Here is a 72,089-nt window from a genome sequence, read left to right as displayed (position 1 = left end):
AGAGGAAATAAATGGGTTCTGTTCCAAGGAATTCTGAGCTAACAAAAACAAATCCATTTTCACCCTCATTCCCAAATGGTCAAGGATTTCTCCAGACATTAGTAAAGAGAACAAAAGCAAGTTAAAGTGCTTAGTTTCTTGTATGTCATTTCCTGGTGTTTTCACATTCCCCTAATAAATTACCATAACTTCCATCTTGAAACAATTTATCTGTTTCTCATAAAGTACTCTGATATTCAAGATTAGTAATAAGCGGGCTGGAGAGATGACTCAGTGGTTACAAGAATCCATTCCTCTTGCAGAGGGTCTGTATTCCATTCTTAGCACCCATGTGGAACAGCTCAGTTACCTGTAACTCCAGCTCCATGGGGATCTGATGCCTCTGATTTCAACACTTTGCCTACACAGACACACACAGAGAGACATAATTAAAAACAGTAGAATAAATCTTTTTCTCTATTATTATTATTTCAATAATCAATATTCTTCTATCATGCTGTAGAAATTTCTGTCTGAGCCAACCCAAACTGATTATTTCAGATTCACGTGCCCAACTCTAGGACTCAAAACAGGTAGCTCAAGTCAACAGTGCTTTCTGAAGGTTCGTACATCCTCCCACCATAAGAGTTCGACAGACATTCCCACTTCTAGGATTGTGTGCGTGCAGGGATCAACAAGGATAAATGTTTGCTTCGCTTCTTGAGACAAATGATGCACTTGAACAAGGTCCATTCTATGGCCCTAATCCACCCCATGTCTTATTCTCCTAAGACTCAAGAATTATAGAACAGACATGGCCACTAGTCAGGACAAGGATGGTTACAAGCAGGCCATGCCAGGATGGTGACAGAGGCCGTGGTCATGCAACCATGTAACTATAGACCAAGAAACAAAGCCGCCAGAAGCTGGAAGTGGAAAGGAAGAGTCACCCCACCCCCAGCTTTCAGATGATTCATATATCTGCTGACATCTAACACCTTGTTCCTACAAGTCTTCAGTGAATAAGTCCTTAAGCTACTATGCTTTGGGTCATTTGTTATCGTAATGCTAGCAAAGAAATTGAAAATATAACAAGGAAGTTTCTACTGTGGCTAGAAATGCCATCTTTCAGAAATGCATTCCTTTGCTCCAAATGCACAGTGATTTCAAACAAAATATACCAGAGTCCTCTGGAAAGGATTGTATTGTAGAAAAATCAGTGTTTGACATTATGTACTATGGAACTGGAGGTCTTGGGGTCTTAGACCTGCAAGGAAGCACTGAATACAATGTAACACTAATCCTAAAAGCTGGACTAGAACCACCTCTAAACGTCAACTTGACTTGAGGGACAATGCCATTTTTCTGGCATTTGTCTAGCTTTTCCATATAGTAGGACCCTGTTGCCTTTAGAGTCATCTGTGAGGCTTGAGCTCATACTCATCTCAGAGCATGTGCCCTTTGCAATGGAATGAGTCTAATATGAGGCCAATGAACAATAGTAGCTCCATTCACTTTCAGAACATGATGCAGGTGCCCAGAACCCATAGTTTCTTATCCAAATGTCTCTAAACCTGTTTTCAGAAGCTCCTGTGAGATTTTCCTCTAGGTCCATACCCTTTGTGGAGTGAAGAGTACTCTCAGTGTGCACATTCCTCCTGGTGCTGTTGATGAATGTGCAAGCCCCTCTGAATTACAGCTTGGGCCTGGAGATGATGAGAAAAGTCTGGCTGGGTCCAGACTTGCACTTATTCTAGCAGCACTTCAGTTTTGGAGAAAGACTTGGTAATCTGAACCTCAAACATGGCCTCCTGGGTCTTTATAGAGGTGCAGCTCTCAAAGTATAGTGATTGAGCATGTATTCTTTTTTATTTTATTTATATATTCACTTTTATTTATACATGTCAAAATCAGTCTCAGTCCCCCCCTTCTCCTCCCAGTACCCCCTCACATAGTTCCTCCCCCATCTCTCCCTCCCTGTCAGGAGACATAATAGAACAAGCTGAATATTAGCAGATGATATTCCTGAGATGGTCTGCTTAGATAATTATATAATCTACGACAGATTCACTCCTTTTGGACAAGGCCATAGAAGAATTCATTTTAGGAAAGATTCCTGCTATTAATATGCTTTTCCTGATATTATTAAACATTCATAACAGTCATTACAGTAGGTCACCCCTTTGGAGCAGATCTCTGCATATTTACGAAGATGTACTGTCTTATAGTGATGCTATTTAGACAAAAAATAGTTTCTTTAGTCTTAATGATGATCCTACAAGAACTCCTAAAATTATATCAGTGATTACTAAGCTCTTTTATACTGGGACTGCTATTAGGCCCTTTTCTGATAGTCAAAAGTACAATAAGAACTCTGCCAGTCTCCTACATGTCACCAGTTAATTGCCCTTAGATGGTAACCAGGCTTTCTCTTACTCAGAGCACAATCTTAGAGGTTATAAAACAATTAGCCAAAGGTCATAAAAAAGGAACAAATGATTATTATAGGTTCTAGGACAGAAGATAAAATATTGACTGGGTTTTTATCTACACAAAACTTCACTAATAATTTAGTTATGGTTTTAAACCATCAGTGAACCTATGGAGCTGTGGCAAATGATAGATGTTTAACCAGATAATTACTTCCAATGGGTATGTATTTAAACATTACCTGTTGTAAACTTCTATTTCAATTTATGATTTGATTTTGTGCGTGAACTTGTGATGAACTTTATAGCATGCGAGCGTGTATTCTGAAAGATGTTTAAGTGCTGAGGACCAAGAGAACAGTCAGAACTGAGCTGAGAAGAATTGAGTTGTGAGAGGGAATTGAGCCAAGAAGTTTTTAGATAGAACACTTTTTAGACAGAGTTGAACTCAAGAGAACTCAGAAGTATAGGCATGGCATTGAGAGAAAAGGCATTAAGAGTAAGAGCATTATTGTGACATCAGAGCAGGAGGAGTAGAGAGCAAGATTAGAAGAAGAATGCAGACTGGAATAACTTAGAAACCATGGCTAGCATAAAACAACTAAGAGAGCAATGTGCAGGATCCAGAGGGAAAGATGGGAAAAGAAGAAGCTGCAGAGAGCAGGAGGAGCAGACAGGAGTCTCCTTACCATGGGACAGAACAGGTCCTTTCTTAGTAATGAGGCAGGCTTACTCTTATTAAAAAGAACAAAGCCTTTTTCTTACAAACTTGGGTTTAATTCATTTAGCATTAAAAGGGTAGAAGCTCTTTCTTTCTTAATGCAATAAAAATCGCAGCTCATTTTTCATCTAGAATGAGTGAGTGCTTTTTGGCACAGGTTCTTGGCCTTTTGCTCCCTATGAATATGTAAGTATGTGTGTGAGAGCATGTAATGGTGAGAATGTATGCATGTGTGTGTAAGTATGTAATTGTGAGAATGCTTGCAAGGTGGGCCCAACTGGTTTTACTGGATATAGATAAATATGCATGCATGCATAGTAAATCTGTATAAGAACTTATGTGAGTTTCTGCATATTTACTTGTGTAAAAGTTTTTCCTTCTGTGAGTGTTATTCTCTTCTCCTGGTTCAATAGAAGTTTATTGCCCCAAACTTGCCCTTACTCCACAAGCAAGAGGCATCTGGACAAAAGAGAAAAGGCTCTAACAATTAATTAATTCTTTACTTTATCTCCTGCTGTTTTAGAATGAGATGCTAAATGCCAGAAACTGCAGTTTTTGTCCTCAGAGGGACACAGAAGGCAGATCAGCTACAGTAGCATAATAACTTAAACTTAGATTAGCAAACTTTTTATTATTATACTGCAACCCTAAATATCTCTTAAGACAAAGTCTTCCCCTCTGCCTATGCTCTCCCACCTCTGCTGCCTCAAGAAGAACTAACAAAAGAGGAGAGTCCTGCAGGGGCTGGCCCCCTAAACCTCCTTTTCTCCTCTGAGAGGATGCAGCTGATCCTGTGTTACACCCACCTACCTATCCACACCCACTTCACCCCAACCCACGCCCATTGAGTCATGGCAGGATGACTAAGCATATTCTCTCCCACTGGCCGGACAAGGTTGCCCAGTTAGGGGAATGGGATCCATAAGCAGGTAACAGATTCAGGGACACCTCCTGCTCTAGTTGTTGGGGGACTCACATAAAGACCAGAGCATGTATTCTTAAGTAACCTGATCCATAAGTCAAATATTTGGGAAACAGAATGTAATTCTTTCATATACATTCCTCTCCTGGACCCAGAGAACTCAGCTTGCCTCTGACTCAGATGTGTGATGGTTTCATAACACTCTGTAAAGGTAGAATATTGAACAAACAGCCATTCATCAAAGAGGACATAAGAACAGGACCGCAGCCTAATAATAGGCACAAGGGTGAGAGAGACTTGGTACTATGGTTGGTTTTAATGTCAACTTGCCACATATTAGGATCACCTGAGTAGGGAACCTCCTTGAAAGAATTGTCCTGATACAAGAGAGGACAACTGTCCTAATTTACTTGATTTATATTGGTAGCAGCCAACATTTTTAAAAAAAGAATATTTCAAAAGGAATTGTAAGTAAAATAAACTTTCTCCTCCTCATGTTGTTTTTGATCATGGCCTATATCATAGCAATGGAACCCTAAGATACATGGAAAGGACTTAACCATAGAATTTATGAACTACACCAAGGGTGAAAATGGCTGCATTTCAGAAAATAGATATGGGCTTCCCATTCCTGAGGTGTTTATGTTTTGAGCTATCATTTCCAGAAATGTACAGTTGGGGATAATTAAGCCTAGCAAAGAGATCTATGAGACTTCAGTAAGGAATGAACCAAAGCAAGCAGAATTCTATTACATTCTAACTATCTTTGTTCTAATAAGAGACAAGATCTCATCTAGAATCTATAGTCAAAATCTACAGATACCTGCCTTCATAGGTAGGGACTACCTGGATAATTCAGAGTGACCTTATCTCAGGATCCTAGCTTAATTAGGACTACAAGGATATGTTTGTAAAATGAGGTCATGTTTGTAAATTCTGGATGGATTCATCTTCTGAAGCCACTGTTTGGCTGCAATAGCAAATTCTGTTATTTGGGTAACACTCTGTTGTGTACCCATAAACTGAATGTCAGCTTGCTGCAAACAGAAAGCAAGGGAAACTGTAAGCCTTGGTGTACCCATTGTGACTTATGTCTATGTCATAAATGTTGCTCTAGAGTTTGAAACTCTAGGTGAAATTTGAGCATTATTCCCATGGAAAATGAGCTTCAGTTGTAATCAGGAAGTGAGAAAGACAACACAGACAGCAGGAGATAAGGATATAAGTCTCTGGAAGATCCTAGCAAAACCAAAGCACAGTAGAGAGAAAAAAATTACCTAGCCTTACTTTCAATTCACTGTATCACAAGCATTCCAATAAAATACACTTCTGATCCAAAATAATTTTTTCATGTTCCCAAGAGCAAAGGAAAGTAGGAAGAGAAGTAATTGCCTTCTCATTATATCAAATGTTTTAAAATTATATGTCTTCACAGCACCACTGCTTGGAAGACATTAATATTCATATGTATCATATATGTGGAACTGAGACCTCATAGCCCTGAAGCATTTTCACAGAACATACAGCTAGTACAAAAGAATTGATGCATAGATGACTCATATGCCCTGGACTGAGTCCAGAGGGGTTCTCATTCCTACAATGACTGCCCCAGCAGGACTGATGTCTTTCCCCTGCTTTGGTAGCAGCAGTGAAGCATTTTCACCAGATGCAGGAGAGCCAGAAGCTGGGAAAAGATATTTCTCTCTGCTTACACTACACTGCCACCTAGTGGGGTAATAGTTGAGGGCTGAGGATAGTATTTCTTCTTTTAGTAGTGCTAATTTACGGGTATGTAAATTTCTGCTTTTTAAAGCTAAAACTCTGTCTATATCTCCACTAAATGTCCTATCCTGGCTCTGTAAACCACTGTCCTCTGAAACCCTCTTACATCTAAATTACCCCACCTACTCACCTTCTGCTCACCTTCAACTGTAGGAGCATAATTTCCAATGTCAGTTGATAAAATCATAAGAAAAAAAAAAACATTCTCCCCAAATTACTACCTTATGAAGATGTCTCTTTTAATATGAAGAAAATTTCAGATGTCAGTTTAGATAAAAATTGGCCAATAAACCTGCTTTGATACCCAAAAGATGGCATGACATCTTTCATACATGAGAGCACAATTCATAGTTCACCAAAGCTACTGAACAGACTGAGGGAACATACATTGAGGCTGCAGCTGGACAAAGTCAGCCATCAGCACTGGACTCAACTCATTCCTTGGGCACTATCAGTACTGGCTCAGTTCTCTCCTGGGCCTTTGAGTAAACCATGGAGCAGGAGGGGCATAAATACATTCTGAGCCCAGCCCCATCTAGTGGGTCAAATGTGCTATACCAAATCACAGCAAACTCAGGGGATTGAAACAACATAATTGAAACAACTGGTCTAGCATGCAGATGTCATTCTAAATGGGTCTCACAACTGCAGAAACCAGGGAAGTAAAGGGTGCCCATGGAGGGGCTGAGAGGAGGAGCTCTGGAGACTAGGGTAGTTAAGTAGGACTCAGATGTTATGATGAGGGAGATAGGAAAAGCAAAATGGGGTGAATGTAAAGAGAGAAATACAAAGAGAAAAGAACAAATATGTAATACTAAAAATGTTTGTTAAAGCCATAGAAATTTATTATTTTGTCTCTAATTACACACACACACACACACACACACACACACACACACACACACACACATCCCCTCAAGAGCCAGAGACTTACAAAAAAGCCCAGTGCCAGAAATGGAGGTTTTATTGGTAAGGAGAATCTAAGAAACTCCCAAAACAAGAAATGCTAGTGACCTTGTTTACCTTCCAGAACATTAAGGTAAGACCCCATTGCTGCAGAATCTTACCTTACACCACAAATTTCAGACATTGGCATTGGAGAAATAGAAATGGAATTGACCTCTTCCCTGAGAACTGGCTTTCATAGTATCTGAAGGTTCTATGCAAGCCATCAAGGAAAATAACAAGTAATAGCCCTACCTAGCTGTAAACCACAATGACTAACATGGTAAGATAACCTCAAAATCACAGTCGTCATACTTATTTCCTGGGGGTAATTAACAGGTAGTTAATTGGACTTAAGTTCTATTCAGTAAGACAGAAGTCATGCCTAGTACTTCAAACCTAGACAACTACCTGTGACTGGTACAGCCATGAATTCTAGGGAAGATCCTACTGCCAAATTCTGCTTGGCTATGTAAGAGATCGAGTGGCATGGTTCCTCCTGCCCTTGGAATAGAGCAGGGGGTGGGCCTCCAGAGTGTCAATGGTTACTGCAGGCATGAGGCTTGTTTTATATATATTCATGTTCCTCCTGCCAGAAATATTCTCCCTGACAATGTTCTCCCTGCCAAGGTTAATGACTCCATGATAATCACAGCCATTGCTCATCCAGGAGGCAAGGGTATGTCCAATGTCTTAAAAAAATCATAAATGCCATGACTTTCAGCACAGCCCTTAAGGCTGTGGGAAAGAACTCTGAAAACATGAGTTCAAAAATATATAATTTCTCAACTATGCAAAATATAAGGATGCAATATGAATTATGAGAGGCTTCATGAACCTAAAAGAACAGAAGCAATTACACAATGAGCCAGGTTGTCAGGAAGATCCATAGGCAGGCAGATTCCTGAGTTCAAGGTCAGCCTGGGACAGAGCTAGTTTGGGCCCAGATGTGATAGGAATAGTAATTTCAGGACAGGGTCCTGTTAGCTTATTATCTGTGCTCAACAAAGGTAGTACGATCTCTGAATTCTTTTGCAATGTTAAAAAAAAAATGTGCTTGCCTTCTCCTTCTAAAAAACAGGAACTAGGGTCATGAGATGCTGACCCATGGAATAATCAAAACACAACCTGGGGTAATGACTGATTTGATATGCAAATAAAAAACTGGGCTTTTGATCTGCAAGAGATGAGCTAGCCAGAGAGTTCTTTGAATAGCAAGAGAAAGCTGTCTCAAACAAAGCATAGACCATCCACTTGCAACTCACAATTTGAGTTGTTTGTTTCACTGCTCCCAGATACCCCTTCTCTCAGCATCCCCTTTCCAAACTGAGGCTGATCCTTGGTAACCTACTACTGCTATTTTCCTAAATCAGTGTATTTTTCTAACTGCTTTCTAAACATGTATCCTTATACCCACAGATAAGTATAGCTCTTGCCTCTCATCAAGAATTTTAACTCTAGCAGATGGAGATGATAGCAAAAATCCATAACTGGTCAAAACATAAAGAACAACTGACTCCACAGCCATTCCCAGTTCATACATCTACAACTCACTCCCTGCTCCTAATGATCAGGGAACAGTACAGGAAAAAATAGTGGAAAGAGTGAAAGAACCAGAGGACCAGGGCATCTTCTGTGAGATCATCTTCTATATGGCGAGGTGATGCACCCATGAAATCTTAACAATACAATGGACTATGCAAGACCTGCACAATGACTACACCAGTTGATATCTCAACATTCCAATGTTATCAGAGAAAATCTCAGAAGGCCTCGGTCCTAAATGAAGAGCTGTTGTCAATCAGTGTCTGCTACAAGAGAAAGAATAATTCTTCCCTAAGGGTAAACCCTGGATAGGTTATCCAATCTGAAGTGGCCAGCCTTAAACATATATAGAGATGTGCAGCACTAAATGGACTCAGTAGGCTGTATTTATATACACATATGTATAAATATGTATGTGTGATAATTAAGGAGAGGTCATGAAGTTGAGACAGAATGGGGGAGTCACAGGAGGAGTTACAAGAGAGAAAGGATGAAGTAGAGATGATGTACCATGTTCACATATGAAATTATTAAAATCAATAAAGTAAATGCAATAAATCAATACTACTAGGCCTTTTTCCATCTATGAGTAAGTAGAGATAGATAGATAGATAGATAGATAGATAGATAGATAGATAGATAGATAGATAGATAGAAAGATAGATAGATAGATACTTGTCACATTGCTCTCTCGCTGGCTCACTCTTTTCCCTCTCTTCCTCACTGTGAAGGACTTTGATAATTACAGTGAGCCCACTTAGAAGATCCAGGAAAATATGAACATTCTTATTTTCAGGGTGCTTGATTACCAATCTTAATTCCATTTGCTTTCTTAGTTCCCCATTGTCAAGCAGAATATATTATAACCATGAGACCAAAGGTTAAGGCCTGAGACTACCTGTGAGGAGGGTAGAGCACTAGGAACCTCTCTAGGTTTTCGCCAAGCCTCGCACTAAGGTGGCAGCATTGAGAAAGGTCACTGGGTTGGATGTGGCCTCAATTGACTCCATGAACTCCTTAACACCCCTAAGGAAGGGAAATGTGGCCCTTCCTCACATGCTGCAGAGAGGTTCAGACATCTAACGACGCAGTCTACCTTCACTGTACACAAAGCCACGTTTAATAGTAGATACAAGTGCAGAGTCAGATAGTTGAAAATGTAAATGGCAGGTTTATTCCTGGTGTGAGACTTCAGCATTATTTAGCATTTCCAAGATCAGGCTCTTCACCTTTAAAGATAATTTGGGGAGCTATTCTGAAGTTTTATGAATTTGGAACATCTACTATATTTTGAACAAATATTTTACTTGGGGAATTTAGATGACACTCATAAGGCACATATTCCTTGAGTGCAGAAAGTAGAAAATAATGAACTGGAGAGGTGTCTCATTAGTTAAAAAGCATGTGCGGCTCTTGTAGAGGACCCAAGTTTGGTTCCCAGTACCCATGTCAGGTCGCTCACAACTGGCTGTAACTCCAGCTCCAGGGGGATATGGCACCTCTAGGCTCCTGTACTGGTGTGCACACAAACAGGCACACACACACACACACACACACACACACACACACACACACACACGCACACACACGCACACACATGCACACAAAAAAAATAAAAATAAATCTAAGACAGAAGGGGGAAAAGCATTATCTTGTACATTAACGAAAGAGGAAAGATACCTAAACCCACAGTTTTCATTTAGCCCTATGTTCTCTGATTCTTTCAACAAGATAGAGGAGAGAGACACTTTCTTCCCAGTTTGGTAAGACCCCACTGGAGTTTCCCTGTTTTCACCAAGCCTCACACTTAGGTGGCAGCATTGAGGGTCGTGGCATTGAGCTTGGCCTCAGAGTGGCTCCTGCTCTCTGTGAACCTCTGTAGATAAAAAACTGAATGGGAGATCAAAAATCTAGAACATGCACACAACCCTCAAGTTGACATAAGTGTAATGTTCATGATGCATGAGGAACTTTAGCAGGAGGATGCTCATGGCAGACTGACAAGCCATCCTGGTTCATGTGGTCAAGGCTAAGGCTGGAAAAGAGGCTTAGGTAATATTGTAAAATATTCAGGTGGCATTGGTACCTGGGAAAGAACATCTGTAGCAGTGATGAATGTACCTACCACCTTGCCAAGAGAGAGTGAACTTGATATTTGAGAAATCTCTGAAGGAGAGACCATGGGGAAATAGTGCTTACTGGCCTGTTTTGGGTTTTGTTTTTTTTTTTCTTTATACACCCCGGGACCATTTACCCAGGGATGTCACTATTCTCAGTGATCTGAACCTCCCACATCAATCACTAAGAAAATGTTCCCACAGGCTTGCCCATAGGCCAATCAGGTAGGGGCATTTTCTCGTCTGATGTTCTCTCTTCCTGAATGATTATAGCCTGTTTCAAGTTGACATGAAAATCCAGTCAGTGCATGTGCATTCTTTTGTGCCTGCTTAAAAATTATTCCAAATTAAACAATCTTTTTAACTTACTGGACTTACTGAGGCTTGAAGCAACAATCCATTGATCCCCTTTTGGCAACTGTGGGAATAAAGAATTGTACTGTGCAAAGACAATTTCAGTTCAGTGTCTTCATGGAAGGGATCAATACTCCTTTCACAAGTAGCAGTACTGGGCACTGTTGCATCATTGTCCCTCCTTGGCTTCATAAACGGTTCCTGTTAACAAGTACTGCTTCCATTTTGCTTGTACTTTGCATTCGTTATTTTATTTAATAAGCCTATTATTGCTTGAATGATGTAATCTGGAAAGAAAAGCGACTGAGGCCCCTTGCCATTTGAATGCTGGGGGAATCTGTCCTGTGTGCAATACAAGTGTGACCGCTATCAGCCTCACTGTATGTGTCCACAGGATGGGTATGGAGGGGATCCGAGTCTGGATAGTTTGTCCTTCTGGGCACGGAAAGTGGCTGAGTAAAACCAAATGTAAAAATTGGACCAATAAAGTGGTCCAAGCAGAGGGATTGACATGCAGGACTCACAAGCTGAGTTGAGTTCCAAGACTCCCATAAAATGACAGGAAACTAGATGCCCCACATGTGTAACACACACGCACGCACACGCACGTGCACACACACACACACACACACACACACACACACACGCGCGCACACGCACATGCGCACATGCACATGCACATGCACATGCACACATGCATGCAAATAAATGGATAAATAAATATTCTTTAAAAATGGAAGAGCTGATGGAATCTGTTTTGGATTTGTTTGTAAGTGCTTGGCTGAGCTGCTCGTAAGAGTGGAAGCAAGGAGGGCAGAGCTGAAATGGAATATCAATATTGTTTTCCATGCCCTGTGTGGACCTGGCAAGTCATTGAATTTTTTAGGTCTCAATTTTATCAGCTACTCACTTTACCCACTTACAGTGTGTTAAACAGTTTGCATAAATAAGCGTATATATATCCCTGTGGAGGTTGTCTGTGATTTGATTAGGTTTTAAATTAGCATTACTAACCAGTGCAGCGTGCCTATCAATATCTGAGACGAGATAACCCTTTCTTCTAAAAGTTAAGTAGAGGAGGCTTTGTTTTTAAAGGAGAGAGAGAAACAAGCTGGTAGGAGCCTGGGTTCATCCTGTCTAGCATTGCTCTGTCAGGACTCCCTAATCCCTAGGTCCTGCTGGAATGTGTGGGCCTCAGCTACTGCTCAACAGCTGATGGTGTCTCCACACTGAATCAGTGCTTTGCCTTGACGTTTACATGAGCCAGGGCCTGAAAAGTTCTCAACTATCAAGCTCCATGGTCTTCTTTCACGGAATCTTTCTGGATTACCTCATTCAAGCAACAACAGGCTTGCTACACAAAATAATAAATGCATGTACAAACAAATGGAAGCAGTACTTGTTTTTTATTGAAAATTGTTTTCCCTTCCTCACATGCTACATGCTGATTATGGTTTCCCCTTCCCCTACTCCTCCAAGTTCTTACCTACCTCCCTTCCTATCTGAAGTCTCTCCCTTTCGGTTTCTCATTAGTAAAAAATAAAAAGCAGGCTTTTAAGGGATATATATATATATATATATATATATATATATATATATATATATATAACACTTAGGCATTAGATAAAACACAAGGAAAAGTGCCCAAGAAAAGCCACAGGAATCAGAGACCTACTAGTTGACACACTCAGGAATCCCATAAAAACACACACGTGGTGGTCCAGCTAATCCAACAATGGCTGCCTATGGAATAAAAGGCCCAAGAATCCAGTAGTTGTTCAGTCTACAAAGCTGTATGTTTCAACTGATCTTTAGCTGATGTCAAAGTCCTAAAGTAGACTGCAATGACAGAGAAGGAAAGGACTTGACAGCCAGGTGAGAGCAAGCAGGCAGAGAGAAAAAGCTCCCTTCTTCCATGTGCTTATGACAGTTTCCTGCAGGTTTGGTCCAGAGTAGAGGTGGGTCTTCCCGTCTCAAAGATCCAGGTTAAAGGTCCAGATCAAAGATCTGGATTGGAAGTGGATCTTCCCTCTTCAAATTAAGCAAAAGTCCCTCACAGGTTATCTTAGTTGGGGTTTCTACTGATGCAAAGAGACACTGTGGCCAAGGCAACTCTTGTAAAGGACACCATTTAATTGGGGCTAGCTGCCAGGTTCAGACGTTCAGTCCATTATCATCAAAGCAGGAAGCATGGACGCTTCCAGGAAGGCATGGTGCAGGGAGAGCTGAGGTTCTATATCTTGTTCCAAAGGCAAACAAGAGAAGACTACTGTCTTCCAGGCAGCTAGAAGGGAGGTCTCAAAGCCCACCCCCACAGTGACACACTTCCTCCAACAAGGCCATACCTCCTAATAGTGCCACTTCCTGGGCCAAACAAATTCAAACCACCACATGGGTGGTTTGGGATTTTAATTTGTTTCAGATGTACTCAGGTTGACAAACAATGACAGCCATCACAAATACAAACCTGGAATGCATAGTGTCTATGCAGAGGACCTGGTACATACCCACGCAGGCCCTGTGAGTGTTGCATCAGTCTCTGGGAGTTAGTAGTTCATCATGCTTTCTATTACAGCAATAGAAACACTAAGACGGCATGTATTTATAGAGGGTCATATTATGTTTCCAGACATGCAAGTACTGTGTAATAAACACATCCTTCTCCTCAAACATTTGCCCTTACTTTGTTGTGAAATCTGAAACTTCCTCTCTCAGCTTCAGACATGCATGGCATGCCATTGCTACTGGAGTCAGTTTGCTGTCCCACAGCACTGCAGAACTTCTTATTTCTCTTGTCGTCACTTGGTGCCCATTGACTAACCTTTCTCAGTGCTCTAAAGGTTGCTTTAGATTTTTAACGTTTTCCCCTTCATTGGCTTAATTGCAGGTGGCAATTGTCCTGTTACAACTGCACTTATCTCTTTTATAATGAGGAGAGGATAATGAGAAAAAATGCATTAATGCATAACAAGGCTCAGAATGTATCATAAAGTATTAGCCGATAATTTCCCTTTCCTGGTAATAGAGTTAGAGATGGTTTCCCATCTATTTAAGAAATAGGCTGCATTAGTCTCAAGGCCCGGTGACTCAATATTCTATAACTTACATAAACCCAAGTTGCAAGCTAAGGTGCTGGTTGCCTGCTGAAGCCATTGCTCTATTTTTCTTTTTGACAACTGAAAATAATATGTAACAAATAAGAATAATCAAATATATCTGCTTTCAAAGGTCAGTGGTATAAGGAAATGGTTAATTATACTAACGGTATAATGACAAAGTTGAAGAGAATGTTGTGGGGTTTTTAATTTTTTTTTCAGTAACAAAACTCAGTAAAAGCTAGCCAAGCTGGGAGATTTACTAATTTATAGCAATTAAGTAGTTAATTAGAAGTCTGTAATTATCTTTGCCACTTCATTAAGAACTCTGCACAGATTTCCTAATGTAACTTGTTGGAAACCTTGCTTATCTTGGTTATTGGAGTTTTATGAAGAAACAGCTTTCAGTGTGTTAAAATGACTACCTCATTAAAGCTTTGCTCCTCTGTCCATGGAAGAACACATCAATTCCTAAGAGTTCTAATAGTTCTGGGTTCGTTGGTGAAGTATGACTGAAGGCCAGAGGATAGACCCTATTCTTAATCACTAAGGCAGAGAAAAATCTCTTGTGATGCTCAGCTGTGGTCCAGCTCTGATACTAGCATACTGCTTTGTGCATTGATTTTTATTGATCAGCATATACATGTATGCTATGCTGGTGTGATTGGTTTGGCTTGGTTTGTGCACTTGACACAATCTGGAGTCATCTGAGAAGAGGGAACCTCAACTGAGAAAATGTCCCCCACCAGATTGGACTATAAGAAGTCCTTGGAGCTGATACTGGAAGGGCCCAGCACACTGTGATGGGTGCCACCCCTGAGATGGTGGTCCCAGAATGTATAACAAAAACAAAACAAAACAAAAAAAGAAACAAACAAACAAAAAAAAAAACAGAAAGAGCAAGCTAGTAAGCAGTATGTCTCCATGGTCTCTCTGCTTCAGTTCCTGCCTCTGGGTTCCTGCTCTGAGTTCTGTTCTTGGCTTCCTATTAAAGGATTCCTATCATTAAAATGGACTGTGATGTAGAAGAGTAAACCTTTTCCTCCCCAAGTTAATTTTGGTCATGGTGTTTATGACAGCCATAGAAAGCACACTGAGACAACTAGTTTCATAACTTTGAATTTTACTAGAAGGAAAAAATTTGTGAGAAGACTGTCAATGACATGGGGGCTTTGTGTTATATCTAACTAAAACAGCCTAATTGAACATGAATCTCTAGAAAATGAACCAAAACACCAATGAGTAGTACATTTGAAGGTGTCTTCTTTCAGTAGGCAACCCAGATGATTATCATCAACAGTGTCTGCTAACCTCTCACAAGGCTATAAACAGGTGAGCAGGACGCCAGTTTCATCCGGTGATGTTCGGAAAATGATCTTGCAATGGGTGTTTTCAACCCCTTACCTCAGCTCTGGAGTACAGCGTGCTCAGCATGTCCTTTGCTCCTCAAACTGATTGTAACCTGTAATTAATCCCTGAGTGAATGCACTGTCATATTTTTAGACAGACTATTACAGTTAGGCACTTAGGTTCTTTCGATTTTTTTTTTTTTTTTTTTTTGCAATAGAAAACAACACGAATGTTTGTATGTTTGCAATGTTTCTTCACTTGGGAATCATTCATCATCTGAATGTTGCCAAGTGTATTGGCTACATCCAATGGTGCAAATTTTATACAAGGCTCGTTAGAGAGTATACATACATGACCCATATACACACAAACACACGCACAAAAGCAACATCATCATCGTCGTCGTCGTCATTGTCATCATCATCATTGTCATAATAATGAATAAAGTGAATAAACTATTCTTTCATATCTGTGTTGGCCACTTATATGTCTTCTGAGAAATGTTTCTTTTGGTCCTTGGCCTGTTTTTGAAAAATTCGATGTATTTGCTTTCCTGTTATTGAGTTATCAAATTCTTCGTACACTTTTCTTGTTAGCCGATATATAATTGGAGGATATTTTCCCTGTCCTATGAGTTGCTCGTCATTATATTCTTTTATTCTTTCCTTCGCTAAACAAAAACTGCCAAGTTTGAATATTGCCCCATTTGTCCTTTCTTTTTTTTTTTTTTTTTTTTTTTTTGGTTCTTTATTTTGGAGCTGGGGACTGAACCCAGGGCCTTGCGCTTCCTAGGCAAGCGCTCTACCACTGAGCCAAATCCCCAATCCAGTCCTTTTTTGCTTTTTGTTCCCTAACCTCCCAGGATCCAATCCAAACGGCCACTCTCCATTTGGACGCCGTGCAGTTTTTCACCTGATTTCTTCTAGTTTACACTTTCCATCTTTACACGTAAGACTCTAGCCATTTTAAAACTTATTTTATTAATCTGAAATGAAGGCCTGCTTTTTAATTTTGTGAAAAGATATTGTGTGCACAGTGCAGAACAAACAGGGTGGAGGGTACTTGCCGAAGTGTGTGGAGGGCATAGGACAGTTTTGTGGAGTCTGTTTCCTGCTGCCACCTTAACTGTGTCCAGAGAATGAACTGGGGTCACCAGGTTGTTTCTTTACTTACTGATTCATCCCAACATCCCAGGGCCTGCTCTTTTTGTTTTTTATTTCAAATCACATTTTAAAAAAAAAATCCCAGCTACAGTTTCTCCTCCCTCCTCTCTTCCCAGTTTCTCCCCTCCAGCTACCCTCTTCCCATCCACAACCATCCATTCCTCCATTTCTCTTCAGAAAAGAGCAGGCCTCCCAAGGATACCAACCAGCCCTAGCAAATCAAGTCTAGAGAAGGCAACCCAGGAAGAGGAAACAGTCTCAAAGGCAGACAACAGAGTTAGAGACAGTCTGTAGCTCTCACTGTTAGGAGTCCAACAAGAAGAACAAGCTGTACGACTGTAACATATGTGCAGTGGGCCTTGGTCAGTCCCATGCAGGCTCCCTGGTTGGCAGTTCAGTCTCTGTGAGCCCCTCTGATGAGCCCAGGTTGGTTGATTCTGTAGGTTTTCTTGACCTTTCTGGATACTTCAGTCCTTCTGCCCCCTCTTTCACAGAATTCCCAAAGCCCTGACTATTGGTTGTGAGTCTCTGCATCCGTTTCCACCAGTTGCTGGGTGAAGCCTCTCTGATGACAATTAGGCTAGGCACCCATCTGTGAGTATAGCAGAATATCATTAGGAATTGTTTCATTGACTTCTTTTTTCCATTCACGTTTTGTTCCATCCTAGGTCTCTGGACTGTCCAGCCTCTGGTTCCTAGTCCTCCAGGCTATGTCCAGGGTGAGATCCTGGGTCTCAAGCTGGATTGGCCATCTCCTCAATTTCTGCTTTATCTTTACCCCTGTGCATCTTGTACTCAGGACAAACCATAGGTCAAAGGTTTTGCGGCTAGGATTGGTGCACCAATCCCTCCAATGGCAGCCTCGCCTGGCTGCTTGTGGGTATCTATTTTCCCAAACTCAGTATCAACAAGGTCGTTCATTTGCAACAGTTTGTTCTTGACGTCTTTGTTGAATCAACTATCCACAAATACATGTTTGTTTCTGGGCTTTCTATCCTAACCCATGTGTCAGTGTGTCTATTCTAGGGCTGTGCTGTCTTGGTCACCACAGTTTACAATACATATGTTTTTAAATCACACAGTAGGATGCCACCAGTGCGACGCTTTTCATTCAATATCTCTGTCTTTTCAAGGTCTATTGTTCTTCTACACGAATCTTAGAATTTTTTAATTTTTATGAGAAATGGTGTTAGAATTGTGTCAGGAATTTCACTAAACCTACAGTGACATTGCATACTCGGACACATTAACAATATTAATTCTAATCTATAAACATTCGTTTATTTCCACTCATTTGTACCAGCGTCGTCAATTCCTTTCAGAAATTTTTATAGTTTTCAATTATAATTTTTTACCTACTGATTAAATTTACTTTTTTGTAGCCATTGTAAATGTAGTTGTTTTATTGATTTCCTTTTCCAATATCTCATTGTTAAATTGTGAAAACACTGCTGATTGCTGTATTGATTTGTAGATCCTGCAACTTTACTGAATTTGCTTACCAGTACTAACATGTTTTTGATGAAGTCTTTAGGGTTTTCTATTTATGAGGTCATTAATCATTTAGAGAATTCAAGTTGGAACTAAAATGAGATATTAACTCACTCCTGTTAAAATGACTATTATTAAAAAATGTTAGGATAACAAGAACAGTGTACAACACTGTTGTCCAGTGTTGGTGACCAGGATAATACATTCACTATGGAAACTGTATGACAGTTCTTTAAAATATAAGCATCTTGGGCCTGGAGAGAGGGATCAGCGTTTTAGAGCACTGGCTACTCTTCCAGAGGACCAAGGCTCCATTCTCAGCACTCACATGGCAGCTCATAACCAATTATAATTCTAGTTGCAGAAGATCTGATACCTTCTGTAGGCACCAGGCATTCAAGTGATGCACGAACAAACATGCAGACAAGCACCTATACATATAAAATAAAATTTTAAATAAACAACTAAAAGTAGAATTGTTTTACAATTCAGCAACCCCACTTCTGGACAGCTATCACAGGAAATGGCGTTAGTCAGCAAAGAGATTTGCAGTCCTGTGTCCACAGCACAGTTGTTACTATTGGTAAAAGTGCAGAACAACCATGTCTTTCAATGGCTGAGTGTGTGAAAATGTGCAGTACTCATGAAGAATAATACTAAGGCTTTAAAGGCAGCAGACCCTGCCTGCCCATGTTCTCCAATATGGATAGACCAGGACGTTATGCTTAATGGAAGAAGCCAGAGCCACATACTGCACTATCTCAGTTGTACCTGGAAACAAAACAGACTCAGAAACAGTGAGATAGAAGGTTCTGGTGCGTAGTTCAATTGATAGAGTGTTTGCCTATCATATACGAGGTCTTGGGTTCTATCCACATCAGTTATAGAAAATTCCTGTAATTTCAAGACTGGGAATTGGAAGCAAAAGGATCAGGCCAACCTGGGTTACATGAGCCCCTGCCTCATGACTAAATCAATATATAGATCGATGGATGGATGGATGGATGGATGGATGGATGGATGGACAGACAGACAGATAGATAGATAAGGAGAAACAGCCAAAGGATGGTAACCAGAGGCTAGAGACAGAAGTAGGCAGTCATATGGAGATTTGATCAGGATAAAATGGCACCAGCCTACCTGAATGCTACAGCAGTATTTAGGTTTGATAGGAAGAGCAAGATTTTGCTACCTACTGAAAAACGTCTTTAGATTTATTTATTTTCAATTTTATGTGTACGGTGTTTTGCCTGCACACATGTATGTGCACAAGGTGACTGTCTTGTCTGCTGGATGGATCCCCTGGAAATGGGGTGACAGATCACTGCAGGTCACCATGAGTTCAGGCCTCTCTGTAAGAACACTCAGTCTTATGGACTGAGCTATCTTTTCAGTCCCTGAAAACATTTTAACTCTGGTTAATAACAATCTGTCAGATAGTTCAAAAGGATGAGGAGAGCAATTTTACTCATCTTTGCAAAAATTGATAAGTATTTAGGTATTTGAGAAGATGAATATGCTAATTAGTTCGATTTAATCATCCTTGATTATATCTGTATATCAAAATAGCTCAGTGTACCCTATAAAGTTTATTATTGCAACGTGCCATTAAATTTTTAAAAAATTAAAAATAGACATAATTCTTAGAAGCTTTTGATTTATCTTAAGATATCCAGATACAGCATGCTATGCGCAAAGAGGCACCGGAAAGAAGTAACTAGAGGTCACATCTTCCATGTTCAGAATGCTGAATTAAATGTAATGTCTTAGAAGTTGCAGGAAATAAAATAAAAACGGCAGTAGGTAACATGGCTGGGGTACTTTCTGTGTGTTAGCCATGATGTGAAAAGTCTTACATTCCTTGTGTTACTAAGTTCTCTACTATATACATAGTAGAAATATGTAATATACATACATATATATTATATATTAAGAAAACCACCCTGTAGAAGGGGAACTGGTAGCTTTAAGGGGGTAATAAATTGCCCCATGGGTACAATAAATGACAGAGTCAGGATTTGAACCTGACTCCAGAACCTGTACCCCATTTTCAGATACAGACACACCTGTGACAAATATGATTAATTTATTAAAATTAATTTATCAATGTTCAAACAAGCAGTGAGTCCAGGAAAGGAAGCTATCATACAAACTACTAAACTCAATACAAGAGGACAGTCAAGGGTCCAAGGAGAGCAAGTACTTGTAGAGGGGTTCCACGGAAGGCAAGGCCAACGTTAATAGAAACAGTGAAAAACAAGGGTCAGTTTGCTGAGCTTTACCGAGGAGCACAAGCTTGGTTTAGGTCTGAATCTGTGTCTTATAATTGTGTCCATTGAGACCAATGCCTTACCAGCCATAAGGGTGAGGTATTGGCACCGCTAGCTTGATGGCAGTGGCTGTCTGCTTTCCTCCTGGGATAGGCACCCAGAGCAGTCTCCAGGCAGAGCATGGGCCGAACTGAGCACCTTAGCATCTGTGTTCTGAAGCAGACAAACTCAGAGACTCTGGGCTACCCAGTCTATCTGCTTCTTCCTTGGATTTCTGACAGCTAACAACAATCCCCCTCCATGTAAGCTGGAGTTTCATAACTTCCAACTCCCTGTTATCATGTGAGACCGTCAAAGTGAGAAGTACAGGCTCAAAGGAAGTACAGGACAATAGAAAATACAAAACCCAGTACAAAGAATGAAGGGAGAGAAAGTTATGGCTAAAGGAACAAAGAACCACTGAACAGGGAGGAAGCCGTGGGAGACACCGATTTGCAAAACAAGCATCCTAGGAGTTGGGAGCCACGGTTACTACTGTCTTTCTGGTTGGTTGTGTTTGTTCAAGAGAAAGGTACTTTAGATGAATGAAAGAAGCCCGGGGCATTAGACATGGAAATGACAATGTTAATTGCTAGTGGCTTTCTAGAAAACACCTTTGACTGACCGATTAAGCTACGACCCAGCTGTGGAGCGGATGGGTGTGGTTTAAAGCATTTTATTTTAGACTGTGTACCTAGCAGGATTCACAGTTCTGCCAAAAAGGATTGCAACTACCTTATGTAAAAGAAACTTAGCTCTACAAGCCCGGTCCCCAGAAACCCTGAAGTGGAGTCTGTGGTCCCAGTGGATGTCTCTCTGTCTCTCTCTGTCTCTGTGTCTCTGTCTCTATCTCCCTCCCTTTCTCTCCTCCATCTCATTGATCACTTGAAGTCACTATGAACAATTAATCTACAAAGAAAGCTCTTTTCTTCCCCCTCAAGACCCTTGTGCCTATGATAAAAACTCAAGGTACAGATTTAGAAAATGAGAGCTAGAATCATAGATGTTCACTGTTTGACTTTAAACCAGCCAATTAGTATCCGGAGTGTTGATTTCTATCTACAGCAGGGGAAGAATACCATAAGCAACATAGATTATTTGAAGAATAAATACAGATTTTTAAAGCTCTCACCACGGTGGTTCTAAAGCTCTTTTTAAAGATATATTGATGGCATATTTGCATAAGTAAAATTTACACACGAATCATAATTCTATATTTCATCATTATCAAAAGGCTAACCATCATTTATATATTTTCATACGCACCAAGCAGGTCAAGATTTATTGAGAAGATTCTGTGTGTACTCCAAGCTACCCTTTACTTTTTAGAATAATGTTTTTTAATTTTGAACATGTAACTCTCAAAGATGAACAGGCAAAAAAACACTCCCAACCACTCCACAGGGTTGACAGGTTACCCCTGCTTCTCCCCCGCTCCCCCATCAGGGACTAAGGCATCTTCAAAAACATCGGCATAGAAGCCTCTTACCCCCTTCTCAACACCTCAGTGTCTCTTAGCATATAAGCTTAAGTCACAGACAGCGTTATTCTTGTAACAAAGTAATTTACTTATTAATTAATGCACTTCAGGGTGGTATGGGACATCCCTCCCACCTCAGAAACCCTAAGCACTTACCTCTCAGAATCCCCCCTCTGCCTGGGGCATTAATCACTCTCTTAACAAAGCTCTCTCCTGAATCAGAATTCACATCAGTGCTGCTCTACTGAACCTGCCATATCTCATCTTCATCCCGAAAATCTAACAGAAACATTGCTTTCATGGGCCGGGGAGTGGAATCCAGGGCCTTGTACACGCTAAGCAAGAGCTCCACCACACGATGCCTTGTCCCTGGCATTATTGAAAACACTTCATTTTTAATGTCAGCAATCCATTTCAAAGCTCTTTCCCAAAGAAGGCTACAGTCAAACACCAACGAAAGCTTGTGTTTAGGACCAGGGACATAGCTTAGCTTGTAGAGCTCTTGTCTAGCATGCATGACATTCTGTGTTCAACCTACAACACTACATGATGTGGGTGTGATGGTGCACACCTAGAATCCTATCATTTAAATTGTGGAAGCAGAAGGATTAGAAGGTCAAGGCTATCATTGGGTATATATTTAAGTTGGAGTACAGCCTGGGCTACATAATATCTGGCCTCAGAAAAATAGAATAAAAAGAGGAGAAGGAAGAGAAGGAGGAGGAGAAGGAAGAAGTTTGTTTATGTATATGTTAATATACATATACGAAATAGCTCTTGGAGAGCTCTGTAGCTCAATATTAGTGACCCAGGACTTAGGCTACTCCAAAGTCCATGTGCCAACATGGTAGCAGTTTCATGAGGTTGCTATGGAGATTTTATGGTAACAGAGCAAAGAAAGCCATAAATCAAGACCCTTTTCAAGTACATTGGTGGAAATATCAGGTGGGCAAGTCACAGAAACATGGGAAAGTCCCTTCTAGGACTCAGCTCCTATCTGTCACTTTCTTTGCCTTTTGCTCAACGGAAGCTAGTGTCTGTCCATAAACTCCAAAGAATTCACCCAATGACAAGGATACACACACAGAGATAGACCATACACAGAGGTATGTAATAAACGGCCATCGAGGGAGTGGCTCTGAACTTGCAATGTTCCATCCTATCCACACCACCAAAGTTACGACCAATCAATCAGCCCTCATAGTGATAGCTTCTCTTCAGGAACTTCCCTTCACGTCCATTTGCAATGATGAGAAATTCCATCAGTTTCGTGAAATTATACGCAGAGGAAAGAGACCTGAGGAATTCACTGAGTGGCTAGACAGATTCATATTACTGGGGAAAACCAGGGTTCCAAGACTTTCCCCGACCTGCTGTGGAATCCGGTGCAGCCTGTGGTTTGAGAATCACCAAAAGTCAGACGGTGAAGCTGTGGTCCGTAAAGAGTATGAAGTGGTTTGAGGAAATGCCATTGTGGTAGAGTTGTCTCATCCACGCCGATGAACAGAAGAGCCTCCATTGTTTAGGGTGGGGGTGGAGGGTACTAGTTGTCTTCTGTAAGAATGAGGGTGGCAGTGACTGTCTCCTACCCCAACCGAGTACTTTATCTATTCTCTGGGTCCTTCACCCTGCAGAAATCGAAACTGTGAGAGAGCAGAGAAAGGCCTTGCCGCAGTAAACTCTCTTTGATGAGGGTGACTGAGGGGGGGTAAACTCTCTTTGCTGGGGATGACGTGGGGTGAGGGGAGAGAAAGGGGGATGGGCCGACAGGGGCGGGGGGGGGGATGACGTGGTGTGGGGCAGGAGGATAGCGGGGGCAGGCTGACAGGGGAGGGGGGGGATGACGTGGGGTGGGGCAGGAGGATGGGGGGACAGGCTGACAGGGGCGGGGGGGATGACGTGGGGATTGGGGGTGGGCGCCTGACAGTTGCGGGGCGCTGCTCCACACATCTGTTCACCAGCTGAGAACAGGCCATTCTAGATGTGAGGAGGGAGAAGAGAAGACAGTGTGCATCCAATATGTTCTATAACGCAGATAATAAAACTCAATTAGAGTGTGAAGTGCATGAGCGTTAATCACGGAAAGATTTGGTGAGAGCAATGTTCATATTGGGCATTAAATCTCTAGCTTTATTTTTATTAAAGCAGTGACAGACTATTTTGAAAAAAAAATGTTTTTGCAAGAAAACTTTACCTGCAAAGTTTTTGTTTAAGGTCTTGCATTTTTCAAAGTTATTGCCCACATGTTTTTCCCTCCCCCAGAGTAATTATTGAATTCTGGACAGAGGATTAAATGTAACAATCTCCAGGATGGAGAAGAAGGGCTGAAAAATGCTTTGAGCTACACCGGACATAATCATTTTTCTTACACGTACTTGGGCTATGGACAGAAGTTGAAATAAACTAATTATCCGACTAACTACCCAGGGGCATGTCATAATTTGCATTAGCGCTTGCCTGTCAAATCCATAACATTATGTGAGTAAATTTTAAGAAACTCTAGAGCAGGTGAGAAGGTTCAATGTGACCAGGCAACATTCCATGACCTGAATTTAATCCCCAGAACCCACTTCAGAAAGATGCCCTCTGTCCTCCACACATGGTCACCTGCACTCACATACATACAACTTACAAACACAATAATCATAGTAAAATAAAAAGATGATTCTAATGTGACTGAAACACAGTGGTCAAACCTCACAAATTTCAAGGGCAGAACTGAAAAGGAAAATATATATATTTATAAAATATATATAAAATATATATAAATATATATGAAATTTATATATATTTATATATAAATAAATAAATTTATATATAATATAAATATATATATACTGAAAAGGAAAATATATATATTTGAATGTTCACATATACATACACACACACATATATATATATGTATATATATATGCTAAATTATGAGACATCCCAAGAAGCAATTGTTTCCAACCATCTATCTAGATCCTCTCCCTCCCCTTCCCAGCAGAGGTGACTCTCTCAAACTCTGAAGGAGCCAAAATGTAAAGCCAGGGGCAAGCAGTGGGTAGCATGTTCTCTGAAAGTAGGAAACTAGCAAATGTGTGCCACTTTAGTTTTCGCACTTGACTTTTATCTCTTGGAGAGCAGCTATGACTCTAGCCTACACAGCTGGGACTCCGGAGATCGGCCATGGGCATTTGGGCTGCATCTTTGCTAGCCCTGTTTTCTCATCACGGAGGGCCCGGTGCCTAAGTATCCGGGTGTTCCTCACACAGGACACAGGTTTGTACCGACAGAGGTCCTTGGGCTTCTGTACTGAGCAGAAGCTTATCTCTGCCTAGATGGGCACTTTCTAGGTAGATGTTAGGTTGAGTGTAGGAATCCGGAGCTATCAGAGACAGCATAAACACATGAGGAAGAAGAGAAGCGGTGTGTTTCTTAGAGATCCTCACTCACCAGCAGCCAGGGATGGAGAGAGCAGGTACGCCTGCGCGGAAGCCTTCCCGGAGCCTGTCCTGGATGATGTACTTGGCAAGCTGGTAGGCACTGTGATAGGTCTATACTCCACAGGTAGAGAGGAGTTGTACAACAGGACCTACCCAACTGTCCTACAGGCAAGGGTACCACCAGGAAGAGGTGGTCTAAGCAGAGATGTTGATCGACCCAACTGAGGAGCTGGGAGGAGACAGGGACGGTGTCAAGAGTGTCGGGATCCCGTTTACAGACTGACGGACTCCAACTTAGACTCAAAAAGGAATGCCAGGCCAACTGAATATGTGAGGATTGCCTGTCATATCTCCCCATGCCTCTGAAATCCCAAGACCAAGTGCCTCAAACAGATACCAAAGTCCCTAGGATTTCTACCGCTATGAGGCATCCCAGCCCATCACTTGAACGTGAGGTAGCATTTCATTATGTTTAGTGATGCTCACGGAGTCTTGTGGGACAACAAAGTGACAAATTGCAGATGTTTGCCCCTCCCCTCCGGAAGGGTGCCGGTGGCACCAGCTCATCCAAGGACTCTATTCCATAGGCTTTGGACCCTGCGATATCGGTGCGATTGGTATGGTGCACACAGGTCTGCATGACGGGAAGCTGATTCATCCTGGAGTGCCTCGTGTGGATGCACTACTTTCCAGCAGTTCCTGCTTCATACGGTCACACCCCACTAAGAGGATGGCACGGACCACTGGGCACAGCCTGAAGTCTACACCCAAGTATTTGGATGACTCAATGGAGCGACAGAATGAGTTGGGACTAGTCTCCAAGGATAGTCACTGCAAAGCTGTGGTGCCCAAGGTTTACAGACTTAGCACAGAAATCCAGCAAGCAGAGATAGGCACTGGGTTCAAAATGGCTACCCCCAGGGGCGCCTGTGAAAGGCGGGCTGTTCATGAGAACTGCATTTCCCCCGGGCCAAAGGCTGGAGTCATTCCTTTGGGTTTGGTTAATTCTCTAAGCGTCGTTGGATCCACCAACTGCGGATACCTCGCTTTGCGATGTTCCCCTAGCACAACAGGGAAGATGATTACACACCGCCTGCATGCTACACACCCAATTAGGGAGCTGATTGAAGCTCCTCTTGCTCATTTTGAAATCTGATTTGTCAGCGGCTGACTGTGGCCTCTGGCCGTCTGCTGGCTATTAGCCCTGACTGCATTATGATTCACTGACCTTGTAGGTACGACTGGTTCCAGACCTTTGCTGGTGTATTGTTGGCTGTTAATCAAATTGTGTCCCCTTTGCTTTCATATTTATGTGCCCACCTCATAGTTTTTAACCAAGAGTATATCTATCACTGTGCACACCCAGCTCCTGACTCAGAGGCACAGTTGTCAGCCTTTCAAAACTGAAATTCTCTCCTTCTTCACGGCTGCACTTCAATGAGGGACTCACGAATCGTGGTAAATCCAAAAGCATCAGTTAGAGGCACTTTAGTCCAAAGTCCCAGTTATTAAGCCTTCTGTGACTGTAGTATATTTTCTGAATATAATTTATTCGATGCAATAGTTGTCAAACATTCCAAAAGTGAGACTATAAATATAATAAGACTACGTACGTTGCATAATACATGTTGTAATAAGGCAAAAATCGTAAAACAGTAATAAAGATAAAATGCGGGATAAATTATACTATATGCATATATTGACATTGGAAATGTGAGTATAAAATGAAGATGGGGATGTCTCCTCATTGAAGGAGGTCCACAATAGACCTGCAGCAGTGTTCACAGATGCTCGCTCGGGGAGACTCTAGTATCTTTAAGGCATTTCCTTTCCACTGTTCCCAAGCTACAATTTTCTCCTCCTTTAAAAGAGGAAAGAAGGAAAATGTGGGGATACACACGAACCTTACTTCTTTATTAAAAAAAAAAGAAAGAAAGAAAAGGTTCAGTTGGACTGACCACTTCATCCTGGCTCAACGCCAAGGAAAATTCTGTGCGGTCCCACAGTACCATCTACCGGCTCTGAGGTGAAACTACAATTTCCCAATCCCTTTGCGGTGGATTTAGCAGTAAACAACCATTGGTGAGGAAACACTATCTGTGTTACACGTGAGATCTTGAGGGAGACAGTGAAGTTTCCGGGTCATTGTGTTCAAAGAAAAAATTATACCAGAGATGCATGGTAAAGTAATACAGAGACCGTTTATTAAGAAAGGAAGTGGGCTAGTGAGCTGTCATGTTTACACAGCACCTCACTTTTCTTGTGTTTGCAAATCACAGATTTTCCTGGACCACGCTCTACCTGTTACAGGTAGTCTAGGTGGGGAGGGTTTCCAGCCTTTTCCTGTCATCTGGTCTCCTTCATATGGTCCTCTCAATGCTGCTGCCTCCTCTTCTTCCTCTTCCTCTCCCCATGTCCCTACCCTCCAGCCACACCCTCTACATCCACCTGTAATCCCTGCAAGGTTTTGAGGAGCAAAGATGTGATGGTTAGTTAATCTTCTAAACCTTCTTCCATGATAATGAGGGCTACAAATCCATGTAAGAGGTACCCCCAAACCGGGAAAGGGAATAACACTCGAAATGTATATAAGAAATACTCAAGTTAATAATAATAAAAAAAAAAGAGGTACCCCCAAATTCACCTTACACCGGATAGATTTATTATAGTAGAGGTTGGCTAGACTGCTTTCACCTTTAGGAATTTAAACACTGTATACCCTAGAAAATACCATTTTTAACAGGTTAAAATACAAAGTTATAGCAAAAGTAACATGAGTAAGACAACCGAAGACTCTAGAAAGGGTGAAAGCCAGGAAAACCGAACTATGCTCCTCCCAGGAGATCCATTACTGTATCTTGCTCTCAACGCTGTCCACTAGTTAGGACTGTTAAGAAACAAACAAACAAAACACACGTACGGTTATATACAGTAACAGAAAAGCAATTGTAAGTAGGAATGCAGGGATGGGAGAAATATGAAGCAGTGCAGTATGAGGATGTAACCACTGAGTACCGAACAGTGTCAAAATGTAAAATGAAAAAAAGCAAAATTATGAGACCCAAGCAGATCTCTGTTCTTTGCCTTGTAGCTGGGTGATCGTGAGTCTCCTCCCTGACTCAGCAGCAGCGTATGCTCGAGCCTGAATAACTCATTGGTCCTTTTAAAGCCTAGCCCAGTTTTCATTTTGGATTGTTGCTTATCATTTTGGGGAGGGGAAGTCGATGCTTTCCTGGTGGCCTTTAAGATGAAGCAGGTGAACAAAATGGATGGCTGTTCTTTTTCAGCCTAAGGTCAGTGGGGGCCGTTTAGGGGATCCTCTTGGGGAATTAGGTGTAGGATGATGTCACAGGTGAGGCAGGTACAGGATAGAAGGAGGCCTGTCATTGGAGGAGAAGGAAGGATGGGCAGGAGAGAAGTTTGAAGGAAGAGGAGGAGACTAAGGGAGAGAGGGGGAGAAGAGGAGACGGAGAGAGGGGAGAAGCCATGGCAGGTGATGTTAAGATTCCGCTCTGTGTTTTTACAGGTTGTTATTAATGTTCTCAAGGGATGGATGGTACCGGGCTTTGCATGTTTAAGTGGGCAATTATATTTTACCAATTGGATCTAAGATTATTGTGTTGTGTGTTCTTTTATGTGAGGGTTTGAGTGTAGGAAAGTGTGCGGCTGGGCTGTGTTTCCGCCAAGATATCTAGCAGATATCTTGGGGCACCGCGGTACAGAGCTAGTGGGGTAAAAGACACCAATACTATTTTTATTTTTATATTTTACAACAACAATTAGGAGCCGCCCCATGGCTCCTTTTCCACTTGTGCTCTCTGGTAGGAGGGGTCAGGATGCTGCTGACCACTTTTTCCCTCAGAATCACTGAGGACATTGTTTTCCATGTTGACCCTCCTCCTCCTCCTATTGTCCGGAGCCAGGCAGATCTGAGGCTTTCTCAGAGGGCCCATGAAAGGACAAAGAGAATACTAGTTCCCTGTCCTTGCCCAGGGGGAAACTTGGCAAGGTCCAGCCTGGGGCTGCAGTCAAAACCTCAAAGCTTAGGTTTGGGGGCCTGAGAGAGAAGTTTCCATTGAAGAGACTGGGGTTATCCGTCTCACAGTTGCTCCATGTTCAGCCTGTGACAGATTTGAGATGCCGTGTGTCCCCTTTGTGCAGCATTACTTAATTAGCTTCCTGCTGACTTCCTCCAAAGGCGTGATAGCTTTCTGCTGACTCTGTCCCATTTCCCCCCACAAACTGTAGGTAAGACGCTCTGCTCCTTAATAAACTTGCTCGGTAAGACATAGCCTGTGCGAGACCTCCCGATTCCAACCTTTCCCAACAGTATTTTCTGACACCAGTCATCCCTCCCAGGATCCTTGATCCTCCCTCTCAAGATCCTGTCACTAAAGAACCACCTGCTGGTCCGGGTCATCCTATAGCATGTATATTATTTAGTGTCTATCATCTGGTGTCTTCCATGGTGACAAGACACTGCAGAGGTTCCCCCCATCTTGTATTCCTGCTGAGACCATTTCCGGGTTTAACTGGAATCTGATCTCCTTGACAGAGAAGCCCATGGAAAATTTCCCCGACTCTGTTCTAGGAACTAAGTGTCAAGATGTCCTAGCTACCTTATCTTAGCTTCTGTCAAACTGCCCGATTGTGGGGAGCCGCCTCCAGATAACCAGTTATCTCACCTTCTGATAAGGTTCCCTGCTTCAAACCGCTCACTCTGTGAAACCCCGCCCCCTCCTCGCGCAGCTGCTGAGCAAGATGCCTGGATGAGGTCTCTGCCTTTAAAACTCCTGCATCCTGAAGACTTGGGGGTACACCGAGGTCCCTGAACTTTTGGGTGTGGTTCCGGCTGGAATGAAGACTTACTAATTGACTATGCAATGTATCTGAGTGCGCATCTCTGGTGAGCTCCCCCAAGAGGACAGGCGATCCACCAGGGCTATGCATAACGGTCCCAGAAAAACTGTTTTAAGATTCCTCTTCTCCTCTTTCTACAAATCCAGCACTACAAAGGATAATAAATGGTAAAGCCATTTATTAACATAAGGAGGCAAGCTATACCCTAGAAGAAGCAAGAAACTAATCGTCTTGGCAACAAAACAAAGAGAAGAAAAGCACACAAACATAACCTCACATCCAAATATGAATACAACCGGAAGCAATAATCACTATTCCTTAATATCTCTCAACATCAATGGCCTCAACTCCCCAATAAAAAGACATAGATTAACAAACTGGATACGCAACGAGGACCCTGCATTCTGCTGCCTACAGGAAACACACCTCAGAGACAAAGACAGACACTACCTCAGAGTGAAAGGCTGGAAAACGACTTTCCAAGCAAATGGTCAGAAGAAGCAAGCTGGAGTAGCCATTCTAATATCAGATAAAATCAATTTTCAACTAAAAGTCATCAAAAAAGATAAGGAAGGACACTTCATATTCATCAAAGGAAAAATCCACCAAGATGAACTCTCAATCCTAAATATCTATGCCCCAAATACAAGGGCACCTACATACGTAAAAGAAACCTTACTAAAGCTCAAAACACACATTGCACCTCACACAATAATAGTAGGAGATTTCAACACCCCACTCTCATCAATGGACAGATCATGGAAACAGAAATTAAACAGAGACGTAGACAGACTAAGAGAACTCATGAGCCAAATGGACTTAACGGATATTTATAGAACGTTCTACCCTAAAGCAAAAGGATATACGTTCTTCTCAGCTCCTCATGGTACTTTCTCCAAAATTGACCATATAATTGGTCAAAAAACGGGCCTCAACAGGTACAGAAAGATAGAAATAATCCCATGCGTGCTATCGGACCACCACGGCGTAAAACTGGTCTTCAATAACAATAAGGGAAGAATGCCCACATATACGTGGAAATTGAACAATGCTCTACTCAATGATAACCTGGTCAAGGAAGAAATAAAGAAAGAAATTAAAGACTTTTAGAATTTAATGAAAATGAAGATACAACATACCCAAACTTATGGGACACAATGAAAGCTGTGCTAAGAGGAAAACTCATAGCGCTGAGTGCCTGCAGAAAGAAACAGGAAAGAGCATATGTCAGCAGCTTGACAGCACACCTAAAAGCTCTAGAACAAAAAGAAGCAAATACACCCAGGAGGAGTAGAAGGCAGGAAATAATCAAACTCAGAGCCAAAATCAACCAAGTAGAAACAAAAAGGACCATAGAAAGAATCAACAGAACCAAAAGTTGGTTCTTTGAGAAAATCAACAAGATAGATAAACCCTTGGACAGACTAACGAGAGGACACAGAGAGTGTGTCCAAATTAACAAAATCAGAAAAGAAAAGGGAGACATAACTACAGATTCAGAGGAAATTCAAAAAATCATCAGATCTTACTATAAAAGCCTATATTCAACAAAACTTGACAATCTGCAGGAAATGGACAATTTCCTAGACAGATACCAGGTACCGAAGTTAAATCAGGAACAGATAAACCAGTTAAACAACCCCATAACTCCTAAGGAAATAGAAGAAGTCATTAAAGGTCTCCCAACCAAAAAGAGCCCAGGTCCAGACGGGTTTAGTGCAGAATTCTATCAGACCTTCATAGAAGACCTCGTACCAATATTATCCAAACTATTCTACAAAATTGAAACAGATGGAGCACTACCGAATTCCTTCTATGAAGCCACAATTACTCTTATACCTAAACCACACAAAGACCCAACAAAGAAAGAGAACTTCAGACCAATTTCCCTTATGAACATCGATGCAAAAATACTCAATAAAATTCTGGCAAACCGAATCCAAGAGCACATCAAAACAATCATCCACCATGATCAAGTAGGCTTCATCCCAGGCATGCAGGGATGGTTCAATATACGGAAAACCATCAACGTGATCCATTATATAAACAAACTGAAAGAACAAAACCACATGATCATTTCATTAGATGCTGAGAAAGCATTTGACAAAATTCAACACCCCTACATGATAAAAGTCCTGGAAAGAATAGGAATTCAAGGCCCATACCTAAACATAGTAAAAGCCATATACAGCAAACCAGTTGCTAACATTAAACTAAATGGAGAGAAACTTGAAGCAATCCCACTAAAATCAGGGACTAGACAAGGCTGCCCACTCTCTCCCTACTTATTCAATATAGTTCTTGAAGTTCTAGCCAGAGCAATAAGACAACAAAAGGAGGTCAAGGGGATACAGATCGGAAAAGAAGAAGTCAAAATATCACTATTTGCAGATGATATGATAGTATATTTAAGTGATCCCAAAAATTCCACCAGAGAACTACTAAAGCTGATAAACAACTTCAGCAAAGTGGCTGGGTATAAAATTAACTCAAATAAATCAGTAGCCTTCCTCTACACAAAAGAGAAACAGGCCGAGAAAGAAATTAGGGAAATGACACCCTTCATAATAGATCCAAATAATATAAAGTACCTCGGGGTGACTTTAACCAAGCAAGTAAAAGATCTGTACAATAAGAACTTCAAGACTCTGAAGAAAGAAATTGAAGAAGATCTCAGAAGATGGAAAGATCTCCCATGCTCATGGATTGGCAGGATTAATATAGTAAAAATGGCCATTCTACCAAAAGCGATCTACAGATTCAATGCAATCCCCATCAAAATACCAATCCAATTCTTCAAAGAGTTAGACAGAACAATTTGCAAATTCATCTGGAATAACAAAAAACCCAGGATAGCTAAAACTATCCTCAACAATAAAAGGACTTCAGGGGGAATCACTATCCCAGATCTCAAGCAGTATTACAGAGCAATAGTGATAAAACTGCATGGTATTGGTACAGAGACAGACAGATAGACCAATGGAACAGAATTGAAGACCCAGAAATGAACCCACACACCTATGGGCACTTGATTTTTGACAAAGGAGCCAAAACCATCCAATGGAAAAAGATAGCATTTTCAGCAAATGGTGCTGGTTCAACTGGAGGTCAACATGTAGAAGAATGCAGATCGATCCATGCTTATCACCCTGTACAAAGCTTAAGTCCAAGTGGATCAAGGACCTCCACATCAAACCAGATACACTCAAACTAATAGAAGAAAAACTAGGGAAGCATTTGGAACACATGGGCACTGGAAAAATTTCCTGAACAAAACACCCATGGCTTATGCTCTAAGATCAAGAATCGACAAATGGGATCTCATAAAACTGCAAAGCTTGTAAGGCAAAGGACACTGTGGTTAGGACAAACGGCAACCAACAGATTGGGAAAAGATCTTTACCAATCCTACAACAGATAGAGGGCTTATATCCAAAATATACAAAGAACTGAAGAAGTTAGACAGCAGGGAGGCAAATAACCCTATTAAAAATGGGGTTCAGAGCTAAACAGAGAATTCACAGCTGAGGAATGCCAATGGCTGAGAAACACCTAAAGAAATGTTCAACATCGTTAGTCATAAGGGAAATGCAAATCAAAACAACCCTGAGATTTCACCTCACACCAGTGAGAATGGCTAAGATCAAAAACTCAGGTGACAGCAAATGCTGGCGAGGATGTGGAGAAAGGGGAACACTCCTCCATTGTTGGTGGGGTTGCAGACTGCTGCAACCATTCTGAAATCAGTCTGAGGTTCCTCAGAAAATTGGACATTGAACTGCCTGAGGATCCAGCTATACCTCTCCTGGGCATATACCCAAAAGATGCCCCAACATATAAAAAAGACACGTGCTCCACTATGTTCATCGCAGCCTTATTTATAATAGCCAGAAGCTGGAAAGAACCCAGATGCCCTTCAACAGAGGAATGGATACAGAAAATGTGGTACATCTACACAATGGAATATTACTCAGCTATCAAAAACAATGACTTTGTGAAATTCGTAGGCAAATGGTTGGAACTGGAAACTATCATCCTGAGTGAGCTAACCCAATCACAGAAAGACATACATGGTATGTACTCATTGATAAGTGGCTATTAGCCCAAATGCTTGAATTACCCTAGATGCCTAGAACAAATGAAACTCAAGACGGATGATCAAAATGTGAATGCAGATCGCTCATGAGAGACACAGCCAGAATACAGCAAATACAGAGGCGTATGCCAGCAGGAAACCACTGAACTGAGAACAGGACCCCTGTTGAACAATCAGAGAAAGAACTGGAAGAGCTTGAAGGAGCTCGAGACCCCATATGTACAGCAATGCCAACCAACCAGAGTTTCCAGGGACTAAGCCACTACCCAAAGACTATACATGGACTGACCCTGGACTCTGACCTCGTAGGTTGCAATGAATATCCTAGTAAGAGCACCAGTGGAAGGGGAAGCCCTGGGTCCTGCTAAGACTGAACCCCTAGTGAACTAGACTGTTGGGGAGAGGGCAGCAAAGGGGGGGAGGGTTGGGAGGGGAACACCCAAAAGGAAGGGGAGGGGGGAGGGGGATGTTTGCCCGGAAACCGGGAAAGGGAATAACATTCGAAATGTATATAAGAAATACTCAAGTTAAAAATAAAAAAAAAAAAAAAAAAAAAAAAAAAAAAAAAAAAAAAAAAAAAAATTCTCTTCTCCGTCCCTGCATTCAGACCGTCTCTTAGCCCTTGACTCTCTTTTAAGTGTAGCAGCCAAGGCAGTCAATGGAGCAGCAAGAGTTGCTTGGAGGGCCCTCCAAATCCTTGGCTCATAGTCCATTTCTTCCCGGGTAGCACTCTCTCTACCAGGCTCCTGCGTAGTGTTCCGTGTGAGTAGGGAGGTGAGTGATACCTCACAGACATGTGCCAGTGTTTGCCAACCAAGATCCAAAACCTCTTCCAGCCTCGATAAAGCCAGTGCTGTAGGAAGTCAGCGCTTCATTTGCTTCAAAACAAAAGCTGCAGGTGAAAGTGTGCACACTGATGATGTCCTTGCATATATGGGTATGTGTAAAGGCCAGAGGTTGACGTCAGCATGTCTTCCTCGGTTTGATGTAGTTCTGAGCTTCCTGGCTCAGCTACTCTAGCAGTGAATCTGTCAACCTCTACCCCTACCACTGAGTTTATCCGTGCAAGTGGCCTGTGTCCAGCTCTTAAGCTACTTGCAGAATTCGAGGGCTTTTCTAGCTCCAAACTCGTCCACATTGCTCTTACAAGAGGCCCAGGAACCACAGGGTCGCCTTTGTTATAACAGGGACTCCCTTTCTCAGTTCCAGTTTTCAATATTAGTTATGATTCCTGTTGCCGTGACCAAGCACCAGACAAGAGGCTGATGCGAGCACTGCCTGCTCTTCCACAGGACCTGGGTTCAACTCCCACCCACATGACAGCTCACCACTGTAACTCCAGCTCCAGAGAAATCCAAAGCTCTCTTCTGGCTTCCACTGGTACTGTGAACAAGTGGTACACAGGCATGCATGCAGACAAAAACATTCATACCCACAAAATCAAAATAAATCTTAAAACAGAAAGCAAAGCACTCCTGAGAATTTCAGTGAGCTGTGGGCTGGAAGTGCACAGACAAGTATGTGTACATGTATGTACATGGGTCTACATATGTAAATATTTTTCATACGTAACTATGTGAGTGTGCAATTAACTACACATAGGCAGAGGTACGCAAATCCATATCTGTGTGTGTGTGTGTGTGTAAACATGCACACAAAATGGACACTTTCACATATGTGAAACATAGGGTCAGAGACCCACAAATGCACACACACACGTGTCTGTACATATTTGTATCCATAGGAACCCCTACACATGGACACACACATCTACACACACACACATATAAGTACGTGTACATTTATGCCCTAACATTTATGTCAGTTCACATATTCACACACCTGTGCACTGACCACAAAATACACAAATATGTTCATGTGCACCCACACATTTATATATGCACACACAAGTGCATGGGATGCAAAGTCACACATGTGTACACACATTTAGTGTATATATGTATATACACACACACAGGCACGTAGGCATGGGATAAGCACTCAGCCCTTGTGTTCGCAGCACCTTGTAACAACCTTGGATCTCTCTACATGCCCCTTCTTTCACAGAGAAGTCTTCTCTGGTTAAGGCTGAGAATATGATGTGTCCACCGTGTAAATATGAGTGCCAGAAGGCGGCTTGATGCTGTGTCAATGTAGCTGAACAACAGTACTGAATTCCCTACCCCGCTTATGACCTTCACAGGCAAGAGCTTTTCACCAGTTTACAGTACAAAGTATCAGTTTCCTCTGTGGAGTGACCTCAGATCCAATCATAGGGCAATTGGTTATCCCCATACAAACGTGTCGCTATTGTACAAATAGGTACATCTTGCCTGGCAGGGTGGTGTTAGAGATTAAAAGATCCACAGCTCAGCAAGACCACTAATGCATTTCCACAGCAGCCTGTATTGGCACCTTCCGCACTGTGAATGCTAGCCCGCGTGGAGGAAGCAGCTTCTAGGTCAGTTCCAGATTGATTTCTCTGCACCTCGCTAACCGAGTGTGTGAGCTCTTCAGCGGTAGGATTTCATCAGCTAGTTCCGGCGTGCAATCAAGAAACAGAGCAAGAGCCCATACTCTGGGGAGTGCCTCTGGGGACTTTATGCAACTCATAATAAAGTGTCCTGGTGGCTCATGCCTTTAATCCCAGCAACAGGGAGGCAAAGGCAGGTGGACCTCTGCGAGTTCAAAGCCAGCCTGGTCTACAGAGTAAGATCCAGGACAACCAGGGATACACAGAGAAAACCCTGTCTGAAAAACAAATAAACAAACAAAAAAGTGTCTCCCATCTGGACCTGGGGTTTTGTTTGGTAAACCTTTGGTTTCCAGGTGCAGTGACCCAGACATGCTGAGTATCTCCCTTATAACTCTGCTTTATTTGACATATTTTTAAATTAGCTAATGCAATAGTAAGTTTCTGTGTTTTCTTATAGTCTGTGTTTTCAGACATCCTTAGTTTTGACTGGCCCTCCCCTCCCCCACATCTCCCCTTCCCCCACTACAAATGTTCCCCCTCCTAAAATTCCCTCTTCTCTGCTCTCATCTATCCCACTCCCTCGAAGCATCCCCACCTCCAGCAATCCTTGAGCAGTTTCTGCACTCCCAGTTAATTGCATAAATCTAAGATCTGAGTTAGGACTCACGTATGAGGGAGAAAATGGGCCATTCTCATGGATGAACATGAATACAATTTAAAACTAAAAATTAACATCCCAAGTTCATTACGTTGCATGTACAGGGTGTGTGTGTGTGTGTGTGTGTGTGTGTGTGTGTGTGAGAGAGAGAGAGAGAGAGAGAGAGAGAGAGAGAGAGAGAAAGAGAGAGAGAGAGAGACTTAAATCCATAGGATGTTTTAAAAGCTGAATCATTAACAGTGGTAATAACAACTAGAAGAAATTGCTAAATCTACATCTGGGGGTGGAGTAGCACACAAGGTTTCTAATTTTTTCTGTAGCCCGCCTGACTTGAGATGTGGAGGGGGGGTGGTCAAAGATTTAGTCCCTCCTCCCCGAAATGTGAGGAATCGCATCAGCAATGTGCATGTTGATGATAAGCTGCATTGATATCTTGAGATGAAAGTTTCCCATTCAGTTAGATTTTTTTTATCATGAATAGTGACTTTTACGAGATGATTTTTGTTTACTGAAATGATTGTATATTTTTTCTCTTTCTTTATTCTGTTAACGTGGTAAATTACACTGAGTGATTTTCAGATTAAAACCTTTCATTCCTTGAATGAACCTCACTTGGTCATGATTTATGTTATTTTCTTATAGACTTCTTGAGTGCTAAGAATGAGGCTGTTCTCATTAAACAGTTCTGTTGCTGTGCAAACTGAACACAGTACTCAACACCAACTTGGGTGGCTGTCTCATCAGGGATGTAAGAGTATAATGGGCAGAGAGCGTCACTGGAGAACACAGCTATACAATGTGATGTACTTTGCTAAAATTTTGTTAAGGTTTTTGTCTTCGATTTATGAGCGATATTGCTCTCTCTCTCTCTCTCTCTCTCTCTCTCTCTCTCTCTCTCAAGTTTAGATGGACTTTCTAAGTGTACAAGAACCAATGTCATTTCTTCTATAAATTTAGAATTTAAAAGACAAGGTTTATGGGCATATTATTTTTCTGAACAGATTTTAAATAAAATTTCAATTCTAGTAGCTTATACCTATTTACCTAGCTTTTGGGTGGTAGAATCAGGATTACTGAGTGTGAGGCCAGCCTTGATCACACAGTACCAGGCCAGCCTGAGCTACAAAGTGAGAATCTATCTCAAAAAAGCAAAAAACAAAAACAAAAAACCCACATAAAATAAAATTTGTGGAATTAATATAGAGCTCTCTAGGTTTTGTTTTGGTTATTGGGCCAGGATTATTTGTGCCTTTTCATGAATTTGTGCATTAAATACAACTAAAGTTGCAAACCATCTTTACTGCTAGGCTTTCCGGAGGGTAGTATCTTCTACATGACGGGTACTGATTATTTTGTCTTCGCTATGTGTTTGAGTTTTAGTCTTCCCCTCCTCCCCAAAACCTCTAGCTTTTGGGTTCCAGGGTTTCTTCATTCCTGATTCATCCCCGCCCCACCAACTCATTTTCTTTAAAAACAAGAAAACAGTTCTCATGTACCCAGTCTTGCCTCAAACTATCTGTGTAACTGAGGGTCTCAAACTTCTAATCCCCCTGCCTCCACCTCCTGAGTGTGTGCACTACTGCACCCAAATTCATACAGCACAGAGGCTTAAACCAAGGGTTTCACGCATGCTTAACCAGCACTCCGCTAGGGGCCCTGATGATGGAGTGTGGGCATTTTGTCAGCTGAGGACTGGCACTGGGACCTCGAGGGCTGGAGTCTAGAACTCTGCACGTGACATTTCCCCCATGTGTACTAGTCAAATGCTTCACTTGCCGACCCAGAATGTACCTCACTAAAGGGGAACTTAGGATATCGTGAGTTCCTGTGTTTCTGCTATCTAACGTTCTTTCCTGATCTGCTTTCTGCTTCCCTATTTGAGGCACCTAAACAGAGCCATGCCATTAAACTCCCAGCCCTGGCCCACGAGCCCCTGCAGCTTCCCAGCCCCGCTTTTGGTTCTTTCCTTTCTTTTCCAACCCTACCTTTCCCCACCTCAGGACCCTGACATGGCTGGTCTGGGTCACTGCCACCTAGGGCACATGCCCAGCCCCCTTTCTTTTTAATAATTAGCTTATTTTATGAGCCTATCAGTATGGGAAAATGCAGCTCCAGTGTTTTGTAGACTCCCCCCCCCCCAATTTTTTTTTTTTTTTACTTCTGAAGTCTCCTTATAACTTGAATCTGTAATTTGTGTACTTTTCACCTACAAAATTTTTGACAATACCATAGAAATGAAGTCGGGTTGTTATTCGCCACATTCAAAAGAACTGTAAGCCTCCCCCACCCCACCCCCACCCCCGCTGTAACACAATGCTCACGGGTTAAAGCAGTAAATGCCGAGTTCTCCTATTACAGACCTCTTTTAAGTATCGTCCTGTGCGAGAATTAAGTGTGGAATAGGAAATTACAGGCAGCACCCTCCTGGGATTCTTCATATCTGATACTTGGAGGATCTCTCACGCTCACATATTTTTCCTGCTCCCGTTTTGGAATGAATTTCTGAACCCTAATTTCGTTCACTGAAGAAAGGCATTTAGAAATAAGAATCGTAAGGTCCTCATTTTAACTGACGTTTTCAAGGTAGATCACACCCACCTAACTCTGTGTGTGTGTGTGTGTGTGTGTGTGATAATTATTAATTTCGTATGCCCACTTGTACTCACAAAGGGTTCCCCAGATGGCTAGTAAAACACTACCTCTGGGTGAGTCTTGGGATCTTTCTAGACCATGCAAACATTGGAATCAGGAGTGTAAATAAAGATCAACCTCACAATGTGGGCAGCCGTCATCTAATTCACAGGAGACACCCAAACAGCTTGAAAAGATGGTGTGGACTCTTGCTCTCTTCTTACTCTGGGACATCCTCCTTCTTCTTCTTTCCTTGCAAGTCAGAGCTTCTGTTTAAACTTAAAATGGTCCACCAAAGAGTTTTGATTAGAATTATGCTATCAATCGTTACAATAACAGCAACAAATCCTTGAGGGGGAAAAATTAGGTAACACAGTTAATAGAAGTATGAGCAACTTTATATACACCGTTCACTCACAGTGGTGACATATAGTAGTCCCTAAGGCAACTTAAAGACAAAGACTGCATTGTTCATGATGTCCTCGTGCTGTGAGCTCAGCAGGACCGTGGTGTTATCCAGCTTTTCACTGCTTTCATTCATCCTTAAAGACTCACAGCGCTCAATAAAATTGTTAATGAGTTTCAGAAGAGTGAGAAGTGCATCAACACAATCGTGTTCCATTTTTATTTGTTCATGGATATTCACATATGGCTGAAACCAGACCATAATTTTGAATGCCTTTAATCCCAGTATCTAGGGTGCTGAAGCAGGGGGATCATAACTTTGACACCAAGATCTTCTCAAAAAGATCTAAGAGTCTATTATCAAAGTTCAGTATTTCCCGGTATCTGGAATATTTGATTGTAAACCTACCCTCCTTAACTTTCAACTTGACCAGGTGGAACTGCAGAATCTGCAATTGAAAATCTTTACCCCCTACAGTGAACACATTAAAGCACTGTGGTCTGCTCCTAAGCCTGTCACACTGGGCCAGCATCCACAGTCCAGCCATGATGATCTCATCTGTCCTCTCAGCATCCCATCTTGAATCCCTTCCTTCTCAGCACCCAACCATTTCAAAAATACAACGTAAGTATTCACTCTGCCCTGCACAGATGCTGTATTTTTACTCTCTGTAAGTCTATAGTCCTTGGCTGTTGAACTACAAATGACTTGAGGACAGACATTACATTGTGATTATCTTAACTAGTGGTGACACTAGAGTAAGGTAACTCATGCAGGTGGATGCTCTGAAGTTTCTAAAAACTGAATCTCTCTTATTTCTGCCATTCTAGGAAGTATCAGGCAAAAAGTGGACATGAGTCCTTACCATTAATTAATTCTGTGACTGTGGTTCACCAGAAATTCCTCCAATTGAATGTTAAATTCGTTACATGTGGATTTTTTTTTAAGTATTTCAACACCAAGACCAACAAAAAAGATAAAGCAATGGATTCATAATCAGTTAGTCTCACTACATGTAGATTAAGTCCATACTTCAAATACAATTGAAAATGAAAAGCCTATATTCAAGGCTACGCGTTAATGTGGTTATCTTTTGGTGAATCCATACCAGGAAAATAACAGATGACAAGCCTGTAAAATTTCAAAGAAACTGAAAATAATTCACCTGGAGATAGTCAAAAGACAACATTCTTACTACTTAAGGAGATGAAAAGGAATATCTTATCTAGAAATAAAAAAAAAATCCCATTTAAGAAACTTCAAATATTACAGGAGACATCAGTGTGAGTATTTATTTATTTCTATTCAAAGGAAATTAAATATTTTTATTACATATCTTCTTGATATACATTTAAAACCAAAATGTTCACTGATATAAATAAAATATAAATAGACTTATCTTAATATTACAAAAGAATAAGATTTACAATTTGGCTATGAACATGTGCAAAATCTGTTCATATGTAGATGTTAGGATACCACTGACACTATTATACAAATGGCCGATTAGTGAAGACACCTTCCTAAGGCTTTTTTACTGGAGAAAACAAAACAAGAAAAGATTTCCCTGAGAGCAAACTGCAGCTTTTCCTTCTTAAAAGCAGTGAACTATTCCTGATTCCAGTCTGTGTGTTTAAAGGTAGATTAATAAAGGTGGTCTTCAACTACATCCTCTTCATTTGCCATCAATTAAGTCAAAAGGCTCAACATTATTCATTTTTTATCTATCTATCTATCTATCTATCTATCTATCTATCTAATCCATCCATCTATCTATGATGTTTGTTTGTTTGTTTGTTTGTTTGTTTGTTTGTTGAGATAGCGTCTCAGGCATCCCAGGCTGGCCTGAAACTCACTAGGTAACCCAGAATGAACTTTAATTTCTGATCTTCTTGCCTTTACCTCCCAAGTGTGGGGATTATAAATGTGTGCTGAGGAAGGAGCCCAGGAATTTAGGCACACGGGGCAAGCACTGCACCAAGTGAGCTCTTTTCCTGTCCCACCTCTGGTTTGCTAGCATGCTCTTCCTTTATAACAGTTTGCCAATACAGAGTAGAAAGGAAAATGCCTTCAGGTCAAGGGTTAAATAAGAATGTCCCAGCTCTAGCAATTCAGCTTACAAGTAAGGAAATTCCGTTTGGGGTCTTTGTTTTACTTTTGCAATCTCATCAGTATTTTTAGCTTCCTATTTTTTATTGTAAGCTAGAATAACAGGATAGATCTTGCCTAAGAAATCATGATTTCCCTCTCCGCTGAAAATTTTCTACACTTTCCCACACTTTTTTTTTTTTAGAAAAGATACTACACAACGTTGTGAATTTGTCTAGTTTTGAAATATTTTCAAGAGACTTATATGCATTGAGAAGACCATTCCAGACAACCTCCTTTCTTCTTGCTTTGTTAACATTTCTAGCACACCTTCAAGACGATGACAGCATACAGAACCAACAACACTATTAAATTTATTGTATCCATTCTTCCTGGACATTGTAACAAACTAGAAGTATTCTCAGTGGTTGTATATACTTTCTTCTTAACTCTTCGTTGGCTACGTCAACTAGCCAGTGAGTAAGAGCATCACATGCAAAATTGTCATGGTTATTAAACATGTATGTCCTGAAAGTTAAAGAAAAAAATTAAAATCAAAATGATTTTATTTACTGACAATAAACATTAACTTTTTGGGTGCAAGGGGATAAAACCCTAGAAGAACTGGCTAATTAGGAGCTCGAAACTAATGTAAATCAAAGAACATGGAGAGTCTTCAGCTTAATTCAATATACTTCCATAATTATGGAAACAAAGTGCAAAAGACAGTGTTTTGTTTCTTAGCAGCCAAGCACATCGAAGATACTTTGAGAATAAGAGTCAATGAAAGACCCCTGAGCAACTACATGTAAAGTTTCAAAGGATGAAGACAGTTGAGGACATTCACAAACATATTTAAGCTATTTTCAAAGACATAAAAACTATCTTTTATGATCCACAAATACAGTTGTGAAAACATATCTTGATGTGAATGTTTCTGGGACTCTGGAAAAGTCTAAAAGTCAAGGGAATGGAAAAACACACACAAAATAAGCCAATCTACTTATGGTGGAAACTATCGCAAACCAAACCATTTTTACTAAGCCCCAAGGATCATCACTCCCTCTCCCAAATATTGGTGGCATTATGGCATCCCAATAATTATAATTAAAGTGAGATAAGTCGAGTACAAACAAGGTGAAAACAATAGTTCAGGAATAAATGCAGGGTAGGAAGTGGAAGCCCACGGTAGAGAAGGGGCTTAAACCTACATAGAAACCTACTACTGTTGAGACTTCCTAAAACATACACATATATAAAATGAGTTTAAATGGATTTACCCTATACAAGGCATAACAGGTTATCAAACAAAAAGCCCTGCATCAGGTCTGGGTTCAATCTGTTGGTCAGTTGGGTCCCATGGACTCCCCAAAACAATGCAGGCCATCGTCATCACTCTTGGTTACCCTCCTGAACTCAATGATAAGACACCATATAGGTGAGTCATGAGACACTGAGAAATCAAGCTGGGGCTGACCACACACTCATCCCCACTGCCTAACTTTCATGGTGCCTGAAGGTGCTAAGGATGCTATTTGTGGGGAAGTCACCAACAGTCTTACCCAGTTATGAACCATGTCGGCTGGAGTAAGGATGAGGCTGGCGAGATGCACCCATTGTTGAGGTTGTGTTGTGGAGACAACCAACTGCTTGCTGGATTTAAGGCCTTTCCTGGAGATGGAACTCATCCTGGTACTGTTAACTACTCCAAGTACCCATGGCTAAGTAAGTCATAGGCCCTAAGGTAAACTGACTTCTTCTATTCTGCTAACTGGGCACAGTATTAAATTGCCCCCTAAAATGCTTCTCTTTAGACCCATAGATCAGGGAAGCTCTTGGTCCTCTTCAGAGACGCTCAGAAGATGCATCCAGATGGTGACTAACACTGACTCACAACTGGCCGAAGTGCAGAGGAAGAGAGATACGTTTGTCACCGCTCTTCCTCTAAGGCCACACATCATCTCAGAAGATGAGGTGGTCAGACTGTAAGAGCCAAGGGACAGTGGAGGGTACTTGTGAAACTGTGGTTTCTAATTATGACAGAGCTGTTTCACGCAGACTCGGAGCAGCCATTCACAAGACCCCCCAAAATCAAGCCAGTGATAATCCCCAATTGCTGGGAAGAGCCGAAAGCCTTTATGAGGAACTCCTGGCAAAGACACTGAGAAATGTGATGGATGTGGTGGGTGCTGTGAGAGGGGGGAGTCACTTTTCTTCAGATGCAGCTCCTAGTAAGATGCTCACTCCCCAGTGGTCGGCCCTGTGGCGCTCATAGACATGCAGCCCTAAGCAGATGGACTCAGTGAGCTTTTTAGAGTCCATGAAATTTGGAGGAAAGCCCAGTGGTGTGGGCTTAGGAGGAGCTTGGAGGGGAGGGAGTAGGGGCACTGATCAAAACATATTCATGAGCTAAAGAGATGGCTCAGTGATTTAAGAACAACGTCTGCTCTTCCAGAAGACTGGGGTTCAAGTCCCAGCACACCTAACACACAGTAGCTGTAACTCCAGCTCCAAGAAATCTGCTGGTTCCTGTGGCCCATAGAGGCACTTCACGCAGGTGGTGCACATATATAGATGCAGACAAAATATTCGTATATATAAAGATAAATAAACCTTTTAAAAAAACATTCATTTATGAAATTTTCAACTGACGATTTTTTTCTTTTAAGTAACTGACGATGTGTATCACAGCTATGAGAGAATCAGTATGTCAGCCATTCAGTCAACAAATTCTTAAACTCAACAAACTGGTAATAATTGAAACTTAAGATGCGATTACCCACGTCTGCAGAAACTATAAGCCAACCAACCGTCTTCACGGACATTTGGCGAGACACAGAAATGTGGTATTACAAATCATCCATACCTTTCACACATAATTAATCAGAATTTCAAAGATCTCATGTCACACTTAACTTACAGAACCTGGCAGTGGGTTAATGTGTTCTTGTATTATAAGCACTGAATAGTAAAAGAAGGAAACACTAACTGGATGGACTGACTTAAATTTCAGTCGAATAACAAAACCAAGAATTTACTTGTACTGCCTTCCTTAAACACAACCTTATAATTTAAACCCAACATTTCTAGGGAATTAGACAAACCCTCTGACAGACACAAGACGGCTGGACGGAGCTATATAATCACCTCACATTCATCAAGTGTATCCCTTGGTATTCTTAATTAAGTATAAAATTGGGAGAGTAAGCACAGACTCGTAGTCAGTGCTTACCCTCTACGGCTAAACCTCTGAAATAGGGCGAGTGGATTCATTGGTTACTGACTGATTCAATTTTGATCTTCAGGTCCTTTTCTTTGTTGGTGGTGGTGAGTTTTTGTTCCTCTGTGATAGGCCCTTGCTGTACAGCCTTGGCTGGGCCCAAATCAAGATCCTCTCGCCTCAGCCACCCAAGTGCTGAGATTAAAATTACCAGTGTTTGCCACCATGCCTGGTCATGTGGATTATTACTTAAGTGTGCGAGTAAAAGGCATCATTTAGGTTGCATCAAAATTTCTCTTGTTTCGGAAACTAAGCAAGTAGCTGTAAGGCAAAAATACTAGGCTATGATTTAGAACAAACACTTCCTAAATGCTCCAGCACTTCCGGCCTAATAAAACCATGACAGCAAGCGGCTATCAAAGTGTACATAAAGGACTGGAAGAGAGCAAGGGGTGCCTCACACCCCATCCCACCTCCTCAGCCCCAAGCACCGACTCTGGGAAGCAGCTCCCACTCAGGATTTATCACTAGATTAGTCAACAGCAATCAAAACAGAAAGCTGGGGCAAGTGACTTTTTTTTTTTCAGACTATTCTGGCTGAGGTATCCGCTCTACATTTTCTGTGATTGCGTTCATTTCTGCTAAGCTCTGGATCACATTCTCAAATGTTCTGTGAAAGTTCTGTCTTACTGCGTTTGCCAGAATAAAACCCAGAATGTTTGACTAGTGTTAAACAAATTCTTGTAAAAAAAGGCCTTACCTTGCTTGGCTCACCCAACCGTATCCCAAGATCTAACGATGAGATTTTTTTTTTTAAAGTAAAAGAGTGAATCCTTTAGTGGTTTAAATAATATTTGAATACTTTATATACACTACTTTGGAAGAATAAAAAAAATACTGCTTCTTTGAGAGCAGCCATATCTTGATCTCTGCTAAGGAATGGGGGAGACAGGTTCCAGGAAGCCCTGATGATTCTAAAAATCCATGGATGCCTGAGTTCTTTCTATGACACTGTATAGGAATTTATATGACACTGCATAGTAATTACAGATGAACTGGAGTCTGTAAGCCTTTACTAATGTACAGGGACTGGCGATGACGCAGCAGTAAAGACCAATAGCTCTCATTCCAGAAGACCTGGGTTTAATTCACAGCCAAGCCAGTTCACTATTTGTAACTCTTGTTCAGGAGAATCTGATGCCCTCTTCTGGTCTGTGGGCACTGTGTGTGCACTCAGTGACAGGTGTACATGTAAAAATCACACATCCATGAAAAACCAAACAGAAGGAGAGAGAAAGCAAGTGTACTTAAACGCTGCGGCTAGTTTAATGGGAGGGGGGTGATCTATGTAGAGTAAAAAGGAAACTAATCTGAGTTAACATTAAAATGGGCAACCTAACAGTAGCATTGAAAGGTAGTTATTCTAATTAATTGACTGACTGAAACAGGCAAGAATTAAGCCCGTTTTGGAATAACTCGGGTGTGCACAAACTATTAGCTTTCTGAGTAGTTAACTTCCGTGATGAAGTAGGATGGATGTGAACCACCCGACTTGTCCACGGGATGTGAGAGCCAACCAGGACATTTATATTTAGTAACATTCAAAGCACATCAGCCATTTCTAGCAAGGCTGACTTGCCCTCTGCTGTCTGAATATCACTTTTCTCTGAAATACCATTTCTATCCTTAAATATACTGGTGGGGAGAGGAAGGAAGCGGGAGGGCTCTTGAGGGTAGTAATTACAGAGGGAAGGAGAGAACTAAAGCTAAGAACGTGACTTAAACACAATATTCAAATCTTAATGAAAAAAAAAAAGAAGAAGAAACTTATAAAATCATAGCGCCAAAACTGACTAGCACCGGGATGTCAATTACTGTTAAGGGGGAAATGGGTAACACAGAAGCTTCTACATACACTAGTTTCACAGTGAGAAGGCAAGTTCAAGAAGTAACGAGGGAAATGAATTGCATCCTGCATGTGGGTTTCCTTAGGCCAGAGACTTGGCAATGAACAGTGCCCGTCACTCACTTGTCTTCTCGGAAAATGTCCTAAACCATCTCAGTGCTCGACAGCAGGGCCTGATCATTGCCGTGTAGTGCTTAAATGTAACCTTGCTGAAGTTAAGGGCTTTGCCTATCAGTCAGTTGAAGGTGGTGACTGACCAAAGATGTCATTTCAGAGTGAGAAGGTACCTTGGACTTCACTCACATTCTGTAGGTAAATAATTTGAGTCTCAAGGGAAAAGTTTTAAGGAGAGGCTGTTTGTAGAGCTCAAACTAAACACGTGACATTTCCCCATCACTGGAAAGACGCTGTACCGTTGAGGCTACGGGGTGCGCCACATCCACTTTGCCTAGAGTAGGCTGGCCAGCATTCCGGCTACTCTGCATGCAATCTCATCTAAGAAAGTGGAGTTTAAGGCTAGAAGGGCCCTTTGGAGGTGAACGACAGCAAACAGATAAATTGATTAGCATCCATGACTTTGCATGCCTCACTGCTTGGGGCTGCTTGTCTTTGGTGCTGGGAACGGAACTCGGAGACTTGGGACTGATAGGCCTACTCCCTGCTTTCACCAGCCTTATTCTCTCTTTCCTTTCTGTCCTGGCCCTAGACTCCACTCATCTGATTTGTACTACACAGAGAATATTGCAGGTAACACTAGAAAAGCATCGGAAGCCGACATTCTTAACGATTAAATTACAAATGTTACACAATTGTGCTTCCGTGTACAGCGTAAGAACCAGCTATTCTCACAGCAGGGGGACCATTACAGAATTTTACCTACTGCTTCTTTAACTGGTCCCCCACACTGCACCATTACCTCAGACAATCAGAATTATTCAGAATTTAATTCAGAATTTAATCAGAATTATTCCAAAGTTTTGAGTTTCTCTTCCCCTCCTGAGTTCTCATTAATTTTATCACTACGATGTCTAATTTAGAATTTGTCAAAAAAAAAAAAAATACAAACATGAACCTCAGCGTCAGGGTGACAGAAATAAAAAGCTATTTCTAGAGCATGAATCAACACGTGTATTTAGCTCTTGGGAAAGTGGTGGAGGTGGATGGCATGACAGAAACCAGAGCAGTGAACATACATGTAAAATGTGAAATCCCACACACGCTCCCAGGAAACTAATACAAGGGTAACTCTCAAGTTACAAACAAGACCTTTATACGTTAAGTGCAATTGTCTATGATCTCAAATTCACTCGGTAATCTAGAAAACAACAAACTCAAAGACAAGTGACTACTGACTGAACGCTTAGGCAACTTGGAATAAAGAACAGTATGCAACTATGTATACGTTTACAATAATAATTCACGTCCCCAATCACAGTTGAATAGATCCAAGGAGTATTATGTAACGTTTTAAAATGCCATTCTCCAATAAGAGGAGAATCTCTGTGAGATTCTCTGTTACAGCTGCATTTCTGCACTATTTAAAACACTGCAAAGATTTTCTGATTCAGTCACAGCGCTAGGCAAACAGGAGGTTCTTGGCCAATAGTTATTTGACTTCGTCGCCACGACAATGAAACCTTATTCTCAACCCAAGGTTCAGGCGGGTCTCTATGAGTTCAGGGCATCTGTACAAATCTACCTCAGAGAAGGAATGGGGACCCATACTGTGACTCCCTGGAGTCCCATGTCCTCATCTCTCACTACTTAGGCTAGGATTGCTCGTGTCCCTTACTATATATAAGCTCACACAGACTAGGTCTCATAGACGAGAAAACTGGCACCCGGGAAATTGAATTAATTGTTGGGTTGAATATTCGCTAAACAGAAAAGCCAGACTGAAACCAAAGTTTGACTGTTTCCTAAGCCCAAGTTCTTTTTTTCTTTTTCTTCTAGACAATGTCGACCTAAGAAGCAATAAAACTATGTTGACCTCAATATTGCAAAAAGAGAGCTGTCCCAAGAGAGTAAAAAGATTACTTTTATACATGCAAAGAGTACAGGGATATAGAAAGCATAGAATGATTTCCAGTGTGTGACTGGAATTAATATTTCATGTGGTGTGATTAATCAGGGGGAAAGATGCTTAAGCAGATTCTTGGCAGAGGGAAGATAAGAATGGGAGATGGGTGGGGAACTGACTCTGACTGAGCCAGGGTCACAACCTTTAAAATTCACTCCAGCAGCATTTATAATGCAAATTAAGAAGAGCTGATGGTTTCTATCCTCTCTTTGGGGGATTAAATGGGAAAAAACCTCAAATTTCTAGTATATTACCATATAGTTGACAAAAGCATTTTCCAAGGTGAGAATAATGGGGGCTGAATAAGAAAAAGTATAGCGCTCCATATACATAAAAGTTTCAGTGACTCCCAGTTCTCCGTGCACTCACTAAAAAGTGAAATTAAAAACACTCCCAGTTGTCTATAAAGAAACAAAAATGAACAAACATTTTCCCTGTAATACAGATCTCATCTTTAAAGTGAGTTAACAGGATACACTTAAGACATAACACTTTCACCAAATGTCTGACTGCAGGAACACAGGTAAACTAAAGTTTACCCTAAAACGAAGCTTCCTGAAAAGAAGTAGGCACGCTTGAGGAATTCCAAATGTAAACGTGAGGAGTGGAATTCATCAGCCAAGCTTGTGCCTGACACGTACAAGGCCTGAATTCCCCCCCTCAGCACCATAAAAACTAAATTAATTTTTTAAAAAAGTAATCAATAGCAAGTATCTCAAGTCTCCACTAAATATCACTGCGTAACTCAGTGTTAAAACTCACCACTTAGGCAAATCAATCAGGAGATTTTTTTTTTTCATGAGCTTAGAACATATTTATTTCTATTTAAAATAGAAGATGTACAAAAGCAATTGCCCCTGCTGGGCTATCTCTGAGGAAATCTTTGGCTTAAACATAAACTAAGAGAGACAAATACCAGTAAGAGTAACAATAGAAACTGAGTACCTGTTTTCAGGGCGTGTCCTTTAGCTAATACATTTCATGAATGAAAATGGGGGTATCACTGGTAAGTACAAATTTTTTTTAAAATACACATCTTTTCATGAAAGGGTATTTACAGTCGCCCATGACTTTGGTACACTACTTGGCTATTTTCCCACTTAACAATGCCCCTTACCATTTCGTTCAGGGATTTGTGGACCTTATTAATAAGTAACAGTAAGTATAATGTACAAAGAAAAAATACTGACCAAATGCTAAAAGGAATCGCAACACAGAGACGGTTTTGTACCTTCGCCAACTATATTAGCATGTAGAGAATATATTCTAAGAGAACTCTGCTTAAAACCATTACTAGAGATGAAGGAAAGATATAATGAAAAGTGGGGCTCTTGGTCACGTTTGGCCTATGACAGAGACCTAAAAATGGTCGGAGATGGCGTTAACTATGCTCTTTGAATAAGAACTGTATTGACTGTTGTTCCTGGGCTTCTTCTGTCACTAAAATGACATACTGACACAGCGGGCACTCAGTGCTACCTGACTGATTGGCCAGATGACCCGAAGCTGTCCTAAGACTGCCTTAGAGCAGGAGCACTGTTGGGGATATGAAGGACCATGCTGGATGCCTAACGGTGTCCATGAAACCAGCCGATTAAAAGGCTTTACCCATTTGCCCTTAGGCACCCATAGGCACTGCATTTTGATAGTTTTTCTCAGGCAGTTATAAGAGAAGATTCTCTTCCAGAAATATGGACTATGTCTCCCACAGTGATGGCAATTTCTTTTTACTCCCTGTGGGTCAAACTTACCATATATAAAATGGTCACCACCTACAAAAAATAAAAAGGGAAAAAAGGATTATAAAACTCAACATTTTAACTTTCAATTAATTTGCTAACTTAATATATATGTATAGATTGATCAGCTATACGTAAGACCTCAAAACCAACTCAAACATTCATATATATATTTGAACACAATCATATATTATTTCCTTTGGCAGCATCAACACTAATATCTGATGAATAGAGTTAATAAAGTCAACATGAGTCATGACAGATCTAAAACACCAACCCAAATATTACATGCACTTAGTGAGACGGCTTGAAGTCGAGAGACAAGTTTTAGAAGCTTAAATAGAAAACAAATGACAATATAATCTATGATCGAAAACTATGAAACCAAGTATGGAGGCACAGGCCTGTAATCCTAGCACTGGGGAAACTGGGTGTCAAGAGTTCAAGACCTGCCTGGGCTAATAATGATTTATCTCAAAAACAAGTAAAAAGCCCAAAACAAAAGCTATGGAAAACGGAAGTCCCTTCCCACCGATTCCAATGAAGCTCAGACAATCAACATCTTCGTCTTATAGTGCAGTGGGACTCAGAGCAGATTTATGGCACAGCTGGAGACTATTGGATCCTGTCAGCTACACCCCCACGGTTACCTGGCAACAGCCAGGTATGCCTGACACAGTAAAAGGGGCTGATTCCCCCCTCCTCCTCTCTCTCTTGCTCTCTTGTTCTCTCTTGTTCTATTGCTTCCTCTTTCCCTCTTGATTTTATCCTCTTCCCTCTCCATTCCCTTCCCCCCTTCTCTCCATGTGCTCATGGTCGGCCTCTACTCTTCAATTTCTCTCTCTCTCTCTCTCTCTCTCTCTCTCTCTCTCTCTCTCTCTCTCCCACTCTACCCCCCCCCGCCCTTCTCCACCCTACTACCCTCTTAACGCCCCTCCCCATGCCCTAAATAAACTCTATTCTATACTATATTGTCATGTGGCTGGTTCCTCAGTGGGAAGGGATGTCTCAGCCTTAGCCGCTAAGGCACCCCCTTTCCCATGCCTCCACAGAACATAACCCGCCCCCTTAAGTTACGTTTCCATCATCACATTAGACTGGTCCACGGGAAATCTGGACAAAATCCACTGACCTGAATTAGACTCTCCTCTGTCTTTAGATGTTCTCGTTGGATGACGTACCGTTGTCTTGGTAACAGGTACATGCTGTGTTGCTGTAATATGAGCAGAAGTAAATATTTGTGTAACAGTATGGGGACCCTTGGTAATTGAGAAGTGTGAAATGGTGGGCCTTTGTGCTGCTGGCGGATTCTGTGTCAATGAAGGTTTTGCTGTGGCAAATCCCCGAGTTGTTTGTACAGTTTGTACAGCAGAAGAATTAACTGTGGTGGGATGTTGGGTTATTGGTGGGGTCTGTGCAAACACAGTAGTTGCTATGAGGGACATCTGAGCTGTTGCTGGTTTTATGGCTGAAACTTTTGCTGTGTTGGTTTTCTGAGGTGTTGGTGGGATCTCTGTAGATGGGACATCTGCTGTGTTGGCTTTCTGAGGTGTTGGTGGGATCTCTGTAGCTGGGACAACTGCTGTGTTGGCTTTCTGAGGTGCTGGTGGGATCTCTGTAGCTGGGACAACTGCTGTGTTGGCTTTCTGAGGTGTTGGTGGGATCTCTGTAGCTGGGACATCTGCTGTGTTGGTTTTCTGAGGTGCTGGTGGGATCTCTGTAGATGGGACAACTGCTGTGTTGGCTTTCTGAGGTGCTGGTGGGATCTCTGTAGATGGGACAACTGCTGTGTTGGCTTTCTGAGGTGCTGGTGGGATCTCTGTAGATGGGACAACTGCTGTGTTGGCTTTCTGAGGTGTTGGTGGGATCTCTGTAGCTGGGACATCTGCTGTGTTGGGTTTCTGAGGTGTTGGTGGGATCTCTGTAGCTGGGACAACTGCTGTGTTGGTTTTCTGAGGTGCTGGTGGGATCTCTGTAGATGGGACAATTGCTGTGTTGGCTTTCTGAGGTGTTGGTGGGATCTCTGTAGCTGGACAACTGCTGTGTTGGCTTTCTGAGGTGCTGGTAGGGTCTCTGTAGCTAGGACAACTGCTGTGTTGGCTTTCTGAGGTGTTGGTGGGGTTTCTGTAGCTGGGACATCTGCTGTGTTGGCTTTCTGAGGTGCTGGTGGGATCTCTGTAGCTGGGACATCTGCTGTGTTGGCTTTCTGAGGTGCTGGTGGGATCTCTGTAGCTAGGACATCTGCTGTGTTGGCTTTCTGAGGTGTTGGTGGGATCTCTGTAGATGGGTTATTTGCTTTGGTAGGTTTTTGAGGTTTTGGTGAGACTCTTGTATCTGAAACATGAACCATGCTGGGTTTCTGAGACGTTGGTGGGACTCTTGTACCTGGAACTTTAACTTCAGTGGGCTTGTGAGACGTTGGTTTGGCTCTTGTACCTGGAACTTTAACTGTAGTGGGTTTATGAGACAGTGGGGCTCTTGTACTTGGAAAATTAATTAAGGTGGATACATGAGGCATTGTACTTGGAATATCAACTTCTGGTGGGGTCTTAGTTGGGACCTTGTTTCTCTCTATAAAAAGAAAAAAAAAATCAGTGTTAAGTTAAAAGTTAGCTAAATCTTGCTGACCACATAAAGTTTCCCTAGCCATTACTTGCTCAATGGCTAAACACCTAGATAGGACTTTTAGAAATCCAGCCCTTATTATGCCCCGAATCTGCTGCATCTTTTCTTTATTCGTGCATATTAACTGTACACAGCAATGAGCTTCATAAAGATACGTCCTATAAATATACCACGTGTCTTGACAAGATTCACCAGCTTCTCCCCCGTCTCACCCTTTATTCCCATCTATTCCCCCCAGTTTCGCTTCTCATGAGACAACTGAAAATCACCATACTAAGTAAAATCGATCAATCTCTGAAGGATGAAAATTGCATGTTTCCCCTCATTAGTGGATCCTAGATTTTATACAGATATATAATGAAAGAAGCTACATCATATCCGTATGTGACTACAGTCGATTAGACTAATATAATAATTCATTATTTACAACACTATTGCATTAATGTTTTTTTTCATGCAAAGAGAAAAGTTAGAACAATATTCTAGTATGTGACATAGCTCTCAATTTTCTCTTTAAAAACTGTCTCTTCCACTCACGCCAAAGAATGTTTTTATACAAAGACAACGGCAGCTACTTTGTCCCTTGTCCTCAGGATGAGCTCGTGAAGCTCTAGGCTTATTCCTTACTGGTTTCCTTTGGTGTGCTTTTACTAATCCCTTTCAGGTAGCCCTGAGTAGGGTTGAACTTCATCAACTCTTGGACCCTTCTAAGGTTTGTCTTCATCCAAAATCAAGGATACAAACAGAACAGGCTAATGAGGTCATTACACTTCGTATGCTCTCTCTGAAACATCGTATTACACCCCCTAAAGTTATATAAGTGTGTGCCAATTTTAATACACTAACAAAAAAAAAAATCAAAAATCCAAGTGCAGATTGCTTGGCACCATTGTGGAGAATGGTTTAGGTAAGACACTTTCCACCTGGTCTGTCCCTGAAGCAGTAACAGGTCAAATCCACTAATGATGCCCTGCTCCACCCACCAGAAACTATGTTCTAAGTGTTCAGATGGTTTATGTAGTTTATCCTGCTTTAAAAAAAGAAGGTCTATATTGCAGGTAACTTACCTGCCATGCAGGCAAGCCTCGAGGGCGTGACTAGAAATAGTGATGTCTCGATAGATGCTACTCATTTTAAGGACATCAAAATTGTTCTTTATTCCACTAAATTATCGTTTTAAGTCCAAAAAGTTTGTATACTCCCACTGAGTTTAAATTTCCCCTTTGTTACTGATGCCTACTCTAAATCCCACAGTGGTCAGGAAGAAGGCCGAGCGGAAAGAGCACTGAGGTTGAAGGGCTGCAGATGATCACTTCTGGTTCATGTGATTTGAAAAGGACCACATATCATGCCAGGTTCAGTTCTCCTGTGCAAATCTGCTTAACCCTAACCACTCGTGCTCACTTTCTTCTAATCATAATAAGTTTTCTTTCTTTTCTTTGTTTTTTTTTTTTATTTTTTTAGGATCTATTTACTTGTTCAGACACCCCAGAAGAGGGCATCGGATCTCATTACAGATGGTTGTGAGCCACCATGTGGTTGCTGGGAATTGAACTCTGAACCCCTGGAAGAGCAGTCAGTGCTCTTAACCGCTGAGCCATCTCTCCGGCCCCCTTTTCTTTTATCTTTTAGCTCCGGGAATAGATATGATGAATTCTCCAACCATGACTGTAGATCAATCTGTTTTTTTTTTCTTTCTGTCCATTTTGTCACTAATATTAATCTATTAAACAAGGGGCCAGAATCAGGTGGCCATCCAGAGCAAACTCTACAGTCACGTGTCTAAGGGTTCTGCATTGATTATTCAATAAAGCACAGCCTGCCTCTGCACAGGGCCTTGGGCACATCCAAAGTAATTCGGTTTTCTATACACGAGTGAGCGCCAAGCAGTGTTTGCACTCAGGTTCTGGCTCAGTGCCGCTTTAGACAGTGTGAGAAGGAAAGAGGGCAGCACTCAGGTCCTAGGACAACAAGCCAATCCTGGGGCTTCACTCCAACTCCCTGTAGCTATCCCACTGCTCTGCCAGAACCTTCTATGCATTCCTAGCCTTCCTGGGCTTAGTGGGTAAGGTGACTTAGCTTCTGGTCTCAGCTGCTGGGTGGTGAGGCACCACCCAGCTAAGTGATGGACTCTATGCTCTAGGTGGTCCTTTACCGTGGAGCTCCACTACAGACGGCGAGAAGAATACCGAAAATGGGACAACACCTCACCCAACCCCCCAGGAGCCTACCCAGGGTGTCAGCAATGTTAATGAGTTACAGGTTGGTCTCAGAGAGTGCATGGTGCTGAATTTTGATATTCATTTTGAGGAAAGACACGTTGCTATCTTGCTTGCTTGTTTGTGGAGACAGGGTTTCCTTGTGCTTGTTTCCTTAGTTCTCCCGGAACTCACTCTGTAGACCACACTGGCCTTGAACTCAGAGATCCACCTACCTCTGACTCCTGAGTGCTGGGATCAAAGGCATGCACCTCAACTACCCAGTTTACATTGCTACTTTTTGCCAGGAAATTTTTTCATTTGATTGTGAGTTAAATAACCCATGATTTTACTTGTCTTGAAAGCCATCCAAACAGTTCAGGATGCAGGAATACATACGAGATGAGAACATGTGTACATAAAGAATATAACAGATTACCTATGCACTTGGGTGGTGCACTACTCCATTCTCCTACTTCACCGTTCAGAGTACAAAGAACGGAAGAATTTCCAACCAGAATGAAGCCTTGGTCACAGGAATAGGTAATCGACTGTCTATATGCGTAAGAGTCGCTTTCCTCTCGAATTCTTCCATTATTGATTTTTGGTGGGTCTGGACAAAAAATTGCTTAAAAAGAATCAAAGTATTTTATTTTTAATGAAGAAAAACTGATATTGTATTTTTATAACACTAAAACAGGTTTAGAATTTTTAAGATAATTAAAATCAATCATTTTTCTGAGTTCAGCCTTTCTGAAAAATGGACAGTATGTATTACAGTGGTTTTCAACCTGTGGGGCATGGCACAAGGACTCCATTTTCACCTCCAGGATAAGGTGTTTTAGGAGAACTGACTCACTGAAGTACAGGACAGAACTTACTATCAGCTGAATTAAAAATATAAATAAAGTCCAAGCCATGTTACAATGCTTATGCCGTAAAGAGATCTCTTTCTGACAGTTACCCTAACAGCACCATCAGTGGGTTGCATGTTCTTTAGCACCATTAAGCTAATCAAGGAAACAACAGAATTACACATGCACATCAAATTAAACGAAGCTCAAATGTACATTCGCAGGCAAAGAATACTGCCAAATCCATGATATGTTTTAAACTAAGCAAGAACAACTCACTTGTCCAGTCCAAACACAATGTGAAGGCTACCACTGAAACACACATATGGAAAGAGAGAGGACAGACATCAACCAGGATAGCAAATTCTCCTGAAGGACTAAGGGCCATGATTCTTGATGGGGAGAATACAGTGAAACAAAGAAGGAGTTGAAGGAACTTCTAGGCCAATTCAGCTATAGACCAAGCAGTGTAGAGGTATTAAAAACCAGGAGACCGGGGCTGGATGACCGCTTGGTCAGAGAAGTACTTGCTGTATAGGCATTCCCCAGAGCACATATTAAAAAGTTGGGCTTGGTTGTGTGCACCTGGGAAAGATGGGAAGAGACAAACAGATCCCCAGGGCTTACAGATAGCCAGCTTACTCAAATCAAGCAGACACAGGTCACTTTATACACTGTCTCCAAAATCCAACGTTAGTAACTCCTTAGGTCATCCATGTGTATCACATACACGCATCTGTAACTTCATACATGCATACTTACACAAAGGAAGAGAAAGAGTGAGAGCGAGAGAGACAGAAAGAGAGAGACAGAGAGATCGTAAGAGAGCTAGGCCTGGTGGCTCATCACTGAAATCCCAGAATTTAGAAGGCTAAAACAGGATACAATGATTGTTGCCACAGTTTTGAGAACCCCTTGTGTAGGGGAGTAGTTCTGATTCTTTCTTTGATCAAGAATCTGTGTTACTGACACTGAAGGTACTTGTCCCTAACTGGTTTTTGATCTATCAATAAAGATGCCAGTGGCCAATGGCTGATCGGAAAGAAAGAGGTGGGATGTCCAGGTTTCCACAGGTTAGGAGAGAAGAAGAGGAGAATCGAGATTTTTGGGGGCTGGGGGACAGACTCGATGCTACAGAGAAGATCTTCCAAAATGTAGGCAGAAAAGGAAACTGGCCCTCAGAAGGGCAGCCTGAAAGCATCTTGGGCAACAAGACCAATGAGCCTCACAGAAGGTAACCAAAGAGCAAAATTAAAGGTAGATTTGGAAGGGAGTACTGGAGGGAAGGGCACACTAGCTATGGGAGGCTTAGAAGTACCCAACCATTGAGCTAATGCATGTGTGTCTTGTCCATGGATCCAAGAGAGCTCTTGGGTAGGTATGTGCCTTCAACCAGCTAGGAACGCAAATGGTGTGGACAAAACTACACGCTATACACCCTTGTGCTGTAGAGTGAACATCCCGATCAACAAAAAAGAAAACGCTAAAGGAAATTAACACGCCATAAAGAACGTGGCAACGTGCAGGCAGTTTGCATGTGTAGAATGTTATAAAGGAAGGCAAAGGCTAAGTGTAGAAAAGCAGGGAGACAGTGTTAGCCTTGAATGCCAATTAGGAGTTTAGAGCTCTAAGCGTTCAGTCATACTGATAAGCTTGAAGAAGGAAAAGATATGTCACATCTGGGTTTCTGAAGCATCAGCCTGGGAAGGCTATGAATGAAATAGTAATGAGGTACAAGGAAAAAAAGAATTCTCTATCACGCAGGAATTCTGCCAACAGAGGTTCCTAACACAGACCTCACTTTTAAAGGGTACATACTGTCCCTATGGTGAGTTTCTTGAACCAACTGAAGTATCTATTAGGCCAAGTGTGTATGTTCAATGACACCATGCCCTACCACCCCTTCCTCCATTATAGGACACACTCCAGCATCAAGTGATCCCATGCCTGATGGACAATATTCTTCAGGGCAGTCACTGTTGGTAGTACACACTTCGAATCCAAAGGACGGTGAGGTCAGCATTAAGTGCCATGGTGGACATGGCTTGAATGTGTAGGTAGTGCTCCATACTGATGTGTGTCAAAGGATGCTCACAGTGGTATGGGAAAGGGGACATTAGTTTTTGGACCAGGGGTTACTATTTATAGTCAAACTTTGACCTTAAAAATGTTAGGGGTAGACCTGAGTGCAATACTACAGATCAAGAATAGTTAACTATGGACACAGGGAAAGACAGGTCACAAATTTTTTTTTTAGGCTAAAAAGTATGTGGAACTAGTAGTAGTAGTAGTAGTAGTAGTAGTAATAGTAGTAGTAGTAGTAGTAGTAGTAGTAGTAGTAATAATAATAATAATAATAATAATAATAATAATAATAATGGGCTGGAGAGATGGCTGAGAGGTTAAAAGCTCTGACTGCTCTTCCAGAGGTCCTGAGTTCATTTCCCAGCAACCACATGGTGGCTCACAAACATCTGTAATGTATTCCGATGCCCTCTTCTGGTGTGTCTGAAGACAGCGACAATGTACTCACATATATAAAATAAATAAATGTTTAAAAAAATAACAACAACAAGACATGAGAAGTTAAAACAAAGACGGTTCTGGGAAGATGCCATAGTAGAGAAGTGTTGATTAAAAATAAGCAGTTATCATCAGTCAGCTAAAACTAAAAACTAGTAACAACGTAACAGAAAGATAGGCCAAAGAGAGGCCTCCCGACAGTGAGGCCTAATTCAGAGGTCAAGAACCACCCTGTGTTGGTGTGCGTGATGGTTTTAGCCCAGGGAGTAGCACTATTAGAAGTTGTGTCACTGTTGGAGTAGGTGTGGCCTTGCTGGAGTAGGTGTGTCACTGTCAATGTGGGTTTTAATACCCTCATCCTAGCTGCCTGGAAGTCAGTCTTCTCCTAGGAGCCTTCAGATGAAGAGGTAGAACTCTCAGCTCCTCCTGCACCATGCCTGCCTGGATGCTGCCATGTTCCTACCTTGATGATAATGGACTGAACCTCTGAACCTGTAAACCAGGCCCAATTAAATACTGTCCTTATAAGAATTACCTTGGTCAAGCAGTAAAACCCTAACAAAGACAGTGTGTAAATAAAGACCATTATTAAATGTGCTCCTCAGTCCTCCTCGGTCCTTCTCCTCTGTAATCACAGCCATGCTAGAGACCAGTGCACTCACACCAGGGCTGCATACTCACTGTCTATCAACTGTGGAGAGCTACACTTCTGAGGACTCAGTTTTCTTCAAGGGGCTGGCCACCGAGACTTTGACCATGCTCTAGTGGGTATATGGAAACACACTGGACTTGGTGGGTGTTTTGTCTTTTGGTTTTTTTGTTTTGTTTTGGTTTGGTTTTTTTGCAGGGAGGGAGTGCAAGGGCGGATCTGGGAAGAATGGGAAATGAGTGTGATCAGGAAGCAATTGCATGAAATTCCCAAATAATTTATAAAAATATTATATTGGGGGGAAAAAAATTCACTTTCCACTTTTTGTTTTGGTGGTTTCAAAACAAAATGAAATGAAAAGCAGGTTAATGGGGAAATCAAAAATACTACTCTCCCAGTGGGGATTTACAGGAACAGTTGATAACCTGGACGGCTGAGGTTTAAGGGACTTTTTTGAGGAAGGCGGATCTTAGCAGCTGCTGATAGATAGGTGACTGGGAGTCAAGAAGACAAAGGTGTGTGTTCATGATAAAGAGCACAAAGGAACCAAGAAACCAGGAGTGTGGCTTAGAGTGCAGCCCGAACAGGAAGTTTGGGCTTTGTGCAAACACTTCTGCACTAGGATACGTTCCTGGGGGTTTGGGGTAGGGACTATTCTGTGAGCCAAAGGGCATCTGCTGGCTTCACACTGCGACTGCCTACCCAGGCTTTAGGACAGGTTGCCTGGGCCAAGTAACTGCATTCCAGCCCCCGCCCCCCTTTTGCTTCATCTTTCAGTGTCTTCACAAGAACTTTGACTACAAGTGGGAAAAGAATCTTGGCAGTGAGTAGAAATGATAAAACCTTTCAAATAGTCCTGAGAAGAAAACAGAAATGGAAGGCCTAGCAGGAAGGGCCCATGATGGGCGTGACAGAAGAGGGTTCCTTGACAGCAGGGTTCCTGTTGTTTGTTATCAACAGATTCCACCCACACATCGGATACCAGAGTGTCGGTCCACAAAGTACAGACTCTTCAACTCTTCATAGTGACACGCACGCACGCGCACACACACACACACACACGCACACAAAACGGACTTACCATTAATTTTGACATTAGGGTTTTAGAAGCCATTTGAGGAAGTTGTAAGTTAAATATCAACAGAAGAAATAAGGTCTACACTTTAAAATGTCTGGGACTTAGTAAGACATAGTGGCCTTAGCATACACAAAGACCAGGAATCGATTATGCCCAGGACTCAAATAAATAAACTGCATGTGTTTTTCTCCTCTCTGTTTGTAAAGGAAACATGACTCTAGTATATCATGCTTTTGGCTAGATACATCTATTTATAATAGTATTTTTCACCGTATTTTTCTCTTTACAAGCTGAGATTCTCAAGCATGAGAATGGTTTCTTTATCGTGCAATTTCTCGGATGTTAAAAACACAGAATACCTTTAAACCTTCTAGGTTATTATCTCAACTGCTAACTAACACTGGCTCTTAAAGAACCAATTTGCAGTAAGAGACCTGTATTAAATGCTTCCAGGTTAGGTTTAGCACACAGAACAAATCATTCAGACCCTGAGGAATAGTTCCTTCCATAACATTGGGAAATCTGCTTCTCCGACTATTAGAAGCAATGGTCAGACAGAAAAATGACCAAGTATAAATATACTTGATTCTTAATTCTTACTTAAATTATGCTATAGTTTGGAATATTACTGCTTAGAGCCAAAGTTTTAAGAGTTCAGCCACAGCTGATAAATTAAGAAGTTTGTCACTAGTAGAGACACGGTGAAAGTGGGGGTACCACAAATACAGAAGTAGATAGTTGTTAAGTGAGAGGTCATTGATTTTGTTAATCCTGTGGCCCCACAGCTGGAGGACTTTAAAAAGGAAACCTACTTGTGCACACTGGAAATACGTCGTCCCAGTCCACAGCGTTCCCCGTAATAGAACAAAAAGTAGAAGTTACACCGACCAGCTTATACCTAATGGAGATGGGAAGAAAGGCCGTTATATTCACAGCAGAAGCCTTATCTTTTAAATTCTCCAGAACTTCCTTTTAAAAGATTTACTCTACTAGAAGATGGAGACAAAAAAAAAAAAAAAAAAAAAAAAGACAGTTTTGATAAAGCATCTAGATGGAAATTAAAAAAGAAAAAAACTTTTAGTTCACAGATAGGATACCGAAACGGCAAGACTTCAGACTTGCAACATGCTTCTTTTGGCTTGCAGCATTGAAAATGCATACACAACACAAAAACAGTCTAAAATCATGTAATGAAATCTTTCACTCTAAGTTCTAAAAGAAGAGCACCGGGGTTGGGGGTTTAGCTCAGTGGTAGTGCTTGCCTAGCAAGCGCAAGGCCCTGGGTTCAGTCCCCAGCTCTGAAAAAAAAAAAAGAAAAAAAAAAAAAAAAAGAGCACCTTGTTTCCCTTGGTTTGTAGGGAAACGTTTTTTGAGAACTTTCTGCATATCTATAAAGTGTTTTGATCAAACCCAAATCCCCTCCCCACCCTGCCCCCCTTTTCTAATCCCCCTCCTGGTTCTCTGCCTACTCCTTCCCAACCCCTGGGCCCTTGTAAATCCACTAGAGCCTCCCAGTGCTGACTATTTCTGTCATAAGGGGCGAAGGGTGGCGATTGAACTCAGAACATAGAAAGGAAATGTGTGAGTCGCTGATGACACTTAAAGAACTTCCTTCTCCTATATGAAGAAAGTAGAGCCCTAAGAACTCGCTGCTAGGATGGCATTTCCACACTAGACTTTCTTTCTAGCCCATGATGTAACAGTTTATTTGCATATAGTAAAACTGAGATGCAAATTAATATTTAAATCAGTTGAAAATTAGTTTGATTTCTAACTTCGAGGATTGTTATTTTTGTACCATCAACATATTCCAGTGGTCTCTACACTAATCACATTTAGATTTGCATATAATTGGAATCTAATATCTAGAGAAATTAGAAGTATAAACATACCTTTCCCTGGTCTACATTACCAAGTTTACTTATAACTACTAAGTTTGCTTGTAACACATTACCACAATGGGCTCATGACAAAGGTTCTTTGGGGAGAGGTATTTATGTGTTTTAGGGGTTTTTTTCCTTTGGTAGCATATAGAAAATAGCTTTCATTTAACATTTACACACATGTGCACCACTGTGCATTGCTCAAACAACCCCACTCTCAACATGAGGAACTGTTTTAGAAGCCACCAACCTGTGACGACAGGCCACAAATCTATCAATGTTCACGGAACTCCCTATTTCTTTTGTTCGTTAATTAAATGTAGAGTCTTAGAGTGATGAAACTTACCCTTTGTCGCATGAGAAGATTATTTCTGATCCGAATAATATGTCAGTTGGTATGTTGATGTGACCATTTTTCAGTTCTCTAGGATTAGGACATGCTCTTTCTAAATAAACAAATAAACAAATAAATAGCACCCTCTAACTGCACTGAATGTTAAAATGATTATGACAGTAATTATATGAATCAGATATGCATATACAGATGTACTTACATTAACGCTGAAAGTGAATGGAGAAGAAAGAGGTCTTTAGGGGAGAGGGACATAACGGTCTATGTGTAACATGAGAGCAGAAAGAAAGAGGACCCAGGACCAGGATTAGCAGGAATGTGACAGGTAGGACAGTGGGAAGGAGAATGAGAGAGACCCGGGTGATGTGGACATATGAAATTACGATGATGAAACACATCATTCTTACTTTTGTTTAGAAAAAAAGATAGACGGGAAAGGGAGAGGGAGAGAAAGCTGGGCTGGTAAAGTGCTTTCCATGTAAAGGCAAGGGCCTGACTTTGACCCCCAGGACCCACAGGAAAAGGTTAAGCATGGTGGCAAGCACTTCTCATCCCACAGCTGGGTAGGGCTCACAGGCCAGCCAGTGGAGCCTCCTTGGGAAGCCCCAGGGCAATGATAGATACTGTCCAAAGATCCAAATGGAAGGTAAACGGCCTGAAGAAGGATACCCAAGGCTGTTCCTCGGCCTTCCTAAGCACAGGTCTACAAGTGCACGCACACACGGAAACACAAACACACAAGTCATAGTAAGGACCTGGGGAGAGGTCCCTCATTTAATAAAACGCTTGCTTACTGCAGGTGTGCAAAACAGAATTTGAGTCACCAGACTGGGCACAGTGGCCACACTTCTACTCCCAGTGACAGCAGTATTGGGAGGCAGGACGAAGACAGTTAGTATGCTCTATGAGGTGACGTTCCAGACCGAAGGCACCTATGGTCTGGCACCTAGGGTTGTCCGATAACACTCCCAACACGATGCACATGCAGGCACAGCCATGCATGCAGGGTGAAAAACAGGTAACAGATAGAAATTCATCACAAAATACTGCATACTTTGATTTACATGATTTCTAACTTGCTAATTATATCTTTGGAACAGCAGGGAAAAACACTAAATATCAGGCACATATACACAAATTCATCCCCTGAGCCACTGATATTTCCGACCTTCACATTTCTTTAATTTTACATTCATGTCTTGCTGCTTCAAAAAGGCAAGGTACCTGGAGTACGTCATGGTTTTAGGAAACCCTACATTTGGTAAACAGGAACTCTGACAGTAAGTACTCCTATTACATACGTATTTGTCTAATTAAAATACCACTCATAACTCTTTAAAGAAACATTATACAAATATTTTTTTTCCATCACAAATGGAAGACATGAAATTTTCCCAAATACTGGAATTACTTCTTCTAATCGTACTCACTTTTACAAAATTCAACAACTGGAGACCATACTAATTCCTCAAGGCAAGTTGATTTTCCTGTGCGTGAAGTTACTTTTTGAAATCCTGGCCGACACTCAAATTCCACAGTGGTACCAATTGGGAAAAAATTCATGTTACGATACTCCTTTTTGAGGGATGCATAATTCAGTCTCAGTGGAGCACTACAGGTTTCTAAAATGAGTTAAGGTGATGACAGAAAAAGAGAAATGTAAACATATTTTATAATCCGTGTAATCTAATAGCTGGTAGTCAAACCACCCCCTTTTCCGTCAACCACTTGTCTGTTTTGTACGGATCTCCGAGTCTTCATATATTCATTTTTAAATAAATATCGCTGTGGTATTTGTAATCCATCGAGTGTAATCACATGCAGACCTTCATTTTCCAATTACTAGGTGTCTGGGACGTTTTCACATACACGTGTTAATAACAGAACTTCTAAATGTTTTACACACACTGACTCCTTTAACCTCACAGAGCCCCTGGTTGCAACGGTCAGATGAGCTGTGTACATAAAGTGAACAACAAGTGTAAACATCTGGGCAAGTGTACTTTAGAGAGGCAAGGAACACAGCGAGAAATGGCGGCTTACTAGTTCAGCAGTCCAAGCGTGAAGCCTGGCTCTTTGGCGCAAGAGGTCTTGCCTTCATGATTCATCTTCTGGTAGAAGATTTCTTTAACTCTGACATTGAGAGACGGGCCCCCACTAACATAACTGAGGGGGTTGCTTGAAGGATTAGATGAAGTAATACAAACTCTTTAAAACTTGTGGTGAGAGCTTATGGGATTTTTGTTTTTGTCCTTTTTTTTTTTTTTTTTTTGGCTTGGGGTGGGGGGGTTGAAAATACCAAATGTCAAGCCTGGTTCAATTTTGAGTGCCTCTGGATTTACTATAGTCCCCCGATTCAGGTCCTTCAAAGGCAGCAAGCAAGTCTCGCTTTGATCTTTCGCATCATCAGCCATTCACCGTTTAACAATAGTCTGATCCATGGTGGGACAGGTAAGACAAATGTGGTTCCTGCAGGTGTGCGATGGGAGCTGAAATATTCCTGTTGCCTAGCAACATCACAGCCATCCTAATGTAATGTAATTCCTTGCTAACATGCTTCCACTGGGGCTGGGGGTAGCAACCACAGTATATGAAAATCTTGAGGGTATAGCACATACAGTCACATAAAATAGTGTGTATGTTGCCAGCTCATGTGTTTCTCATACTATACTTTTTATTTTTGTTAGAAATAGTAATTTCTAACAGAAATTTTGATAACAGTTTTCAAAAAAAAGAAAAGAAAAGAAAAAAGAAAGAAGAGGTGTAAATATCATGGCTTATAACTCCAACTACTTGAAAGGTTGAGGCAGGAGGATTTTGATCCCAGGAGTTGAGGCCAGACTGAGCAACATACAGCAAACTAATGTTAATTATTTTTTAAAGAAAATTAGCATAGCCATGGGGTACAATGTTTATAAAGCCTATATAGCAGGCAGTAACGCCTTAGCCTTTCTAACTAATGTGTTCTAACTGCCAACAGTAGTTAATAGAGTAACATGCTATAGAGGTTTTTAATAAAACAAAGCAATGGGTTACACTATAGAACCCTGGTGGGTAGACACGCATTCTAGTATTACGTTCAAATGATATACCAGAATCACCTAAAACCTGTATCTTTAACATAACGTAGGGCTATATGTACAACGTATTTTTTTTTTTGAAGTAAGACCTTAAAATGTCTCCCAAGAATTGTATCCATTACTTAACAAAATAAAGTTGAAGAAGACAGATCACCTGGGTGTGTGTCTCAGGGTAATTGCCAAATATATTCGCAAATAATTTACTCCCTAAACAGCACCTATCATTTATTTTCTCTATTAGCCTGTACAATAGAAAGAAAAACTCTTAATGAAGAAGCAGGACTTGCCATAGGAAGTACAGCCTTCAATTAGCCCGAGTGTAAACTGCCAACATGTATACTCTGGGGTTTAATAATGCTAGAAAAGTATCAATTACCAGTCACTCTAAAGAGGTGTAAAAATAACCTCAACGAGATACACATTCCCAAAACTTTTCAAAAAAAATAAAACAAATGAAGAACTTACTATTACAGAAAGTTTCGTAGTTAGACCATTGGTCATTTTCAAGGCAGACCACTGTGTTTGGCTTGTCTGGAATTTGTTTGAAGCCCTTATTACACGAATATGTCACTTGGCTTTGGTGGGCAAACTTGGTGTGTTTACCAGAGTTTGGCGTGGCATTAGGAATGTCTGGAGGTGGGCCGCAGTCTCCTAGGAAGATAAGAGCAGGTGTAAAACAGAAGCTGGTGAGTAACTTTCTTTCCCCAGACCTGGAATAAGAGAAATAGCAATGGCTCTCAACTTCCTCCCGGGGGCTGACATCTGCCCTACAGGAACTTGCAATGCCAGGGCTCTCGTGAACGCAAGACAAAAACGAAGTAGGGAGTAAATGGATTCCTCCCCCTCTAGAGTCGTTCAGAATCTACTCAATATCCACGCCGACACTGCAGTGAGGCGCGAGATAAGACACCCTAACCAGTGGCGCTGGTCGCTCGCTGCTCGCACTGGACTCTCACCCGCAGCAGGTGTTCAGCCATCTAGCCTCCACCTTAATAAAAGAGCCAGGAGCAGGGTTGGAGATTCACACTCGACCATCCCTTTTGCTGTTCCCACGGTCTCCGATCGCGGGGGGTGGGGGACTCAGTCGCAGCCCCAGACAGCCCAGCACTCCACACCCATCCCTCCTGCAGGCAACCGGCACCTGGCAGCGGAGTTCCCGTTACGGGGAACAATGCCTGCTGAGCATGCGCCCTCCTGGCGGGCAGCCAGTCCGCCGTCGCAACTCGCGCTCCTCTGGTACTCACCGCTTACAATCGGGGACAGCAACAGCAGCAGCAGCGACAGCGACAGCAGCAGCGGCGGCGGCGGCGGTGCCCGAGTCCCCGGCGCCCGCGTGCGGATCATAGCCCCAGGTAGAAGAGACGGTGCCCGGCTGCGGCTGGAGCTGTTTTGAGCCAGGGTTAATTGAATGGCTGCGGAGGGGCGGGGCGGGGCTCTCGTCACCCAGGGTGGGGCAGCCCGCGTGCAGAGGGCGTTCCCTCCTTGAGGAGCGCGGGCCCCGGCCTTCAGCGTCACCCTGGGGACCCAGCTGTCGGGTGGGCCTGCTGTGACTTAAGTTGGGCGGGACTGGGGATTTGGAGGAGTGCCTTCCAAAGAACGGAGCTTTGCTCCCCAGGACTCTGGGTCAGCACTCTGCTATAGCAGAAAGCTACCCACACTCCCAACTCCGGATTGCTGAGTGTTTGCAAAGCTAGGGGTGGGCGCGGTGGAATTCCTGAGTCAGTGGGAGCTGAGAAACAAACACCCAGGACCTATGTGACTTCAGCTGGAAGATGTCAGAGGGGAGGGTGGGAGCCAGTGACCGACTGTGTTGTCTCCTAGGTCTCACCGCGGTGTCAAAACGGAAAATAGGATAGGATCCAAGAAAACAAGTGTAGGCTAACAGGAAGGGAGCTGGAGATCCGCCTGCCATAACCCTGTCTCAAACAACACCCAGAGGTCTAGGGAACTTGGCTGAGGTTTTTCAGACCTTGTCTGGGTGAGGAATCGCATTCTTAGCCCTGATTCTAATTATGTACCAAGGATACCGCCTGAATTCGACTTTGGGATGATTTTAGTCCTGCTATAAAATAAAATTCAGGAATAAGTGATAGAGCTTAAGAGATTTATTTCGTGCTGTGAAGAGTAGCCAATGACAAGCAAAGCGATCCACACCTTGGAAATCACACTGGAGCATAAAGAAAAAGAAAGAAAGAAAGAAAGAAAGAAAGAAAGAAAGAAAGAAAGAGAAAGAAAGAGAAAGAAAGAAGAAAAATGCAGAACAAGCTGGACATCTCTTGAGGACAGCATTAGGAATTAGAATTATTTAATTTTGGTTTGTGACTGTGTGCAAGCCGGTTTATGAAGGTCCCTGTGATATCCAGAGTCAAGAGCCATGTATCACAGTGCGTCTCCTACAAACCCCCACCCCGGGAGGCGGGGTGGGAGGAAGCAGAGGTAAGTTGCCACAGGTCCTCACGTAGAAAGTTTCAAAGTGTTTCCCTTTGTGTATCTGGGTCTGGTTAGGGGAGTCCTACCCTGAATTCCCTATTACCACAGTTGCTTTACCTGACTGCTAAAATCCCTCACCAGAAATTCAGCCTTCAATAGTAGACCAGCTGTGGGAGTGTTTATCACACCATATACTGAGAGCCATTCCTAAAGTTTTCTTGTAGTTCCATATTGGTTAGTGTGAGCTTTAAAGAGCAAACTGGTTTTTAACAACAGTGTTTTCCTCTGATTCATGTTTACTTAGTTAGCCAGGCACCGTGTTTTCCTGTTGCAGAAACTACAGGAAAGGGTTTCTTTATAGGTGCTTGTTGAAATCTAACAGTAAGCATTCTGGAGTTTACGTCATAGCCTAGTGACTCATGCCTGTAATCTTGGAAGGTGAAACAAGAGGTTTTGGGTTCAAGGCTGGCCTGGGTTTTGAAGTTCCAAGTTAGCCTGGCCTAGATGGGGCCATTTCTCAAAAACATCCTGGAGCTTAAACATCTCACAAGGCAGAGTGTTTCAAAACCATCAAATATGTTTCTTCCCATAGTTGGTAAAAAAACTTGGCTCTTCCTTCCCTCCTTCCTTATGTGACACAAGCTTGTCAGGGACCAGCAGTGACAGAAGTGGTGTCACCTGGGCCTTCATTTATTCCCTGAAAGCTCTCTATGACCTCATCCACTACTTTTTTTCTGCCAGGCCATTGATAGCTGAGTCAAAACCAGCCAGGGAGCGCTCATAAACCACTGAGAGAGTTCTCTAGATGTGGGTTAAATGAATGCCACAGCTTTATAGCTAGATTGAACAGTGAGCTTAGCAAAGTGGCAAAAACTATCTTATCACTCGGTTAAGGAACACCAAGCTTTCACTTTCCAAATTTTTCCCAAAGAATCTAGTTTAAGAAATAATGGGTGGACCCTGAAGTAATGCTCGTCACCACCCAAATAATTACAACACCCTGGGAGGAAAGAATGACGATGCATTTACTTAATCTTTAAAAAGACGTGCATTAAAATAAGAACTTTACTAAGAAAAAAGCATAACCTTCAAGATGATAACTTAGCGTATTTTATTTTACATGCTGGCACAGATTTGCTGTATTCCAGTTGCTTTATGCACGTACCATTTTTCCACCACAACTTCTTCATGAAGTGGAAAAGCGATCAACATTTCACCGATGGGAGAACAAAATAGCTATTTCTACTAAAATTAAGAAGTGACTAGATTAGAATGTAAATCTACCTTGATTCTAAAACTTAGACTTGTGTGTGTGTGTGTGTGTGTGTGTGTGTGTGTGTGTGTGTGTGTGTGTGTGTGTCTCAGGTGTCATCCTCAGGGGCACCTACCTCCTTAAGAACAAGGTCTCTCACTAGAAGAACCTGGGGCTCCATGATTGGGGCAGGCTGGCTGGCCAGGGAGGCACCTGTCTCTGTCTCCCTGGTGCTCGGATTACAGGTGTGCACTAGCACACGTGGTACTTTTACATGAGTCCTGGAGTTGACCTCAGGTCCTCATGTTTGCACAGCAAGCATTTTACCAACTCAGCTGTCTCCCCAGCCTATTCTTTGTAAGGAACAATCACCAAAGATTTGTTCTACCTAGAGCACTGAATTATCAAAGAGAAGTTTAGAAACCTAGGACCTTCTGGCATGAACACTAAGTCGTTGGTTTTATTCTAAACTCTGAAAGTTAGCTGTGTGCCCTTCAGCATCTCATTCCACATTGGTTTGAAAATGTCTCATAACAATTTTTGGTCCCTATAGAGATCTCCAATTCCCAAATGACACATTTATGTAATTAGGTTAGGAAACATAAAGACATATAAGTCTATGGTTTTGAAGGAATGAGAAAGCACAGCTCTTGCCCAGGTAGAAAAGACTAGCATTTAAACATTTGGGGAATGTTTAGAATTTAGGAATACTTCCAATCAAGAATCCCTAATCTATATGATCAAAACTATGAGTAGCCACCGCAAACTACATGGTCTGGAGTTCAGAAAGAAAAGTAAGAGCAGACTAGAGACCCAGGATTCGACCAAACAGGACTGAAGAGCGTCAGCGTGGCTGCCACAAAGCAGGTGGAAAGACAGCATGTGCTCCTGGTCAGGAGACCAAGGCGCTTTCTAGACTGAGAGACGGACTGAAAAGAGGTTTGAGGAGCCTGTGTGTGTGGAGGGCTGCTCCTGGGCGTGGTGATTTGGCCTGTTACTATGTATTGTAATGCTAAATTCTATACTGAAAGGTCCGGGCCTTCGAGAAGACTGCTCACTTTACAAGCTTTGGTTGTGCAAACCTCCTTCCGCGGTTTAAAACTATTGGTTAAATGAGAGCAGACTAGAGACCCATTCTCATTGGTTAAATGAGAATGGCTACAGCCAATTACGGGAGGGATTAGAGGTAGGTGGGTTTGGAGCGACCTGGTTGGAGGACAGAGGGAGGGAAAAGGAGAAAAGGGGTGGGGACCCTGAGGGGAGAGGAAGCAAGAGCACAAGGCCAGGAAAACCAGCTAATATCTGGGGTACACCATTGGGGAGGTAGCCAGGCCAGCAGTTAAAAGAGTAGATTAGGGGTGGCCCCCGGTAATTGACAAAGCCAAATAAAACAACCCTAGTCTGAGTCTCATTTATTTGTAAGCTAGTTGGGGATAAGCTTAAATTGTTTGTACTACACAGGAGTGTTCCCTACTGTTCCGTTTCTTACGGGGAAGCAAGGGCTAATTTGGAAGTTGTGTACAGATTCTGGAAACGGAGAAACTCCAAAGGCACAGCAGTTAGGAGGTTAACACTAGGGAGCAGAAACACCTTCAGTTTTTTAATCGTAAATCTATATTAAGGACATAAACCTGTTACTCTTTAAAAAAAAAAGGAAGGAAGAAAAGAAAGAAAGAAAGAAGGAAGGAAGGAAAGAAAGAAAGAAAGAAAGAAAGAAAGAAAGAAAGAAAGAAAGAAAGAAAGAAAGAAAACCTAACACAATTTGTATAAACCCGTGGGTTTCCATTGTTGCTCAGACCAAAGACATTCTGAATGAGTCCACTGCATTTGACAACTGAACAGAAGCAAAAGAATCTTAAAGGTGACTTCTGAACTCTGAGCATCTGAAAATTTAG

The 72,089-nt window shown here is 41.8% G+C and overlaps 1 protein-coding gene across 3 annotated transcripts; it reads right to left on the bottom strand.

Annotated features, from left to right (window-relative positions):
* Nucleotides 1–41,517: 41,517 nt before the first annotated feature.
* Nucleotides 41,518–67,935, bottom strand: Cd55 (CD55 molecule (Cromer blood group)). Of its 3 annotated transcripts, none has more exons than XM_032915070.1 (10): nucleotides 67,757–67,933; nucleotides 66,978–67,163; nucleotides 64,863–65,054; nucleotides 63,427–63,526; nucleotides 62,010–62,095; nucleotides 56,533–56,721; nucleotides 53,656–53,841; nucleotides 52,403–52,483; nucleotides 51,283–51,303; nucleotides 41,518–42,853 (listed from the first exon to the last, which is right to left on the bottom strand). In XM_032915070.1, exons 1-10 carry the CDS (start codon nucleotides 67,854–67,856, stop codon nucleotides 42,795–42,797), a joined length of 1,200 nt encoding a protein of 399 aa, XP_032770961.1. In that variant the 5' UTR covers nucleotides 67,857–67,933; the 3' UTR covers nucleotides 41,518–42,794. The 3 variants fall into 3 exon arrangements, with proteins under 3 accessions (XP_032770961.1, XP_032770962.1, XP_032770960.1); XM_032915071.1 differs by having other exon boundaries at nucleotides 53,707–53,841; XM_032915069.1 differs by lacking the exon at nucleotides 41,518–42,853 and having other exon boundaries at nucleotides 50,323–51,303; nucleotides 53,707–53,841; nucleotides 67,757–67,935.
* Nucleotides 67,936–72,089: the final 4,154 nt, after the last annotated feature.

Source organism: Rattus rattus, chromosome 10, assembly GCF_011064425.1.
Source record: "Rattus rattus isolate New Zealand chromosome 10, Rrattus_CSIRO_v1, whole genome shotgun sequence".
NCBI lineage: Eukaryota > Metazoa > Chordata > Mammalia > Rodentia > Muridae > Rattus > Rattus rattus.
The sequence above is the reverse complement of the archived record's forward strand: the minus strand, read 5'-3'. Positions and strand labels throughout refer to the sequence as shown.

Excerpts from the sequence above, each read along its gene's own strand:
- Cd55 (XM_032915069.1), bottom strand. The coding sequence starts at position 67,856 with ATGATCCGCACGCGGGCGCCGGGGACTCGGGCACCGCCGCCGCCGCCG. Across the intron at positions 65,055-66,977 it reads CTACGAAACTTTCTGTAATA|AAACCTGTAGTGCTCCACTG; the intron begins GTAAGTTCTTCA and ends AACTCATTTTAG. Across the intron at positions 62,096-63,426 it reads ATCTTCTCATGCGACAAAGG|GTATAAGCTGGTCGGTGTAA; the intron begins GTAAGTTTCATC and ends CATCTCCATTAG.